Source organism: Ananas comosus, linkage group 6, assembly GCF_001540865.1.
Source record: "Ananas comosus cultivar F153 linkage group 6, ASM154086v1, whole genome shotgun sequence".
In the NCBI taxonomy this organism is placed as follows: domain Eukaryota; kingdom Viridiplantae; phylum Streptophyta; class Magnoliopsida; order Poales; family Bromeliaceae; genus Ananas; species Ananas comosus.
This window is the reverse complement of record NC_033626.1, coordinates 3,619,064-3,677,940: the sequence shown is the minus strand read 5'-3', so window position 1 is coordinate 3,677,940 and position 58,877 is coordinate 3,619,064. Positions and strand designations below refer to the sequence as shown.

The 58,877-nt window shown below is 39.5% G+C and overlaps 3 protein-coding genes and 4 long non-coding RNA genes across 14 annotated transcripts in view; 4 read left to right on the top strand and 3 right to left on the bottom strand.

Annotated features, from left to right (window-relative positions):
* On the bottom strand, window positions 10,237-12,311 carry LOC109711401. The gene is made up of 3 exons (XR_002216591.1): window positions 12,132-12,311; window positions 11,457-11,598; window positions 10,237-10,484 (listed from the first exon to the last, which is right to left on the bottom strand). It is a non-coding gene; the product is annotated as an uncharacterized LOC109711401 (long non-coding RNA).
* Window positions 20,457-25,870, top strand: LOC109711915. Its single transcript, XM_020235282.1, has 8 exons — window positions 20,457-20,567; window positions 20,676-20,761; window positions 21,280-21,364; window positions 21,985-22,063; window positions 22,227-22,354; window positions 22,501-22,587; window positions 22,740-22,852; window positions 25,618-25,870. Exons 2-8 carry the CDS (start codon window positions 20,706-20,708, stop codon window positions 25,856-25,858), a joined length of 789 nt encoding a protein of 262 aa, XP_020090871.1. The 5' UTR covers window positions 20,457-20,567; window positions 20,676-20,705; the 3' UTR covers window positions 25,859-25,870.
* On the top strand, window positions 28,130-31,299 carry LOC109711355. 7 transcript variants are annotated; one of them, XR_002216576.1, is made up of 5 exons: window positions 28,134-28,439; window positions 28,673-28,790; window positions 28,881-29,149; window positions 29,239-29,363; window positions 31,077-31,299. It is a non-coding gene; the product is annotated as an uncharacterized LOC109711355 (long non-coding RNA). The 7 variants fall into 7 exon arrangements; XR_002216573.1 differs by having other exon boundaries at window positions 28,130-28,487; window positions 28,673-29,149; XR_002216572.1 differs by having other exon boundaries at window positions 28,133-28,439; window positions 28,673-29,149.
* LOC109712033 lies at window positions 38,882-39,619 on the top strand. Its single transcript, XR_002216751.1, has 3 exons — window positions 38,882-39,017; window positions 39,165-39,223; window positions 39,317-39,619. It is a non-coding gene; the product is annotated as an uncharacterized LOC109712033 (long non-coding RNA).
* LOC109711643 (lipase 1-like) lies at window positions 40,689-42,767 on the top strand. Its single transcript, XM_020234788.1, has 3 exons — window positions 40,689-41,104; window positions 42,072-42,166; window positions 42,527-42,767. The coding sequence occupies exons 1-3, from the start codon at window positions 40,856-40,858 to the stop codon at window positions 42,765-42,767; spliced, it is 585 nt and encodes a 194-aa protein (XP_020090377.1). The 5' UTR covers window positions 40,689-40,855.
* Window positions 51,093-54,179, bottom strand: LOC109711192. 2 transcript variants are annotated; one of them, XR_002216530.1, is made up of 6 exons: window positions 53,980-54,179; window positions 53,790-53,902; window positions 53,606-53,707; window positions 53,438-53,523; window positions 53,254-53,358; window positions 51,093-51,221 (listed from the first exon to the last, which is right to left on the bottom strand). It is a non-coding gene; the product is annotated as an uncharacterized LOC109711192 (long non-coding RNA). The 2 variants fall into 2 exon arrangements; XR_002216529.1 differs by lacking the exon at window positions 53,254-53,358 and having other exon boundaries at window positions 53,980-54,177.
* Window positions 56,916-58,877, bottom strand: part of LOC109711642 (serine/threonine-protein phosphatase 7 long form homolog) — a 2,804-nt gene continuing 842 nt past the window's right edge. Inside the window, exons 2-5 of the mRNA XM_020234787.1 lie at window positions 58,869-58,877; window positions 58,708-58,798; window positions 57,747-58,178; window positions 56,916-57,654 (exon numbers count right to left, since the gene is read on the bottom strand). The exon at window positions 58,869-58,877 is cut by the window's right edge and continues 77 nt beyond it. Coding sequence (XP_020090376.1) covers window positions 57,070-57,654; window positions 57,747-58,178; window positions 58,708-58,798; window positions 58,869-58,877 — 1,117 coding nt within the window. The 3' untranslated portion in view covers window positions 56,916-57,069. The remainder of the gene's footprint in view (window positions 57,655-57,746; window positions 58,179-58,707; window positions 58,799-58,868) is intronic.

Here is a 58,877-nt window from a genome sequence, read left to right as displayed (position 1 = left end):
CAATATCGAACAATATATGAAATTTGATTTCTAAACATTCAATGTATTATTATCATGTTCAACGTATGTAATATAACATCGTCTGATTGCGAGGCGGCAGTGTTTCTCCATCATCTCTCCCTGATGATACATCAGAGTGATGCGGTTGGCAATGTAGTCCCGTTTTGTATCATAGTATTCTCACTTCAACTCTTCTTATATATAATATAGGTTCTGGCTACGTTATACTATTATGAGTACGATCGACCCTCTGTATCATTATTGTTTTCGGATGATAGAGCTTTCTGATTATCAGCCACGGATCCACACCGTTTCTAACGTTATACATGCGATTTAAAGCTCTCCTAAAATCGAATATTTTATAATTTTCTGACATTATTTTTACTTACAATCAAGAGGTTCACTATAATTTTGGACAATTTATACTTGTTCGGTGCTCTGGCGGTTCTTCTCTGCTATGTGATTAACTTGCTAGCTTTATCAGAATGTAAAAGGAATCTTAATTTCTTAAATTTTTATAGGAAAATTCAATCAATTCACTACATGTAATTAAAGATCCAATACGTACAGATCTTGAATGCAAGATCCTATCATCTTTTATAGGAATTGTCGTTTGACTTTACCGTTAATTTATTGAACCACTATGGACTTATTTGATTTTGAAAATTTATTTACGAAATTTTATATTTCTAGAAGTTTTCAAATATCTATGTCATCCTATATTTAACGTGAGTTTGGATATTAACATCCCAATCGAAAATATCCGTTATATAAGTCTTTTATCTTATTCATTTGAAAACAACTTATGAGTACGATGGGTCACTCACTCTACTCATAATAGTATAGTAGGCATGGCCTATATATATATATATATATATATATATATATATATATATATATATATATATATTCGATTAAATAGGGATATATCCTATTTGAGCAGAAAACATACGACTTACAACTTCACAGGGAAAAGAGCAAGCTCGTTTGCAAAGCAAACCCAACCACAACAACTCTGAGCTAACACTCCATACTTTTAACCTCTTGTTTTGACTACCATCCTATTAAGTTTAGACCTTTTCGTTATTTCAAATCTTTGAGGGACTCGGCAGCATATTGTTGTCTAATTAATCCCTAATTTAATTAGGTCTTTTTCTTTTCATTCCGGACGAACACCCCCAACCCGATCACCTCTCTCCCGCTCGATCCCTCTCCCCTCCACGTCCGTACGACCTCCACTGTTTTGTCCGTGCGCGCGCGACGCCCTCTGATCACCGCCGTCGTCGCCGTCATCCGTAGCCGCCTCCGCCGCAATCCTCATTGGCCGTTATTTCTTTTTTTTGGTTCGCTATCGACGACATCTTGCCGTCATCTTCACCGTTTTCGAGAAAGTTTTTTTTTTTCTTTTTCTCTCATTTTACCTCTATATCGAATTTTTTGATCATCCAACCTCCTTGTTCATCGTTATATTATTATTTTGAATACTCGCCTCATGATAATCGAAATTTAAAACTATCAAAATCTGATTTGCTTTGATCTAAATATTTGTTGCTTGAACTATCATTTTATTTTGCGTCCCTATCTGATTTAGTTATATAAATTCTGCATATTGTACACACTTTTGGAATGCTCGCTACATGTTCGATAAAATGCCTAAGAGAAGGCATATATTGTTTTGTTTCCAATATTGATTCGATCTAATTACTGATTTCACATCATATATTTCAACATCTGAAAACCCTCTTTTCGATCATTAATTAGATCCTTCGTTTATTATTTAAAACTTCATTTATATCATCTTGCTTCTTTGAATAGTTTAATTGTTGAAATTCCCTCATCCTTTGATTGTTAATTGAGTTTCGTCGAGTTTAATATTTTAAAGCCTTCCTGTGCTCCATCTCAACCTATCAGCATGTATTTGTCATCGATCATGTCAATTTATGCGAGCCTATTCGAAATCTAAAATTTTGTGTGAGCTTCCTTCCATATATGTATATATATATATCCTCTTTGAAAGTTCATTTTTTTTAGTAGCTTATAGAGAATGGCATGTCTCTATTTTAGGTTCCAACGATTGATTTTCTGCGCATTTTTGACTGGATAATTTTTTTATCCTTGAAGTTGCGTTAAGGTAAGCGACTGGACACCCGTTAGTTTTTCGTAAGATAATTTAGAAAAATATTCTGATTGTATGAAAATCTTATTTTATAGATTTTAAAATTAAGGGTTAAGCATATTATTAATATTTCTGTAAATTGAGCTTCAACTGTGATTGACAGGTCCTTTTAGCAAAATGAATTTTTGAAATTTGATAATCTGTTTTGTAAATTAGTGACTGGATAATTTTTGAATTATGATGTCTCCTGATATTCTGCTATACTATGTTGGCCATGTCGACATGTATTTTGTTATAGAAGCGAGCTTCGTCTTTGTATTGCGCCTTCGGGTGCCTGCGCCTATCCGCGCCTCTGTTTTGTTTGCGTCTTCGGGTGCCTCTGTTTTGTTTGTGCCTTCGGGTGCCTCTGGATCTCGCCAACGGATCATACAATATAGTTAGTTGTCGGAAACTTAATATCTATTTCGTTTATTTATCTTGCCAACGGATCATACAATATAGTTAGTTTTCGAAAACTTAATATCTATTTCGGTTATTTGCTGAAAGAGAAATGCATTTGTAAATTTATAGTTTCAAACCGATCTGAATTTTAAATTTTGATAATTCTTATTTTCGAAACTTTACAAGTTAAAAAACCAGTCGCTTAAATTAATTTGTGTATTTATTTATTTGTATGCTTAATCAGACTAATGTGGTGTATGGTTGCTTACCTAGGTACTGAGACATTTGCCGGGCGGGGCCGGGACCAAGTGAACGTTAGATGTAGTTAGTGTTCGATTTTAGTTTCTTTTGTTTTATATCTAGTATTTTTAGATGTGAATTTTGGACTTCATAAACGATTATTTGTTTATCTGTTTTTGTTTCGTTATTTCTACGTACCCCTATTTTGTTATTTATGGAATCTGTTGGACCGAAATTTTGTTTGTGTTTCGTAACAAAATCGAGTTCTACTTACGTGAGAATTTATTTGATTCTAGTTGAAATTAAATTGCTGATCTCATCTTTTGATTCTTTGGATTTAGCGAAAAAATTTGTAGAAGTCTTTTTGCTTGTTTTTGTCTGATTTTGTAGCCTTGCATATTTGTTAATTTAGCAGGTATGCGGCGTCTGTTACGCCTCGGGTTTGGGGCGTGACAGAAAAATGGTATCAGAGAATAGGTTTAAGATCTCTAGGAACTTTTAAGGTATAAGGTTGTGAGAGCTTGTTAGGACGTGTGAGGATGGGTAGAAGTAAGCGTATATTTGAATTTGTTTCGCTATTGCTTTGTAGTTTGATTAACATCTTGCATTTATGTGTTTGTGATGCTCTCTCTTGCTAAGATGGTGCGTCCGCCCCGCCGTAGCAAGACCATCAACGAGCAACCCAGGAACCAACCTCAAACCGGATCCGGAGATGCAGATATGAATGCCACTTTAGCCTCACTTTTGAATACTACATCCTCGGCAGCTATTACGCCTCGGACCACTGCTCCACCTACTATCCAGAATCCACTACAATCGACCGTAGCGCCTCAGATGAACCCTTCGGCTTTTGCTCCACCTCTGCAGCAGGCTATTGGTACGGGGATGCCTTCAACGACTATTCCCACTACCATTCCAATTCCACTGTCGACTACTCTTCCCGGTTTTGTTCCGCCTCCACCACAAACTACTATTCCCACCCGCTCCGCCACCTTACCGCAGAGCACCACGATGGATCCCCTGGTCGCCACCCTGATACAAGCTGTTGTCGGGCTAGTTCAAACTCAGCAACAAAATTTACAGCAGAATCCCCCTCCTAGTGCCACTGAGTCGAGTTCCAGAGTTCGAGAGAGGAGCATCAATGTGTTTAAAAAATTCACTCCCCCACCTTTTTCAGGCACTACAAATCTAGACGAAGCAGAAAATTGGATCAAAAAGATGGAGAAGGCATTTTCAGCCATGCAGTGCACCGACGAGGAAAAAGTCAGATTCGGGATGTTCATGCTTTATGGCAGAGCAAATAATTGGTAGCTCGCAGCAATATTTTAGCAGCCTTTTCATGGAAGGATTTTCGATCATTATTTTATGCAAAGTACTTCCTAAGGAGCAAGCTTCGCTAGTTTGAAAGACAATTTCTGGATTTGGAGCAGGGTTCGATGTCTGTGGAGGAGTACGAGGCCAAGTTTGACCGACTGTCCTACTTCACCCCAAAATTGGTAAATGATGATGAGTCACGAGCTAAGAGATTTGGGGAAGGATTGAATGGACATATTCGCACTGGTCTCGCACCGCTACACCTTGAGGCATATGATGATGTCGTTTTCAGAGCGAAATCTTTGGATTCAGTATGGAGGCAGACTCGAGAAGAGCGAAATGCAAATCAGAAGAAGAGGAATAGAGATTCTTTCAGATAAGGTGATCAGAATGCAAGAGAAGCGGACAGATCTAATGACTCGGGGAGGTCGCGTAATACGCCAGCTCCTCGAGGTGGACCACCAAATTGAGATCAGAAGCCGAAATGTTCAGTTTGTGGTAGATCGCATAAGGATTCGGACTGCAGGTGCGTCACAGGTGGTTGTTTCAGATGTGGGGATTTGAACCATCGAATAGCTCAGTGCCCCCTGCTTAGCATTGATGCTAGTACTGGATCCAAGCCTTAGGAGAAATCTATTGCTCCAGCCGGTCGTGATCATGCCCGTCCTACCGATCAGTCCAGAGGTGGAAGATCTCGGACGCAGGGTCATGTTCAGGCTCTCTCCTAGCAGGATGTCCAGGCATCTAATGCTGTAGTCCCTGGTATTCTTCCCATGGCTTCTGTTTTTGCTCGTGTTCTCTTTGATTCTGGAACTACATATTCCTTTATCTCTTCTGCTTTTGTTCGAAATTATTTTTACCCTCCGAACCCTTTGTTTATACTTATGTGTTGGGCGCCGGTGTCACGCCGCGAGACCCGTTACCAATTTGGTCCGGTTCGGGCGCGTCGAATAGACGTCGAACGGACAGAACCTCCCCTGTCCGCCCAAGGCTAAACAATGAGATCATGTACAACAAGTTTCCAGGAAATCACTTGAATACATACACGATCATATAACTACAGCGAGAGCACAACCAGTGCTAAACATCCAAGAGCAAGTATCACGAGTAATAAACAAACAAGTGAATAAAGAGAAGTACTTATCTATTACAACATTCAGTTTTATACATTTGATTGCAGTTAAACTTCCAAAACATACATAGAGTTTACATTCTTCCAAAACCTCTCACACCTATACATCATCTACTCTCATGTATATACAAGATAACTCCAATGCAAAAGGAAGGTAACTACTACAACCTTTAGGGCGCTAAGCCCTTACCGCGATCCTCGCCGGGTGTACTCGAGCTCGGTCCTGCAACAAAGTGGGGTGAGAACTACGAATAGTTCCCAGTGGGTTTGGCCGTCGACTCCGCCGATCTCCCCACTAGGTCTAAGCAGGCATAGATAGATAACAGATAGATAGATAAACTGGAAAGCGATAACAATAAGTAGATATGAAAGTAATCTACCATGCCTCAATCTATAATCATGCATGCAACAAAAATAAAGGCTAACTACCAAGCTATCATGCTCAATAACGATGAAATTCATTAGATTACCCAATCACTCGGCTAGCCCGAAGGTTTGCCGCCATCTCACGTCTCAAAGTCTCATAGGGGGAGGAGATTTTGATCACTCTCTACCCCCGAGACCGCCTGTGGACAGCTAGCTACTGTCCGGGCAGCTCACGATTGCCCCTCAAGTGACCAAAACTCCGGAGTGCACAACTTGTGTGGAGTTTCCACTACAAGCGCAGACAGGCTATGTGAGTCGATTCAATCCTCGTCAGCTGAGGATACCCTACCAACTAGGGTTATCATCATCAGGGAATCAATGTGTTCCCGTACTCAATCCCATAGTGTTTCAACTACACTAAGGTTCTCATGCCATTCGTTCATGTGTTTAACATTAACTAGATGCCACTCGTTCTCATTACATGTTTTCGATACACTAGTTTACACTTTACTAGATTTTCATCCACATAAGGTACAATCGCTAGGTTATCGTTCACCTAGGTTCCAATCCATCATATATCATTTCATATAGGGTTCTAAGCCGCATCACACTAACCTCATGCATACTAGATTCAAGTACGAAACCAATGAAGCTACAATTAGCATGCAAGAATAAACGCAAGCATCTAAACCCTATATGCATTATGCTCGATATGCAAAATAATTGACAATAACTTAGACATAGGGAGCAGTTCAACTGCTTCGGGATAGTCACCACCCACCTGTTGGCGATGGTAGGAAACCCAATTTCACGATCACTCGTTGCCGCCTAGACCTCTTGAGCCGAAACGAAGCCGAAACACCCTTCGCTTGGCGATATCTCCGCACCAACTCGACGAATAGTCGAACCGTCTTCGCCGACACGTCTAGATACCTAGCAATTAGGTTTACGACCAACTAATTTAGATCAAACTCATGGATTTTTCAAAAATCCATTTCGGAGCCCTAGGTTGCAATTCATGCAATCTACTCCATTTAAACCCTAAATACTTGCCATTAGCACATCACTAGCATCATAGGGTTTAACTAAAATCAATCCTAGAGCATACTATCAAAACCCTAGGAAGATACCATTAAAAGGGTTTGGAGCTTACCTCCAAAGCTTCTCCAAACTTGAGGAAGAAGATGAAGATGATGATCCTCTTCTTCTTTGTCTTCTTTTCCTTCTCCTCCTTCTCCTCCTTCCACCTTAGAGAGAGGGAGAGAGAGCAAGAGCTTAGAGAGAGAGAGAGAGAGAAGCTATTAGGTTTTAGGTTGAGAGAAAATGAGAGGAGAAGAGCTCTCAACCTCACATATAGCCCCACTTATGCAACAATTGCATAAAAACCCTTCAACTTTACAAGTATGTAACAGCCTATTTTTGGGCATTTCGGGCTACGGGGACCGGTCCCTCTAAGGGAGGACCGGTCCTCGAGAGCAATTCTTTCCAGGTGAGCTTTAGCTCAACCTTTGTATGCGTACGGGGACCGGTCCTTCTTAAGGGGGACCGGTCCCCGAGAGCAACTTGGGCAGGTTGAGCATCAGCTCAACCTCCATATACTTACGGGAACCGGTCCCTTCCCAGAGGGACCGGTCCCCGAGAGCACAAAATCTGCCATTTGTGCAGATTTTACACAGCTTGCTCTCGCGGGTTCTCCTCAATGCACTTTATGCATTTTTGATGACTTCCGAAGCACACCAAATCGACAACAAGTCGATTCCAAACGAAGTTCAACTCTCGGATTTCGAGAATTCACTTCTTTACAGCCAGCCTTTGGGGGAAGATCTTTGTAATTAATCGTGTTTGTAGGAGTATTGTCTGAGTAGACAATATTCTAAATTATTCTAGTAGTCCAGTAGAGCAACCTTTCTGAACGGGAAGCTACTTAGGAGCTCGAGGAGCAGATGAGGATGAAGCATCCTTAGCTATCGAAGAGCTAAGGCATGTTAAGTTTAGAGGACTAAACTTCTTTTTAGGAGAAGGAGTTGCTCTCGGGTTTGGTTGCTGCGAAGCTAAGTACCAGTACTGGAGTCCGCGTACCGGTACTAGGGCACCCGCGTACCGGTACTTGGGCCCGTGTACCCGTACCCGGTGGCCTGCGCATATTAGATGCTCTCGGGTTGAGACTGGTACTCAAGCCCGAGTACCGATACCCAGTGTTAAAACGTGCAGAATGTACACTGTTGCAATTTTGTTAAATTGGAAGGCTTGTTTGCAATTGTAGGGACGTATAAAAAGACCCCACCCCTTCCTCTTATGTACACAAACTGAGAACACCATCCACCCTCCTCTTTTCTCATTTTCCTCTCATTCTCTCTCTAGAATCTCCCAACAAAGGTGGATTTGGTGGAGATTGATGGTGGATTTGGAGCATTTGGAGGAAAAAGAGCTCTAATGCAAAGAGGAGCTTGGTGTCTTGGAGGGCTAAGGTAAGGATTTGCAAGTTTTAACCTAGGGTTTGCTTGGTTGACCTAGATCTATGTTTTTAGGGTTCTTGTGGGTTAGAAACCTAGACTGATCTAGGATTTCTCATGGTAATAGATGCTTGACCATGGCATGTGGAACCCTAGGGTTAGAATTAGGGTTTTTTTAGATATGAGGTTTATTGTGAAATTGATCCTTTAATTCCTTAATTGAAGGATAAACCGACACATTGGGAGGCTCAAAGCGGAGTTCCTACGAGCCTATGATGAAACGTTGAAGAAAAATACCGTTTTCCATTCGTTTCCCTTGGGTCGAGCTAAGACGGTGTCGTAAAATCGCGAGACTTGATTTCTTGCCTCTTAGCATCAAGCCAAGGTAGGTGGTGCTATCCGAAACAATCGGATTTCTCCCTATGTCTATGTTACTATTGTTGGCCATGTATGTATATAAGTAAAGTCATGCATTATAGAGTAGTGTGGATTATAAACTCATTCATTGTATGCTCTCATGTTGGATATAGAAAATGTGTAATGGAACATAGTTGGAAATGCATGAGGATTGGGTCTTGAACAATAGAACCTCTATAGTGCCATGAACCGAATGTGAACTTAGACAACATAGTGACATGGAACGGTGGCATTTGGGCTTAGTGATGATGATAGTACACATGACATTAGTCGTTAGGGATGGATAGATCCCCGAGTGTTGTTATCCGTAGTTGATAGGGTATCCTCGAGCTTAGAGGATTGGGTTATACTCACATTGTATGTTTAGCTTGGTGGTGGTCGCTCCACCCAAGCAGTGGACTTCGGAGTTGTCACATATTGGGTTAGCTTATCTACCCAGCAGACGGTCCCGAGTGTGTCTCCTCACCTGTGGGATTGGTTGTGAGTTGGGCTCAACCTCCGGGATGGCCAGTGTGATTGGGTTATAAGCATATGAATGGCATGCATCATGAGCATAATGGTTACTTTATTCATATCATATCGTTGAGGCATACTAGTATATTAGCATTTCTTATATATATATATATATATATGCCTGCTTAGACCTAGTGGAAAAATCGGCGAGGTCGACAGCCGAACCGACTGGGAACTTCTTTTAGTTCTCACCCCATTGTTGGACAGATCCCAATCCTACCGAAGCGGCCGAGGATCGTGGCAAGGGTATAGCGCCTTGGGTAGCGGACTTTCCATGCATTAGTATACCATGTATATGTTTCATGTGAGAGTTATGTTCTATTTTGGAGAGATTATATAGTGAGGAGATGATGTATAAACTAAAGACTTGTATTTTGGTGAATTGTAAAAGAATGGTTAAATAAATGAATGAACGTAATAGTTTAGTTAAGTTTCTCTCTTACTCTTTTTATTTCTCTCGTGCAAATCATGTATGTTATTTGTTTTTACCTGGGCAAAATTAGATGTACATGATGTTGTTGAGCCTTGGGCAGTACAGGGGAGACTCTGTCCGTTCGGCAGTCTGTGCACGAGCCCGAACCGACCAAATTGGTGGTTGCGGGGCGTGACATCGGGCGTCCAGAACTTCCAGCATGCACAACTCAGCCCATCGGGTTCTTCGTCCGGCGGTCTAGTGCGCCCTAAAGTGGTTCGGTGGACCTCACCTACCACAGCACACATGTCAAAAGGATCGATAATTACGAAGTGACTTTCGGGCTCAAATTTCAAGCGCCCTAAATAGGGTCAGAAATGAATTCAGCATTCAATACAAAACAGCACTCATAATCTAGACGCCCTAAACCACTTTTGGGCGCCTAAAACTGGCAGAACTTCAGTTTTGGCTTATTTGAGTGCGTCGAGTCCGTTTTTGCATTCATTTCGCGCTAAAACGACTCCAACTCATCCCGACACTCCACAGATGTGTCGAGATGTCACGCCCCGCCCCGAGACCGCTATGAATTTGGCGCGGTTCGGGCGCGGCGGGCGTGAGGCCGAACGGACAGAGCCTCCCCTGTCCGCCCTAGGCTCAACAACGAGATCATGTACACAAGTACCCAGGAATCACTTGTAATCATACACGATCCATACAACAACAACGAAGAAGCACAAACAGTGCTAAACAACCAAAGAGCAAGCGATACGAGTGAATACCATACAAGTATACAAAAGAGAGAACTTAACTATTTAAACCATAAAACTTGAAATTGTTTAAGCTCTTTCAATTTCATTAAACTTTAAGCATCGATACAACTTGCATTCTTTTTCTCCAAAATATAAATACATCATATGCTCTCAAACCTCACCCTATACAAGATCTACTCTCAAGATATAAACAAAAGTACAGGGTATAGAGCTAATGCAAGTAGGAAAGGTAAAACTATCAACTGATACCGCTAGGGCGCTATGCCCTTGCCGCGATCCTCCCGCTCGGTCGGGACACTCGAACTAGTACCTGTAATGTGGGGTGTGAGAACTAACTTCCTTAGTTCCCAGTGGGTTCGGCCGCCGACTCCACCGATCTACCCACTAGGTCTAAGCAGGCATAGAGAGATATATATACAATATATATAAAGCTATGCGGGAACGAAAGCAGGTAAGTAGAGTAGGTACGTCTAGCTATGCCTCAATCCGATAACATGCATGCATGAACAATAAGTAAAGCTGAGCAAGTAAGCTATGTAAACTAGCTATCATGAACAATAATAAAGGCTATGTAAGCAACTATCATGAACAACAATAATGAGTATGACTCAATAGGTAACCAAATCTCTTGTGAACTCGGGGTTCACTACAACATCTCACGTGTAAGTCTCATAGGGAAAAGTCTCACTGAACTATCCCCCGAGACCGCCTGCGGACAGCTAGCGGCTATCCGGGCAGCAAGCGGCTGCCCCTCTAGTGACAAAACTCCGGAGTGCACAGCTTGAGGGGAGCGACCCCAACAAGCGCAGACAGGCAATGTGAGCATAATCAAATCTCACGAACAATAGTATCCTACCCTCTAAGGGTAATCACATCATGGAATCAAGATGGTTTTGTACCCAATCTCATAGTATTTCTGATTACACTAAGGTTCTCATATCATAGGTTATCAATAATCAAATGCCACTCGTCATAGTTGTCTACAACTAGATGCCACTCGTCAATTTGACTCGTTATCAACACTAGTTTTTATCATACTAGGTTCTTTATTTACTTAAACATCAATCATCGCATATAGGGTTAACTATCATATCATTCTCATGCATACTAGAATCATGAACCAAACCATCTTATCATATCATATTACAACTAGCATGCAAGTATAAGCAATAACATCAATCATTTAGCCCTATATGCAATATGTGCAAGATGCAATTTGATCATTATATAAGAACCTAGACATAGAAAGTATCCCGGCTGCTTCGGGATGGTCACCACCCACCTTTTGGTAACGCCGCAAGGTTAGAAAACTTGTCTCCGCGGTCTTTGCACGCCGCCTCGGCTCCTCGGCCAAAACGGACCTTTTAGCACTTGTTTCAGCCGGAACGTCGCACCCGCTCAACGAATTGACGAACCGTCGCTTCCTACGCGTTCGGAGATATAACAATTAGGTTTCTGACCACTCAAATGAGATCAAAACCCTATATTTGCAAAAACCCTATTTTGGAACCCTATGTCGCAATTAGAGAAAAACCCACCATCCAACCTTTGGATCCAAGCATAATCCATCTAATTAGCATCTTGGAAGGCTACTAATTCCATTTCTAGAGCATAAGACCAAAGCCCTAGAGATCTACTATTAAAGCTCTCATTTGGAGCTCTAATTCCTCATTGTTGCAAAAAAGCAACATCAAGCTATGAATCTTGCAATAAATGAGGTTAATAATCTCTAAATCACCATTAAATTCCATTTCTAGAGCTTAAAAACTCATAAACTAGAAGCTACCATTAAAGGGTTTTGAAGTGACTTAGGTTTCAACAATGAGAAATTCCATGGTTCAAGCTTCAAATTCGAGCTAGAACCATCTAATTAGCTTCAATAGGTTCCATTCAAACCAATTCCAAACCATAAAACCCTATCTTAAGGAATCCACCACTATAGGGTTTTGGAGCTTACCTCCAAAAGCTTCTCCAAGGTTGAGGGAGAGGAGGAAGAAGATGATCTTCCTCTTCTTGGTCTTCTTCTCCTTCCTTCTTCCTTCTCTTTTTCCTTTCTTTTCCTTCTCCTTTCCTTCTTCTTTCTTTCTTTCTTTCTAGAGAGAGAGAGGGAAAAGAGTGTAAGAGTGGGAGAGGATGAGAGAACACATGAGGGAGAAGGTATGTGCATGTGTGTGTATACGTATGCAACCAGCCCACTTGTGGTGTTGTAACAATTGCACAAAACCCCCTCTCACACCTATTACAACTCGCAGTTTCGCAGTTCGGAACAGTCGGAGCCCTTCTGAATGTCCGTTTGCGCTCAAATTCGACAGGCAGGCTCGGTTTAACGTACTGAGTAAGAATATATCTTAAGTTTTCAGTTTCGACCCCGTTTGGTCACCGAAAGCCGTGCCGAACTGTAATCTTTAGCAGATAGCAGTTTGATTTTATTCTCCACCTTCCGGATGTCAGAATGGGCTGAAACTTTAATTCCAGCCTCATAAAAATAATTCTGACCCATCCTCCAGTTTTCATAATTTTCTGACACTGTGCATTTTCTGCTAATCTATCTGCCCCGTTTCTCACAGAAAATTCTAAATCTCCTGTTTTCGCTCCGATTTCAGCACAGGTCACTTTCAACTTTTACTTTACTTCCATAAGGCCAATAAAAATAGTTTTCCACACTATTTTTATTTATATTTACTTTTATAATAAATTCCGATATACTATATCCTACCGTAACTTCTTATTTTCAGAAGTTCGGTATCCTACATTCTCCTCTCCTTAAAAGGAGTTTCGTCCTCGAAACGAACTCAATTTAATAAAAAATTAAACTTCGAATCTTAAATCATACCTCGCTCAATCCTCAAATAGGTGAGGGTGATTTGCCTTCATTTGATTCTCAAGCTCCCAGGTGGCTTCGCGATCGTCATGATTGCTCCACCGGACCTTGACATAGGGGATCTCGCGATTCCGCAGCTTTCGCACTTCTCGAGCCAAAATCATCACCGGAAACTCTTCATAGCTCATATCTTCTTGAAGCTCCGGCGGCTCATATACTAGAACATGCTCGGGATCATGCATGTATTTGCGAAGATTGGAGACGTGGAAAACGTTGTGCACACCCGCAAATTCCCCCTGACCCTCACCAGCCGGAGATCCATCGTTAACAAGCAAGTAGACACTGAATTCTTTTTTGAATATCCAGTTTTATAGGGCGAAACCGGAAATGACTTTGTAACCATACACGATCTAAGGTACAACAACCAGACGAAGTAAAGCGACAGAACAGTTTTTGAGCGCTGCCGCTCAACAAAAATTATCAGAGCCAACACAAAGAGCTAAGCGATACGACTGAATACCATACAGTATACAAAAAAGAGAACTAAAACTATTTAAACCATAACTTGAAATTGTTTAAGCTTTCAATTTCATTAAACTTTAAGATCGTAAACAACTTGCATTCTGTTTTCTCTCCAAAATATAATACCTCAAAAGATGGCTCCTACACCTCACCTTCTAATCTAACCACCAATCCCTCTCAAAATGTAACAAGTAGGGAAATACTTGCAATATAGGAAGCCAGACTATCCAACCGATCAGATAGAGTACCGGCTAGAACGCGCTATGCCGCGTGCCGGCGATCCTCGTACCGCTCGCGTGGGGAATGACTCGAACCTACCTTGTAATTAGGCGATTGTCTGAGAACTAAACTTCGCTTTAGTTCGCGAGTGGTTCGCTTCCTTTTGTACTAGCAACGACTCCCGCCGACTCACGATCTACACTAGGTCAAGCCCCAAAATAGCGGCAAATTAGAAGAAAAAAAAGGATTTTTTATTACAAGATTATTAATTATAAGGGCCTACATCGGGGAACCCTGACTGAAAACAGCCACACAAGCGGTTAAGTTTTTTTTTTTAAGTAGGTACAATCATAGCTTATGCGCCTCACATAATCCGATAAAACATGGCATTGCATGAAAACAATAAGTTTAAATGCTGAGCCAATATAAGCTACTATGAAAAAGCAATAATGAAGTAACTGGACTCAACTTTCCCCGCGGATAACCCACCTCAAATCGTCCCTTGCACGCCCCGCCCCGAGACCGCTACTAATTTGGCGCGGTTCGGGCGCGGCGGGCGTGAGGCCGAACGGACAGAGTCTCCCCTGTCCGCCCTAGGCTCAACAATGAGATCATGTACACAAGTACCCAGGAATCACTTGTAATCATACACGATCTATACAACAACAACGAAGAAGCACAAACAGTGCTAAACAACCAAAGAGCAAGCGATACGAGTGAATTCCATACAAGTATACAAAAGAGAGATAAACTTAACTATTTAAACATAGAACTTTGATACATTAACCTCTTTTAACATCATTAAACTTTACCCATTTAATACAACTTGCATTCTTTTTCTCCAAAATATAAATACATCATATGCTCTCAAACCTCACCCTATACAAGATCTACTCTCAAGATATAAACAAAAGTACAGGGTATAGGGCTAATGCAAGTAGGAAAGGTAAAACTATCAACTGATACCGCTAGGGCGCTATGCCCTTGCCGCGATCCTCCCGCTCGGTCGGGACACTCGAACTAGTACCTGTAATGTGGGGTGTGAGAACTAACTTCCTTAGTTCCCAGTGGGTTCGGCCGCCGACTCCACCGATCTACCCACTAGGTCTAAGCAGGCATAGAGAGATATGTATACAATATATATAAAGCTATGCGGGAACGAAAGCAGGTAAGTAGAGTAGGTACATCTAGCTATGCCTCAATCTGATAACATGCATGCATGAACAATAAGTAAAGCTACTATGAACAACAATAAGCGATGTAAACTAGCTATCATGAACAACAATAATGAGTATGACTCAATAGGTAACCAAATCTCTTGTGAACTCGGGGTTCACTACAACATCTCACGTGTAAGTCTCATAGGAAAAAGTCTCACTGAACTATCCCCCGAGACCGCCTGCGGACAGCTAGCGGCTATCCGGGCAGCAAGCGGCTGCCCCTCTAGTGACAAAACTCCGGAGTGCACAGCTTGAGGGGAGCGACCCCAACAAGCGCAGACAGGCAATGTGAGCATAATCAAATCTCACGAACAACAGTATCCTACTCTCTAAGGGTAATCTCATCATGGAATCAAGGTGGTTTTGTACTCAATCTCATAGTATTTCTGATTACACTAAGGTTCTCATATCATAGGTTATCAATAAGCAAATGCCACTCGTCATAGTTGTCTACAACTAGATGCCACTCGTCAATTTGACTCGTTATCAACACTAGTTTTTATCATACTAGGTTCTTTATTTACTTAAACATCAATCATCGCATATAGGGTTAACTATCATATCATTCTCATGCATACTAGATTCATGACCTATCATATTACAACTAGCATGCAAGTATAAGCAATAACATCAATCATTTAGCCCTATATGCAATATGTGCAAGATGCAATTTGATCATTATATAAGAACCTAAACATAGAAAGTATCCCGGCTGCTTCGGGATGGTCACCACCCACCTTTGGTAGTGCCACAAGCTCGGAAACGTGTTCTTCCGCGATCTTTTTCGTCGCTTCAACTCGGGGCAACCAAACCCTCAAGCACTTGTTTTGGCGATAACTCCACACTCGTTCGTCGGATTGACGAACCGTCTTCGCCAACGCGTTTATAGATCTAGCAATTAGGTTTACAGAGGGTTAATTGAGATCAAACCCCCATATTTCCAAAAATTGCATTTTGAACCCTAGGTTTCAACTTTTGCAAAAATTCACAAAATTGATCCATGATTTAGGCAACAATCATCTATTTAGCATCATTGGATTCCAATAAATCCATTTTTATAGCATATAAATGAAGCCCTAAAATTCTACCATTATAGGGTTTTGAAGTGCCCTAGGTTTCAACAATGAGGAAATCCATGGCTCAAGCTTCAAATTCGAGCTAGAACCATCTAACTAGCTCCAATAGGTTCCATTCAAACCAATTCTAAACCATAAAACCCTATCTTAAGGAATCTACCATTATAGGGTTTGGAGCTTACCTCTAAAAGCTTCTCCAAGGTTGAGGGAGAGGAGGAAGAAGATGATCTTCCTCTTCTTGGTCTTCTTCTCCTTTCTTCTTTCTTTCTTTTTCCTTTCTTTTCCTTCTCCTTTCCTTCTTCTTTCTTTCTTTCTTTCTAGAGAGAGAGAGGGAAAAGAGTATGAGAGTGGGAGGGAATGAGAGAACATGAAGGAGGAAGGTGTGTGTGTGTGTGTGTGTACGTATGCAACCAGCCCACCTTTGGTGCTGTAACAATTGCACAAAACCCCCTCTCACACCTATTACAACTTGCAGTTTCGCAGTTCGGAACAGTCGGAGCCCTTCTGAATGTCCGTTTGCGCTCAAATTCGACAGGCAGGCTCGGTTTAACGTACTGAGCAAGAATATATCTTAAGTTTTCAGTTTCGACCCCGTTTGGTCATCGAAAGCTGTGCCGAACTGTAATCTTTAGCAGATAGCAGTTCGATTTTATTCTCCACCTTCCGGGTGTCAGAATGGGCTGAAACTTCAAATCTAGCCTCATAAAAATAATTCTGACCTATCCTCCAGTTTTCATAATTTTCTGACACTGTGCATTTTCTGCTAATTTATCTGCCCCGTTTCTCACAGAAAATTCTAAATCTTCTGTTTTCGCTCCGATTTCAGCACAGGTCATTTCCAACTTATACTTTACTTCTATGAGTCCAATAAAATAGTTTCCCACACTATTTTTATTTATTTATATTTATTTTCATAATAAATTCCGACATACTATATCCTACCGTAACTTCTTATTTTTAGAAGTTCGGTATCCTACATGGGGGCTCAACTAGGGCTCGGATCCCAAGAAAAACCCTAGAAAACATTATATATAGGCTAGCTAAAATGCAAATAAGTCCTCCGAAGATGGTTAATTTCGACCAAGCCCTCTACAGCACGAGTAAAACGTGCGAATACCCCTCCACATGCGATTTCACGCGAAACGGTACATAAAATGTCGCGTTTTGCAAAAATACCGTTTTGCGATCACCGACCTCTCCTCGATCAACGAGCGATCTCCGCAGATCTGTCCGTTAGATTTGCGAACGGATCACACCAGTGCGATCAGCACTGTCACGCCCCGCCCCGAATCCACTACCAATTTGGCACGGTTCGGGCGCGCCGGACGGACCGCCGAACGGACAGCACCTCTCCTGCCCGCCCAAGGCTAAACAACCCGATCATGTACAAATAAGCGCCCAGGGAAAGCTTGAATAACATACATGATCGATACGATGCACACAAGTGCAATACCCTAAGAGCAAGAACCACAAGTAGATACAAGTGTATAAAGAGAGATAGTCTAACTATTACAACCATTCAACATTTGAATATATTACATTTTGATCTTGCAAGATGTGAATACATATTTTCCTCAAAATACAAGTAGCTCTCCATAACTATCCAAAATATCATCTAGTACACGAGGGTACTCTAATGCATAAAGGAAGAGCTACTAGCTAAGCTCACTTAGGGCGCTATGCCCTTGCCGCGGTCCTCGCTTGACTCGCCTCTGTGTGTACCTGTACCCCAAAACCACACGGGGTGAGAACTATATAAATATAGTTCCCAGTGGGTTCGGCCGCCGACGCTGCCGGTTTTCCCACTAGGTCTAAGCTGGCACAGATAGAGAGATAGATAGATAGATAAAAGTAAACTGCGACTACTCTATCATGCCATCAACGGTAATAATGCATGCAACAACTACTATCATGCTAATATCATGTCATGAATATAGAAAGGTACATAGCAATGCAATCTACAACATACACTATGTCTACTCAAGGTAATAATGCAAGTCTACTCTGCGTCTCATGTTTATTACCCAATCTACTTGGTTAACCCGTAGGTTAAACCCTCGACTCACTCTCAATCTCATAGGTGAGGAGAAACTGCACTCGCACACCGAGACCGTCTGCGGGACAACTACGTCTGCCCCTAATGAAGTACTCCGGAGACTCGTGCCTCGGTGGAGCGACCACCGACAAGCAAAAACAGACTAGTGAGTATGATCCAATCCTCACAAGAGGATACCCTGTCTACTAGGGTCAATGTGTGCCTCTGCTGCACAATATACAATGCATCCTAGATGCCGGGATCTCTACTATCCCTAGAACCATGTCATGTTTACTACACTAGACTCGATGCCACTCGTTCGATCATTGTAGTAAGTTTTCTAGCTAATTGACATGCCACTCGTTCTTGTTTAGTGTTTCTACTACACTAGTTCAATGCCACTCTACTAGGCTATCATATGTCCAAGTTCGGCTCTTTATGCCGCTATAGGATTCTATGTCACAAGACCCAATCCTCATGCTATCCTAGTCCACGTGTCAAGCTCCCCCGCTACACTACCAAGAAGGCATGCAAGGCAATGGAAATGTACAACTACTATTCCTATAGCACAATATGATCAACATAATTAACTTAGACATAAAAGGAAACCCGGATGTTTCGGGACGACACCCCCCACCTTTTGCGTGTAAGGAGGCTCTAGAAATGCGCTTCGGCGTCCTTTACGACGAAGCCTCGGTCTTCTTGGTCCAAATGATGCTCAATCGGCCTTATCTTGCCGATAGCTCTTGACCCGCTCGACGAATCGAATTTCCGACTTCGCCCCCGCGTTTAGGCACCTACCAATTAGGTTTACAAGGCCTCAAATGAGATCAATCCCATACTTTACCGAAAAACCCTATTTTGGTGCCCTAGGGTTAGCATCAAGCTAAACCCATCTCAAAACCCTAGATTCTAGCTCAAATCCCTCCATTCATGGTACTAGAGATCCATTTGATCCCATCCAAAGAGCTAAAACCCAAAAACCCTAAATTTCATAGCTAGGGTTAGAAGCCTACCTCTTGTTGTAGCTTCAAAGAGAGAAGAGAGGATGAAGGAGAGGTCCAAAAGCTTCCTCTTGTTGATCTCCTTCTTCTTCTCCTTCCTTTTCTTCCTTCCTTTCCTTCTCTTTTCCTCTTCTTCTTCTTCTTCTCTTTTCTTTCTAGAGAGAGAGAGCAAGAGAGTGTGAGTGAGGGAGAGAGAGAGTGGGCTGAGGGAGAGTGAGAGGGAGAGAGGGACTAATAAGCCCTCTAATGTAACAATATCCAGGTGGCCCCCTCAACTTTTCATCCCTTGCATAGCCCTTACTGGGCATTCTGCGCGCGGAGGGACCGGTCTCCCCGACTTGGGACCGGTCCCCGAGAGCTTCAGCTCGGGTCACGCGTTCGGGTACCGGTCCCTCCCAGAGAGACCGGTCCTCGGGAGACCGGTCCTTGCCTGAGAGACCGGTCCCCGAGAGCAATATTTTCAGGACTTAGCCAAATTTCTGGCTTTCTCGCTGGGATCACGTTCGGGGACCGGTCCCTCCCTGCCAGGGACCGGTTGCCTCAAGCAACCCCGCAACACCCGCTGATGGGACCGGTCCCTCCCTGCCAGGGACCGGTCCCCGAGAGCAGTTTTGCTCCAGTGCAGATTTCGCACCATTTGCTCTCGTGGACTCGTTTCCAATGCACTTTTGGTGATTTTAACATCTTTGGCTTTTCCAAAGCTCACCAACACGACCCTCGGTCGATCCTGAATGAAGTCTAATCCTCGTATTTCGAGGAATCCCTTCCTTGAAGGGATTAGGAAAAAGGGGACGATTTTTATCGGAACTGGAGGCGGATGTATCTACGGACGGTGCTTGTGGTCGCAGATCCATTTTTGTGTTCATAGCGATAATTAAATTTTTAAGATTGTTAATGGAATCGCTAATGGACTTTACCTCGATCTCCAGTTTGTTCAATCGAGTATCAACGTTGTTCATTTCCTCCCTTCGTACGAAATCTCCGTCCATCTTTCGTAAGAGTTTCTTTTTTGCTCGAGTCAGGACCATATAAGCTCTGATACCAAATGATACGGTCCTACCGTATCAATAGGGATAAACGATAACTTCGAGGGGATCGAACCTCCGAAAGAATTGAGAGGTAGGGAAGTAGAGAGAAGAGGTAGAAAGAGAAGACAAGATATGAGGAAAAAGAGATAATATTACTTTCTTATTTCTTGTAACTCCGGGTTACATTATATAGAGTCCAAATCCTTAAACTACTCCTAATCATACCTAATAAATCTATTCCCAAACAAGATAACTGCGTATTCCTAAATATATTCCTAAATAACAAGATATTTAAATTTGAACTTGTTTATTAAAAGGAAACTATTAAAAAGGAAAGTTGGGGTCGCATCACTATCTGATAAAGGAGATTCAGTGGTAGCTTTTATTTTTAGTTGCCTGGTTCCATCTTCTATCGTCTTCCTTGTACTGCAGAAGCCTTGGAAAGGCAGGCCCTTGCCGAACTCACAGGTTTCTCTCTGGCTCTTTCTCTAGTTTGCGCTATACTCATATATAGTGATATATTCCTTCTTGTATTTAAACCCACTCACATGTACTAAAACGGGCAAAAGTTTTTAGGTCATACCTACAGTGATCAATGGAGGAATAATGGCATTATACTACACTTTATGGGGAAAAGGCCTTCTTTCTTGTGGGCCACTTGTGTAAGTATACTTGCAAAAGTTATTTCTTATCAAGAATATATATATTGTTGGTGGATTCACTGCAAATGTGACATATGAGACAGACCTAGCAAAATGCTGAGTTCAAGTGCAGGATACAGCAGAGTAGTCAAACTCAGTATAATAATATAATTTACATTATTTTATAGTTAACTCCAGCAAATTGGTTAACAAAAGCTTTTCAATATTAGATTTTTTTTTTCCCTAGGATGTAAGTTTAATTGTGTTTAGGCATGTTTATGAGAGTTGAATGTTTTGTTGCTTGGCTTATTTGGTGCTTCCGTGTGAGTATTGTGAGGATTGCTTCCTTGCAAGAATTGCTAACTCAGCAAGGAGGCTGTCTCTTCCTTGCAGAAAGTCACTATATTGCATGCTGCTTCTGTGTGCTGCACTATAAACCAATACGTGTCGACAAAGCTAATAATTCTCTTATTTCTTTCTCTTCTTTTATGGCAAGCAGCTGCTAAACTGTTATTTACTCTTGTATATTGAGATTTTAGTGCTCTAATTGCGGAGTATGCTGGTGCTATTCTTGGAGTTCTCTCAGCAGCATTGTATGGAAGGAGAGTCTGGATTTGGAAGAAGGTAAGTTGCTTAGAAATTTTGGAGGAAGCATATGCATTGTTTGTTCAAATTAGTTTTCCACAGCAATATTAATTAACATGGCCACATGCTGGCAGGCTTCAACTAGGATGGTGCACTTTACACTCTGATAGTATCACGGAGATGTTTCTATTATTGCATATCTTTTTATGTTAGTCATTTCTATGTTACTGTTAGTCATCTCTAAAGAAATCAAGAAAGCACTCGGCTATTTTAACATGTACTAGGGTTTAATCGACAACATTATTCCTTTTCACTATTTGATTCACTATATTCATTCGCATGGGCATGTGCGGTGCTCGTGGGTCCCTTGCACAAAAACACGTGTGCATATGCATGTGCATACAAAAGTGCATGTTATGACTTGCTATTTGCATTTTATTTCCTATTAAGATTTTAATTTCATTTTTGAATGTTCTTGATAATTGATGCTTCAGAAACCACAAAATTTTTCCTTGTGCTCAGAAAGTGACTTGTAGAATCTCTACTCTGGTATCACTAACCAGTAAACTGGGATGGTGATCATAATAGATAATTGTAAATGAAGTTAAGCTTAGCAACATTTGAATAGTTTTTCTGATTTCTTTCTGACTTTTGTACAGTTTGGTGGACTCGCTGCAATGATGGCATCATATTATTTCTTATCAAATGGGTGGGCTACCAGATCATATTCGCCATTCTGTATCCAAATTCGTTTTTAATCTTGAATATTTTAATTTGCGGAACTAATGCATCACAAGTTATTGCGGCAGCAAAGCTGAATGCTGTTCTAATATGTAGTTTATGATATCATACGATGTGCAAATGTTGCTGTCGTGTCATTGGGAGACTTGACTTGATATAGCTAGCTTTGGGAGAGAACAGGTGGTGCAGGAAAAGCAACCTTTAGGAATGAAAGAAATGGTGGCGCCAATCTCTGCTGGTATTTTATCAGCTTTGAGAAGGGTGATAGCAAGACGTATTTCTTTGAAGGTTTTTTTTTTTTTTTGAATTTTTTCCCTTTCCAATATACTTTTTGTTCTTGAAGAATTGAGCATCGTTCCATCTTTCCTAGTAATTTCTGCTGTGGTTTAACAAGTCAACTTGCATAGCTAACTATTTCCATTGTTTGCCTGCAGAATCAGCTCAAAAGGCGGCTTCATGCAATAACTGTTGCTTCAGCTACGTGCTTTCTTTTTCCTGTTGCCATGTGGGATACAATCTTAGTGAGTATAGGTTAACAACACATCTCTTTTACACAAAAAAATGTTTTCTTAATATTTAGCTATGGCCTGCAAGCTCTTATGCCACAGATTTTTCCCTTTTTATTTACTAGGGGTAGAAAAGTTCATGTTTGTTGTTTGCTGATTGAGTGCAGGGGTCGACATCCGATAGCATAATTAAGTTTCAGTTTCCGAGCAGGGCTTATTTGAGCACAATTGTTTTTGGAATTTTCTTTATATACTATATTGACAATGTTGCAGAGGAAAGGTATGTTGTCACAAATTCTTAATTCAAATGATTAACTACCTCATGGGACAAAGTATTTGCATTCAGATTTTTTATTTTTCTTTTTTGTGCACTCTTTATGCTTTCATTTTTGTGAAAATATAGCATTATTCCTGAAAAAATAGAGACGAAAGAGATCCACTACTGCTGATCATTTTATTTTATTATAAAAAACAAAACCAACAGTTGCTTCTTTCTGCATTATAAATCAACTTATCACCATTTTGCTTTTCAACAATGGCAAAAATTTATTTTCTGTAAATGATATTGATAATTGTTATTTACATGCATGGTACTTGTACTTTCTCCAATATAGATTTTTTTTTTTTTTTTTTTTTTTTTTTTTTTTTTTTTTTTTCACTAGGTAAATAGTAGGACGCCTTGAAATGTATGAGAAACTCCAATATGCAACTAAGAAAAGTCAAAAAGTATAGTTAACAGAATATAGTCCATTATTATGATGAATGGCTAATTATTACAGTACATTAAGACTTTTTTCGAATAAAATAAGTTTTCTAATTAGTTGAGAAATAAATACAGAAGAAATGAGGAAATATGTGGGATTTGGCACAAACCTAATGGCCACACTGAGAAAGTAACCTTTCTAATAGGAACCAAAATCATTTAAGGACACATTTGGTTCGCGTTATGTAGCATTACAGGTTATTTCGTCATAACCATATATCTGAGATTTCTAAATCAGATTACTGCTGATGCTGTATTACTGTGCTTGGTTTAATGTAGTAATATAATGTTGGATTACAGTATATATAGAATTACTATATTTGGTTCATTTTATAAAATTCAGTAACCCTAACAATAAAATGTAGTGTATTCCAAAATTGCCCTTAGGATTTGTTTGGTTTGGGTTATTCTGGTAGGATTACAGGCAATCTTGCCAGTATTACTACATTTGGTTAATTCGGTATCTAATCTGTTCGGTATTGTAACATTACAGAAGGTGTAAGATTACACCGAAAATATTACAGGGGGGGTGTGTATCTTGGATTACTGAAAGCGGCTAATTTTGCATGTTATATAAAATTACAAGTTCACCCCTCCAACTCCCAAAAAATTTTCAATATGTCATTTTAAAAATGTTAATTTAAAATTTTGAATTGTCAAATTTAAAATTTAAAATTTGAATTTGAATTTTTAATTTTCAAATTTTAAATTTTAAATTTTAATTTTAAATTTTTAAACTTCAAATTTCAAATTTTAAAATTTAAAATTTAAAATTTAAAATTCAAAATTTTATTTAAAATTCTAAATTTTAAATTTAGATTTTAAATTTTAAATTTTAAATTTAAATTTATCTTAAAATTTTAAAATTTAAATTTATAAATTTCATATTTATAATTTTAAATTAAAATATTAAATTTTATATTTTTGATCAAATTTAAAATTTGAAAAAATTTAAATTATTTAAAATAAAATTTAATAAAAAAAATTATTTGTAAAGAGTAAAAAAAAGTTTGCCAAAAATAGCTATAAGGTCAATTTTGGAATAGATTATACTTTATTGTCAAGATTACTAAATTTTATAGACTGGACCAAATATAGTAATGCTATAAACACTGCAATCCAGTATTATATTACTGCATTAAACCAAACGCGCTAATGCAGCATTAGTAGTATTCTTATTTAGAAATCCAGGATACCTGGATATATCGAAATACTTTGTAATATTACATAACTTGAACAAAATGCGCCCTAGTCATATTTGGCAAAAAATTTTTACTCTTTACAAGTAATAATTTTTTACAAATTTTTTTTCAAATAATTTAAAATTTGAATTTGAATTTGAATTTTAAATTTAAAATTCAAAATTTTAAATCTAAACAAAAATATAAAATTTAATATTTTAATTTAAAATATAAATATGAACTTATAAATTTAAAAATTTAAATTTAAATTTAAATTTAAATTTAAATTTAAAATTTAAAATCTAAATTTAAAATTTAGAATTAAAAATATAAATTTGATGTTTAAAATTTAAAATCTAAATTTAAAATTTATATTTAAAAATATAAATTTGATGTTTAAAATTTAAAATTCTAAAATTTTAAATTTCAAATTTAAATTATAAATTATAGATTTTAAAATTTTAAATTTAAGTTTTAAGTTGAAATTTAAAATTTAGAATTTGAAATATAAATTTGAAATTTGTAATTTTACAATTTAAAATATAAAATTGAAATTTAGAATTTGAAATTAAAAATTTAAAAATTTAAATCTAAAATTTGACAATTTAAAATTTAAATTTAAAATTTAAAATTTGATAATTGAAAATTTTAAACAAAAATTTTAGAAATGACACATTGAAGGGGTGTGGAAGGGTTGGAGGGGTAAACTTGTAATTTTATATAACATGTAAGATAACTTTCCATCAGTAAGATAGATACCACCCCTCGCTCGATAATATTTTCGGAGTAATCTGCACCATTTGTAATGTTACATTATCGATCAGATTACATACTAAATGAACAAAAATGCAGTGATCCTGGCAAAATTGACTGTAATCATGACAGGATAACCTAAACCAAATATGCCCTAAAGGGCATCATTGTCCAGTAATCTCTCCAACTGGAACCAAAATCGTAAAGGGCATCTCTAGGAAACCTGTAAAATCAAGAAATTTAGGTCGATCTTTGCCTTGTTTTTTGATTTTCTACTAATTATTTTCTTCTGCATCTTTTAAAATTTAGATGTTTTGGGGCTTTAACTTCCATGGGATTTGCTTGCAGATTGCACCTTGTTTTCTCTTCTCCAAGGCACTTACTGGTTTCAGGAGGATGCATCATTTTAATGGAGATATTCTATAAGATGGATTTCTCTTTACTAGGTTTTCTAATTTGCTCCATAATTTTGGGATATGGTATGTCTTGTTATCTCCACTTTTGTGTCATTTCAGATAGTTTAAAGTCTAAACATATATTGTGGACATTAGTGATGCATATTTTGCTTCTTTTATTAATCTACATTTAAAAAAATTTCTAACCTAACATTTTCTAAATTCAAAATGATGTTGTCATTACTTTTTTCGTCTTATTGAATAGACTAATGAATATGGTCCTTCTATAGTATTATAAAGGAGGAGTCCAGCTACTATCCTTTTAGGATGACGGAGGGTTTCGTCCTCCTAAGTCGCGATGATCGGAACAGAGTATTTATAACATTTAGAAACTAAATTCCATAAATTTTAAAATTCGTTATCAAATTCATTGAAGAGTCGAAAAATAAACAGTAGAAAACAAATAACCTTGTGAACATAAATGTTAGACTTTTTCAATTCATGATCAGAGTTACCAAACGTTTTCTAAATAATATAAAAAATTTTCTACCAAAAATTCAAGCTGTTTGGATTGTTTTACGCTGTTAAACAAGCAAACGGCTCATATAGGCCATAAAAAACTGTCGATTTTGTGATCCTTTGATCAATACGTAAATAATTTTAAAATTCATGAAATTTGGTTTTAGACACTTTAAATACTCTAGATCAACTTTAACGGTTCTGATCATCGATTCGGGATCCCTATCATCTAAAACTACTTAGGAGGACGAAGGCCTCCGTCCCCCTAAAAGGATAGTAGCTGGGTTCTATAAAAGAGTATCCTGGCTGTTTGTCTACAATTAGCTATTTGATGAATTATGATGTTTTATAATGAGCCAATCTACTATCATTGGGAAAATAGAGCCCAATAAAAAGCTACTAAATGTTATGTAGTGCCTCTAGTACTGATTTCTTATGGTAGTCCATTCAAATTTACAAAACCACCTTGGATTTGAGCTCTCTAAAGATGCAAGAGATAGGGTTTGCTTGACTTGGCTGTAGGGTGTACTTTGGTTGCAGAAGCGTGGTGCTGGGAAAGAAAAGGTCTATATTGTTTGGCTAATTCTGCCATACAAGCGTTGTCTACTGTAGAAAGTTTTTTGGCAAAACTTCCCAGTGAAAAGCTACCATCTTCTATACAATGTAGAAAAAAAAATTAATATAAAATAAAAATTAAGGGTAAAAGTGTATGAAGACCACCTCAATTATAAACAATCTTGAAATTGGCCCTTGAACTTTATTTTCTTTTGATTGACGCCCTGTTAATTTAATTTAATTTTGGGCTAAATTACAAAAATCTCTTTGCACTTTAGCCTGCAATCCTATTGCATTTTGGCTTAAAAAGTTGCATCGATTTTTAATTGCAATTTGCCACTGTCTCAATAGGCCCAGAGTGTCACGCCCCCGCTCTACCCCGAAGCCGAAACCCATTTGGCCCAGTTCGGGCGCGCCGGGCGGACCGCCGAACGGACAGCACCTCCCCTGTCCGCCCAAGGCTAAAGCGACGAGATTGTGTACAACAAGTGCCCAGGAAAACAACTTGATAACATACACAATCCAACAATAGCGAGAGCACAACCAGTGCTAAACATATAAGGAGCAAGCATCACAAGTAGTGAACAAGTGAATAAAAGAGAGAAATAACTAGCTATTACATCCATTCAACTTTAATACATTTAACTACAATTAAAGCTTCCATAATACATCATGAACTTAAAGCTTACAATTTCCAAAATAGCCTCACACCTATACATCATCTACTCTCAAAAGGTATAGGTAGCTCTAATGCAAGTAGGAAAGTAACTACTACAAATACTAGGGCGCTAAGCCCTTACCGCGGTCCTCGGCCGGAGATCTCTCGTGTGTACCTGTAATACACTGAACTTTGGGGCGAATTGCGTAGCTCAAGTGGTAGAATAGTAGTTGGAACTATTCTACGATCTCTGAAGGATTATGAGAGGTTTCCAGTAAGTTACTAAAGCAAGCAAGAGGCCAGAAGTGGAAAAGCGCATCACAAATGCACTATCAAATTTGTATACCCCGAATTTGGTTAATTGTGAAATTCGAATGTGGGGTTGGTATCTGGAGCTAACTCACATTTTTTAAAGATTGGCAAGGGGGTCCTTGACTAGTTATAAGAGTGATTAAACAGCCGGAAGGGTAAAAGTGCGTTGCTCTTGTGACATGGAAGTGCGAAGTTCAAAGGGGATATTTAAATTTGACTGATTATGAAGTCTGACGAGTGGGGATAACAAATGGAACTATCCTACATGTTCTAATGGGTTTAGAGAGGGTAGTGGACAAGTATGAGAGTGAGTTAATGGCAGGGAATGACGAAGTGCATTGCTACTGCCTATTGAGCAGATTTTGCAATGTGTACCGGTACAGGGTTGATGCTGTACCGGTACAGCAAGCACCAACACAGCAGTTACGTGGCAGCAGGGTTTTTTCGGTCTTTTCACTTCCCTAACTGATCCTTATCAGCTCAGCTCGACCCCTAGCTTGTTCTTATCAGCTGGAAGCTTTGAGAAGCAGGGGGAGCTGCCTCTCTTTCTCTCTCTCTAGAGTTTTTCTCTCTCTACAAGGAAGCAAGGTTTTGGAGCTGATTTCTTTCCCTCTCTTTGGTGTTTACTGATTTGGAGAACTTGGAGCAGCTTTGGAGAGGAAGGGAAATGATCTTGGGAGAGGGTATTCACAGCCTTAACTCAATAGAAATAGGGATCATAGCTGAGTAAGGTAAAGTACTCAACTTTCCCTTAATTGATGCTATGGAATAAAGATGAGGTGAGTTCTTAATCTCTTGTTTACAGCTGGTTGAGAGAATGATTTGGTAGATATTTAGGGTATTTTATAGTACCCTAACTCAGTTGGAGCTGAGTTATGAGTTTGAGAAGATCAACTAGTTACTTTCTTCCCTGTTGGAATATGGTAGGGTGTATGTTGATGCAGTTTTGGGAACTGTTTTGCAGCGAGGTCACCGCAGGAAGCTTGATGAACCTTGCGCCTGGTTTTGACGGTATTGGCAATAAACTCTGAGGGTGAATCATGGATCCTGAGCTAAAGAAAAGCTGAGGTGATGATGGGAAGGTGATTAAATGGCTACTTCCTCTATTCTAATGCTGAAATAGTAATAGTAGTATTAGTAATTGGTGCTGAATTGGTGGTTAGTTCCAGCAGAAAATGTGAACATCTTATCTGAACTTGGGATGATTTCTGAAGCTGGCTTGACCTATGTTTACCTATTTTAGAACTGAACTAAAGCCATTGGAAGGTATATTACCCACTAGTTCTTTAATTGATTGGATTAGCTGTAACTTTGGAACAGTTTTTATACCAATTCAGCAGGAGATTAAGCCTCTTTGAGATGAATTAGTGACCATTGAGAGCTGGAATCGGGATGCTTCAACTGATGTTAAAGTAAAGGATTAGCATTAAGCTAAACCTAGGTGAAATTCTGGTTTCTACTATACAATTTGAGATGTATATTGGTGCCGTTTTGATACTAACTTGCAGCAGGCTATCTAATCTTGTTCAGCTGAAATTAGAGAGCTTTCTACGATGGAATTTGGTGTCCCAACCTGAATCAAAATTGAGATTCAAGCTCTAGCACTATAATAGATTACTTCTATTATGGGAGCAACAAAAGTTGACAGCAAACAGGTGGGTTTGACCTCCTTGAAATGAGTAAGTTTCTCTATGTTTCCTTTGACTTATGAGTCAAGGTTATTGCATATGTATATGAATGCATGTATACTTATTGGAATCAAGACATATATTAATGCGCCTATCATGCTGAGTATCGTTGAGTAATAGTGGAAGAACTTTGAAGTTGTTTACTTCATATAGAATAATTGCTCCATTTGTGCATGTTCATAAAATGAATAGCTTGTATTAGCTCGTATAAGCTCGTAGAGCTGACACCCTTCAAGAGGAAGGAATGGTGGAAAGCTTGAGGTGACTTTTAACTTTACCAGACATCAAAGGGATGAGGATCTTGAGATGAAATTATGCAGCAGAATGTACATTAGATTGCATACCATGAAACCTGTATATGGTAAAGGACGAATTATGAAATTGCCGGATTCATATAAACTGTGCTTACTTAGCATGTATTCAGGTTATGAATGTAATAGTGCAAATAAGTAAAGTACACATCCTTCCAGATATGTTAACTGTAAAATTATGAGCATGACATTTAATTCTGCAGGATTACTAAGTGAAGGATATATTTTTGAGTTACTTGTATCGATTAATGGAACTCTTAACATACCACGTCTAATAATGTCACATGCTTATATGGACAAGTTGGTCATTGCTTTTATCAAATATTGGTAACATGAATGTTATAATCTGAATAAGACCTTGGAATACCTAGAGTCGAACATGACAATAGACTGGTATGATCAAGTAGAAACTATTGTACATTAGTGGTTTACTCCAAATAGCGGGAAGTTATGCTGAACTCTAGAATGTGCCATGAGTCATTAGAGATGACTTCAATGAACCACTTTCCTTATGAATAAGGAGTAGTGAGAGGACTAGAAGTTAATGTACAGGTATAGCCTGATAGAATTACTATTATGATGTAAAGTTTGAACTTATTAAGTTATACTAGCTATTATGAGAATTATGTCAACAAGTAGTTGAGAGTGACAGGTAACTTGAGTACTACAGTGTCGACCCTGAGTCGAGTTGAGATTCCATGTCAAGGACATGATGATGTTGTGATACTGGTACTATGGATTACAGCTTGTATGCCATTACGCTCTTTCGCACACGCTTGTGGGGGTCGCGCCCCCCAAGCCCAGCACTCCGGAGTAGCTTAGTGACAGATTGCTCACTTGTGTTTGGATTTGAGCGCCGAAGTGGATTGCTGTGGGGAGTGTATACTACCACGGGGCCATTAGGCACGGCGCGGCTATGACTTTACCTTGTGTAAGTCTACTGTGAATTGGGTTATCATGAGTTATTTTAATCTGAGATAAACATAGTAGTAAGGCTACTTTATGTCATTGGCTAGGTAACTTAATGAAAACAGGCTTACAGATTGACATCTTGATTAACTGATAACGTAGTGACAGTATGTTACACTCTTAATAATATAAGATGTAGTTACAAAACATATTCAGTTAATCCTGATGTAATGAAATATTTGCATGCAAACTAGTATATGACTTTAAATTGTCCTTAGCATATATGATGAATTGATATTCATACTTACTCTTCATACTTGTATTTCATACTTGCTTGTTCAGTTATTTTTTACAGCATTCTTAGGTTAGCCTAGTGGTGCATTTCACTGAAGTCAGTAATTGCCCACTGGGAACTATTGTCTAATAGTTCTCACGCCCTCTTTTTATTGTTGTTTTATAGAGCCTTCCACAGCGGGAAAGGTTAGGGATTCCTGGCGAGGGGTCAACGGCCAAATAGAGCTTTCTCGACGTTAAATAGATGAACCACTACCAGTTTCTGTTAATTTAGCTCAGTGTTGTACCTTGGGACTGTTACAGAATGTTCTTTACTGTTTAAGTTGTAATAAGATTTCGAGCTGTATAAGTTTACTTTAATGTTAAGTCGTGCTCTGATTACCTGGTTAGATTCACTTGATTTCACTATATTGTTTGTAGACGCCTGGTGTACTCTTGAGGTAGAAATGTACACGGCGGATCTGTGCACGTTGCTGATAAGCTTCCGCTGAAGCCCAGGGCGTGACAGTACCTGTACCCCAAACCACACGGGGTGAGAACTATATGAATATAGTTCCCAGTGGGTTCGGCCGCCGACTCCGCCGATCTACCCACTAGGTCTAAGCAGGCATAGGAAGACGAAGACGGAAAGATAGGTAGATATATATGAAAGCAGTAACGGTAAGCATAATGTAAAGCGATGCTAATATCCAACTATGCCTCAATCCAATGCTATGAATGCATGAACTACATAATAATGTGCAACCTATCTCATGATACTATGCTTTCAACAGAAGTACATGTATAAACTGCAACATAATAGGTAGCCTATCTCATACTACTATGCTCGTCTACTCAGTCACATAGGTGAGGATCCGCTCACTCACCGACTCGCACTCTAAACACAACGGGGAGGATCTGCTCACTCACCCGACTCACAATCCAAACACAACGGGGAGGATCCGCTCACTCGCCCGACTCTCAACATAGGTACGACAACCCAATCTCAACTCATAGGTGAGGATCAACTCACTCACCCAACTCACCTGGGGAGGATCAGCTCACTCGCCCAAGACTGTCTGCGGGACCCAAACGGCTATCCCTCGGGACCCAAACGGCTATCCCTATCATGTGACGACTCCGGAGTGCACTGCTTGTGTGGAGCGACCACACCAAGCTTTGAACAGACATATGAGTATGGTCAAATCCCCGTCACTGAGGATACCCTACCACTCTAGACAACATCACTTGGGAACTAGTTCTCTCCTAAGTTCAACGTTAACTAGATGCCACTCGTCAAGTTAAATGTTAACTAGATGCCACTCGTCAAGTTTGTTGTTCTCAAACATTAGTTATACCATACTAGATTCTCATTCACATAAGCAGGTTCACTTCCTATCAACTATCACTTCATTATAGGGTCTCAAGTCATTTGACGTTAATCTCATGCATACTAGATTTAGGTGTTAAGCAACTCAACTCTACACTATTCTATTAGTATGCAAGAATAGGTAACAATTACATTTAGCACCCTATAATGCAATATCACAATATGCAATTAGGTCAACTTAGCACTTAGACATAAAGAGTAGCCCGACTGCTTCGGGATGGCACTCCCCCACCTTTTGGTAATGCCGAAAGGTTAGAAAGCTTGTCTTCGCGGTCTTCGCACGTCGCCTCGGCTCCTCGGGCCAAAACGGACCTTCTAGCACTTGTTTCAGCCGGAACGTCGCACCCGCTCGACGAATCGACGAACCGTCGCTTCCTACGCGTTCGGAGACATGGCAATTAGGTTTCTGACCACTCAAAATAGATCATAACCTAAGATTTGCTAAAACCTCATTTTGGAGCCCTAGGTCGCAATTAGACAAAAACCCACCATTAGAACTCTGGATCTAAACACAATCCATCTAATTAGCATCTAGGAAGGCTAATAAATCCATTTCTAGAGCATAAGACCAAAGCCCTAGAGATCTACCATTAAAGCTCTCATTTGGAGCTCTAACTCCTCATTGTTGCAAAGAGCAACATCAAGCTATAGATCTTGCAACAAATGAGATTAACAATCTCTAAATCACCATTAAATCCCATTTCTAAAGCTTAAAAACCCATAAACTAGAAGCTACCATTAGAGGGTGTAAAGCTTACCTCAAACAAGCCTCTCCAATGGCCAAAAGAGGAAGAAGAAGAAGTAGAACTCCTTCTCCAAGCCTTCTCCTCCACCTTCTCCTTCCCTTTCCTCTTCTACTTCTTCTCTTTCTTTTCTTTGTAGAGAGAGAGAGGGAGAGTTTAGGTTACAAAGTGTGAGGGAGAAGGAGAGGAAATAAGCCCCCAACCCTCTCTATACCCTTGGCACAATTGCACAAAGGTCCCTCAACAATATAAGTCACACACAGCCCAAACTGGGCCATTTTCGGGTGCTGGGACCGGTCTCTGGACTTGAGGAACCGGTCCCCCAATGTCCAGAAAAATAGCATTCCAGACTTAGCCAAATTTTCAGCTTTTTCAGCTTTCGGGGTCCGTTTTGCTCCGTTTTCGTCCGTTTGACCTCCGATTCGTTTCAAATCGAACCGAGACTCTCCAAACATGTTTTCGAGCATGTTTTCTTCATCTTTTCATCCACACTAATGCCGGATTTAACTCATGGCCTAACATAGCCTTTCGGGTTCCGTTTCCGCGCCTACGCGCACCGAATCGCCCGAATGCTCCCGAACTTCACCGAACTTCACCGGAACCTTTCTAATGGCTCACTAACCAAATGTACACCGTAACTTCATGATTTTAGAAGTCCGGTACCTTACACAGAGTTTTGGATGATCATTAAATTTGGATGTAAACTTTGTGAAAACGTGTGGACAGATGATAATTGTAAAATTTAATGGAGTGCAATCACATGAACTGAATAACTATCCTATAATTTGTGAGTTATTTTGGTCGATTGAATTGGAGATTTCGTTAAATAATCAATAATATATCTTGACTAAATGGACAAAATCATGAGTGTATTATTAGAAGAAATAAAGTTTAGAGGCCTATTTCTTTCCCTTTGTGTCACGCCCCGCCCCGAGTCCAATACCAATTTGGCACGGTTCGGGCGCGCCGGACGGACCGCCGAACGGACAGCACCTTTCCTGTCCGCCCAAAGCTAAGCAACCAGATCATGTACAGTTAAGCGCCCAGGGAATGCTTAAATAACATACATGATCGATACGATGCGCACAAGTGCACTATAACTAAGAGCAAGAACCACAAGTGAATGTACAAGTGTATAAAGAGAGATAGTCTAACTATTACAACCGTTGAACATTTACATCATTTGAATATATTACATTTTCATCTTCCAAAATGTAAGTACATGTTTTTTTCAAGATATAAGTAGCCCTCCCATAACTATCCAAAACATCATCTAGTACACGAGGGTACTCTAATGCATAAAGGAAAAGCTACTAACTAGGCTCACTTAGGGCGCTATGCCCTTGCCGCGGTCCTCGCTCGGCTCGCCTCTGTGTGTACCTGTACCCCAAAACCACACGGGGTGAGAACTATATAAATATAGTTCCCAGTGGGTTCGGCCGCCGACGCCGCCGGTTTTCCCACTAGGTCTAAGCTGGCACAGATAGAGAGATAGATAGATATATAGAAAACGAACTGCAACTACTCTATCATGCCATCAATGATAATAATGCATGCAACAACTACTATCATGCTAGTATCATGTCATGAGTATATAAAGGTGCATAGTAATGTAAACTACAACATACACTATGTCTACTCAAGGTAATAATGCAAGTCTACTATGCATTTCATGTTTATTACCCAATCTACTTGGTTAACCCGTAGGTTAACCCTCGACTCACTCTCAATCTCATAGGTGAGGAGAAACTGTACTCGCACACCGAGACCGTCTGCGGGACAACTACGTCTGCCCCTAGTGAAGTACTCCGGAGACTCGTGCCTCGGTGGAGCGACCACCGACAAGCGAAAACAGACTAGTGAGTATGATCCAATCCTCTCAAGAGGATACCCTGTCTACTAGGGTCAATGTGCCTCTACTGCACAATCATGATATATAATCAATGTTGGGACCTCTACTATCCCTGGGTTCATGTCAAGTTTACTATACTAGACTCAATGCCACTCGTTTGATCATTGTAGTAAGTTTTCTACTAGTTGACATGCCACTCGTTCAAGTTTAGTGTTTCTACCACACTAATTAAATGCCCCTCTACTAGGCTATGTCCAAGTTCATCACTTTTGCCACTATAGGATTCTATGTCACAAGACCCAATCCTCATACTATCCTAGTCCACGTGTCAAGCTCACCCCGCTACACTACCAAGAAAGCATGCAAGGAAATGGAAATGTACAACTACTATTCCTATAGCACAATATGATCAATATAATTAACTTAGACATAAAAAGAAACCCGGATGTTTCGGGATGACACGCCCCACCTTTTATCGCTATCACGAGGTTAGGGTTCCGATTTCGTGATTTTTGGAAGCTTTCGCCGCGAGCTGCGGCAATCTGTACCTTAACGGCTTCGTTCTTTAATATCTTCACGTAGCCTCGTCGTATCGCCGAACCTCTCAAACCCAAGCTCTCTTCAAGCCAATGGTGAAGAAAAAGAAAGCTTCACCTCTAAGCAGGCTTTTTCTTCTCCAAATCCACCTCCAATTCCTCTCTTTGGTGGAGAAATTGCTAGAGAGAGAGAGAGATCTTTCTCTTTGGTTGCAAGTGTGAGGGAATGAGAGAAAAGGTTCAATCCTTCATATATATATGTATATAGGAAACTTGACCTCCAAGTTTCATAGGAAACTTGACCTCCAAGTTATCCCAAGTTTCATAGGAAACTTGACCTCCAAGTTATCCAAGAACACTATTCACATTCAGTTTAGCAGCACGATACAGATATTTTTCGTCTGCCCTTCTGAACGTCCGCTTGAGCTCAAATTTGGCAGTCATGCTCGGTTTTACTTAACTTACTGAAAGAAATTTTAATCTTTTAGTTTCGACCCCGTTTGGTCACCGGAAGCTCTACCGAACTCTAATCTTTATCAGATAACTGTCGGATTTTATTTTCCACCTCTCGGGTGTCAGAATGATATGAAACTTTAAATCTAGCCTTATAAAAAGAATTCTGACTTATCCTCCAGTTTTCATAATTTAAGAAGTTCTGTACCTTACACTTTGCTTCTTACAGAGGTGGAAGTCCTCTTGCAAGCGCGGAATGGAGAATTTCCTTTTTCATGCAGGAGAGCAAGCTTCTCCATGCTAAGGAGGATGGGCGCTCCTCCTTAGCCTTTACGGCAAGGGTCCCTCTGCTTGGCATTAAGAAGGGGAAGGTAAAGCTTCTCCTCTTTTGTTTATAAAGGTGGAGGAGAGGCGCCGTTCCTCTGTGAACCTTAGGAGAGGAAACCCCTCTGTCTTCTGTAGGAGGTTTTCCTTCTGGCATAGGAGGAGGATCTCCTGCTGCTTACGTAGGAGCCTTCTCATCTTCTTGTGCTCGCAGATAAGAAGGGCCTACGTTCTCCTGCTTGCAGAGGTGATGGTCCCCTACGACCAAGCAGGTGGAGGGTCTCCTCTTGTATGCGCATGCGAGAGAGAGAGAGAGAGAGAGAGAGAGAGAGAGTTTGCATTTTTCACGACAGAAGAGAAAGAATGTATAGTTTGGACAAATTTAAATTAGGCAGACATGAAGTATACTCTTTGTATATGGGCATTCTCATCATTTTAATGTGTTCAATAACTATGATTTGTGCGTTCGGCCTTTGCCTATATTACAGGCGATCGAACAATGGAGCTTTTGTGGTTGGGATGAAGAACGCATTTTTTTGCGCTTCCTTAAGTATTGCATAAATGCCAAACACCTTTTTTTGGGTTATCTGAGCAGAACTAAACAAGCATAGATTCAGATAAGCAGAACTAAACAAGCACAGATTCTAATGCAGCCACAAATTTGAAAAGAACCTACTGGTGCGCTGTTGTAAAATTCCAGACTACAAAAATATGGTTTCTGAAATCTTGGTATTCAAAGGTTTGTGAAGGACTTCACAATTTTGCTCCTAGGATTGAAGAAGACATTATACAAAGACTGTCAAGACTTCTAATTATGCAACTAAGAAGGTAAATTGTACGTTAGTCCATAAACATTGCACTAGGAAGCCTATTTTCCAATCCTTGTTCTTCTATCAGCTTTCATTTACCAGATAGACAAAAATCTGGTGTGCAGAGTCATTGTTTCTACAACCATCAATTATGACTAAAGTAGGGAAATTCCTGCTAGAGAAACCCTACTTTGCCTATTAATTTGCTTGCTGGCTTGCAGTTAATTAATAGACACGTAACCTGCAATTTTTAAGTGTTCTATGGTAGGAGTTTTCATGCTTGCTCAGAATGAATGGGCTTAGAAATAGTGAGTTGCCACTGTGGCATGGTGCATTAGATTTCCCTCTCTCTGAACAATGGAAACTGAAAGCAGGACTAGGATTGGAATAATTTGATAGCTTGAACCCCTGATGCAATAAATTGAGGATTAGGGACCACCTTGAAATACAAACAAGAGTTTGAGGACAAATAGTGTAATCTAGCGTCATCAGATGTGTGTATGACAGTAATACAGGTTAGACAATTCTTTTATGTTTTTGGATGGTCGCAAAAGATGAGCTTTGCATACATGGTACTGTTTGGACCTTTAGTCAAGAGTATTTAGTTAGGTAACTAATCCTTTTTTATCATATATGTTTGCGCACATACAGAGAGAGGATAGGCATTCCATGGTCTAGATGTTACTGTTAGAGATACTTTGCACTTAGTATGAAAGGTTTAGCACAATGACCTGGCCAGAATTTTTCCACGTTTCAGCTCTAGTTACAGGTTGTGTCCATCATTTGCCGACAGCACCAAGACATCAGAGTTCAATTACTAGGTTGCACTTACACTTCGTATATCTTGAGATCAATGCCAATTTGTGATAAGTTATACAATTTTTCTTTACAAGTCATTGTTTAATATTTGTTGAATCACTGGATCATGCTTCGACGAAACAAGCCTGTTTCCATGTTCTCTTACAAGACAAAAGTATAACTGAAAGTTATACTTTCCATTTTCAGTTACCTTCTTAATTGCAAGCTTATCTGGCTTCTTAGGATGGTTGAATCATTTTATACAGATTAACAGTATCATGCTTAATTCATTGACGCTACACCTGATTTATGAATCTTTCTGTTTCTTACACAAACTGATTTTCCTGACTTTTCATTTTATGTTCACATCTGGAGTAAATTTATGAATTTGCATTCTCATTTGTTAAAGATATATGGAGGGTTGTCAACGAGCAGAACATGAGCAAGCTCGGGCCAGCTCGAGACCAGCTCGAAAATAATTCGAGCCGGCCTGTGTTTGGCTCAATTGTCAATGTGCCGAACACAAGCGAAACGGAGCTAGCTTGAGATCGGCTTGAAAATTGTGACGCACTGGACCTTTGCAAATTGCGAGGTTTGAGTGTTTGATCTGCGTGACGAGCCATCTCAGACTGTCTGAAGGGTCGTAGACAGTGTTCCGACCTATGGTTCGAGTCCCGAGAATTGTGGTTTGAAACAGTGTACCAAAATCCAAAAAGTTGAATTTTTGGTTAGCTCTCGGATTAGCCTCAGCCAGGCTGTGTACCGGTACAGCCTTGATGGTTGTACCGGTATAGAATTTGTACCGGTACGCCTTGATGGTTGTACCGGTACACAATAGTTTTTCTGCCAACCCGAGGCTCGGGTTGGGCAGTTTCGCAGAAGGTGTACCGGTACACTTTCCCGTGTACCGGTACACAATGCAGAATCTGGGCAGTTTCGTGGGGGGTGTTTTTGCAATTGTTGCAACCCCTTTATAAACAACCCCAGCCCCTTTGAGAGCTCCTTTGAGCCCTAAACCTGAGGAGACAAGGTAAGAACTCCCTCTCTTGAGTTCTCTCCCATTTTTGATGGATTTTGTTGGGTTTTGATCTTCTCCTCCTTGCTTTTCTTGCTTCTTATTGGGTTTCCTCCATGAGAGAAGCCTTGAGCTCGGGATTGGAGCTTTGTGGAGGGAGAATCTTCAACCCCATTTGGATTGGGGCCTAGTTTGGAGCTTCTAAGAGGTTAGTAACTAGATCCTTTCCTCTAGATCTAGTTTTTGTTGGATTTTACTAGATCAAACCCTAGATTTTGGATTTTAGGGTTAAATTTGGGGATTTTCGTTTTGAGGGCTTTTGTACCAAATTGATGGGTTTAGAACCTTTGTTTAGGTTAGATTGGAAGGACTCTAGCTCCCATTTGGAGATTGTGAGAGCTTCCTTCGCAATCGGTGAGTTTTTCGTCAACCCTAGCCCTATATGCTTAATGATTGAACTTAGCGTCGTTCGTTTCGACTAGATGACACTTGTTCTCGTACCTTTAGGGTACTAGGAGTGTGGTGGACGCCTTCGTCGTGACAAACGAGAGCCTTCGTTGACGACGGTGGGTTTGGCTTCCTTGAAATCGGAGGAAATTCCTCCTAAGTGGTTAAATGCTTTCATTCTCTTCAAATTCATGCATATTCATGTTTAGTAGCATTTATGGGAATTTTGAATGCTTGGAACTCATATGTTATGCATCAAGAAAGTTACTCTATATAGTAGAGAGACAAATGTGCTTTGTTAATATGCATGCGACGAATATTCTATGAGATGATAGGAAATAAAGTTTCATGCTTCGATTTTGACTAGAAATTATAAGTTCTTGAACTTAGTATCCATGTTGGGACAAAATGAGCCATAGTGTCATAAAGAGGCACTTGGACTAGAGAATTATTAAACTGCAACATAGAGACTTGATAATAGGCCACATTGACATCAACTATATTCCATATTTGAGATATGATGAAATAGTGACTTGGCCACGAGGACATTTGCTATATACCATGTTACTGAACATGAGAATTTGGTACTTGCGACTGATCGTTTGATTACTTGCCATTGTGCTCATTCGCACATGCTTGTGAGGGTCGCTCCCTACAAGCCGGCACTCCGGAGATGGCCATCGCGATACATATTCGCCGTGCGGGATTGGGCGCCGAAGTGGATTGCCGTGGGCCAGGCTCATTCCTAGGGTGGGGATGATGACTACCACGGGGCCATTAGGCTCGGCACCGGCCAGACAGCCTACGGGTGGGTCTCAGGGCCATAGACAGCCTTCGGGTGGGTCTCTTCAGATTTGACTTGAGTATTCATTATGACATGATGACTTAGTGTACTACTTGGACATTGACTAGAATAGTAAACAACAAAACTTTACTATTTCGCATTGTGGATATTATGATAGTTGGAGACTTGTATTGTATGCATAGTTGACTTCATACTTATGCTATTTATACTAAGCAGAGATATCATGTTGTAGTAAGTTACATTTTTTTACTTGCCCTTCATTTTCCTACATTTATAGTCACTGACATCTATTGTAGCTTTGGGCCTTGCGGTGCACTCACTGAAGTCAGTAATTGCCCACTGGGAACTATTCTTAATAGTTCTCACGCCCCTGTTTTCTGGTTTTCTCACTACAAAAAAGTAGTGCATTTGTTACGGATTTAAATTTCGTATGTCACCAAAAAAGTTTTTAGTTACAAAATAGAAAAAAAACTGTCACAAAAAATAAGAGACTGGGGCTTGAACCCGCAACCTTTACATTAATTTAATCCCTCTCAACCACTATACCACAACTAATGCTTCTTAAAATATCAATACCATTCTTATTTATTCGTATTTCCACATTATATTTTAAGTTCCAAACCCTCACCTAATTCCGTTAGCATACGGCGACATTTTTTTTTTCCCAAACCCTTCCCATTCGTATCCAGTTCTTCTTCCTGCCGAGATCTCCGGCGATCGCCGCCGGAGAGATCTCCGGCGATCACCACGCGGGATCAGAGGGGACGGGAGCCGCTGCGGAGCCTCGCCACTCCATGCCGCAGCACACCACGAGCACGGCGGCGGTCAAAAGCGCGGCGATGCACCTGCTGTTCGGGCTCTACATCCTGAGCATCGCCGTCGCCTCCGACCTCTCGCAGGCGGCCGCCGACTGCTTCCGGCCGTCCACCTTCAACTTCGCCACCGCCGAGCAGGAGGGGAAGGGGGGGAAGACTGTCGTCCTCGCCCACTCGCCGCAGCCGCCGATCGTCCTCGTCCACGGCATCTTCGGCTTCGGCAAAGGGGTATCTTTTTTTTATTATGATTTTTTTTTTTATTTTCGCCCGCTAAGTGTTCGGTGAAATGCCCGTGTGAAATATTTCCTTCGGAGCTTAACCTCAACTATGCTACTATTCTGAATCGGCTTTTGCCTGACCTTTCAAAATGTAGATTTTACTATCCGACCTTTCAATTTGGTAGAATTTTCAAATTTAAATGATCAATTTATACATGGCGAATTATAGGGACTAAACTTGTAAAGATAAATGATCGAGGGGTGGATGGATTGAGTTGGGTGTATGTTTTCGCCTGTTAGGTGTTTGATGAAATGTCTATGCGAAAAAAAAAAATTGTGGGGGATTTTTCTTTTTCTTTTTCTTTTTTTTTATGTACAGAACTTAGGTTTTGAACTATGAACTATTTTGAATTTGCTATCCAAACGTTCAAAATTTTAATTTTACTGCTGAACCTTTTAATTTGTCCGAACTTTAGAATTTAAGCTAGTTTCTTACTTTTAATAAAATTTACAGTTGCGAGAATTACGGGAAGGATACCAATTAAACTTGTAAAGATAAACAACGCATTTAAATTTTGAAGATGAAGTGTCGTTCATTGATTCAGATCAAACAAATTGAAAGGTTGGATAGTAAAATTAAAATTTTGAAAGATTGAATAGCCGACTCAAAATAGTGTATAGTTCAGGTAATTTTCATATAGTTTTTTTTTTCTTTCTTTGTTAAAATGTGTAGGCACCACCTAAACATTTTCACTGCTTACTAGCCATTTGATGTAGCTACTTTTGTTAACAATTGAAACTGCCACGTGCATCTTTCGTGTTCTAACAAAATTACAAAAATTGCTAACGGAAGGAGCTAAATCAAGCGGTTAGTAAGTAGAGAAGTGCAAATCGAATAAAAAAAGAAGTTTAGGGGGCCAAATTTATTTATTTATTTATTTATTGTAATTTTATTTTGTTTGATTGATTGGTTACAGAGGCTCAGAGGGCTCTCGTACTTCGCTGGAGCGGAGAAGAAGGACCATCGCGTTCTCGTGCCGGATTTGGGGTCTTTGACCAGCGTTCATGATAGGTTGATACGAATAATTCTTACTTGGAATAAAAACTCTTCATCATTTTGATTTTGTTATTGGTTGTGTCGTCAACTTTTTATCGTTTTGATTTGAGTTACTTTTCTAAATTGATGTGGAAAAATTCATTAAAAACTAACGATTTTGTCAGCTATTAGCCGTTAACTATGATGAATTCTGCAGTTTCGTCGGCTAAAAATGTGTTCAGATCAATGTCAGGTTTAGCAAAATTTCCAATTTTATTTGATAGAAATAGAAGAAACAGTTTGAGTGGTCTATTTCAAAATCATTTGTAGTTGAGAGAATTCGCGTTTGTGTTTGGTTATTGATAAAAGATGGGATTTGAGGAATTTATTTTTCAGGGCACGTGACTTGTTCTATTATTTGAAAGGAGGGCAAGTAGACTATGGAGAGAAGCACAGCAGCATTTATGGCAATTCCAGATTTGGGAAAATTTACGAAGAAGGTATCAAAAAAAATTTTAAAAAAAAATCAAAAGCGAAAGAAAGAACGAGGCTACCCCATTTGTTCCCTGTCTCTCTCTCCCTCTCTATTCTCTCTTCCTTTATATCTCCATTCGAGGGTTTCGTTTTTGTATCCTAACCTCTCTCTCTTTGGCTTCGAGATCTGAGGTGGTGGTGACTCGATAGAGGTGAGCTTCCCACGATCCTGGATCTTTTTTTTTTCTTTTTAGGGTTTTAGATCTATGTTTTAGCTCACATTTTGTGTATTTTTTGTTGGAATCAGAGGATTATATTTGAAGACGCTTTTTTTCTACTTAATATTTGATTCGTTCGGTTTTGATCCAGCGTTTTCTTTAGTGTTGTGAGATCGTGTTAAGTAATCTACGGGGCAGGAGCTGTTTTAGCCAATTTTCGCTTTTCTCACCCATTTTCTAATGATTTCATATGTTCTTTTCAGATCTGATCTCATGTCTAGGTCGTAATCTATGTCAGTATCTAGAAACTAAGAAGCTATTACGAAACTCTGCTTTGCATTATTTAATACTGGTCGTAACGGGGAATCGGGGATATAGAATTGTAGAACCTTTTCAGGAAACTAAAATGTTATTCCCAGATTTCTGGTGATCGGTCATGTTTTTAGGTAGATATATGAGACGGCTAGCTACAGGATCTTGCGATTAGTTTTTGGATCCACATCTTTTTCCTCAAAAGATCATGTATATATATATGCTCGTTGTTGTTCTTATGTAGTTTGGTTTCTCAGAAAATAAGTTGATATTCATGCCCGGGCAACGTAAGAAACAAAAATTTTAAAATAAATTTCCTGCGTGTTATTCTGGTTGGTTGACTCCAGCAGGTTCAATCTAACGGTTAGTGGAAACACTTTGATCGTAAGTATATTTTATATCATTAGAAACACTTTCATTGTTAGTTCAATCTGATGCTGGGAGTTACAGTCGAGTACTTNCAAATAGAGGAACATATAAATAACAGATTAATAGCTGGAAATAAGTAAGATAATGTCTAATCTACATAATTTATTTTATTTTTATCAAAGATCATTAGAATATTTAGGACCCTGAACTTAAATTAAGAACTACTTCTAATTTGAGAGACATGAGTTGATGGCTTGATGTTTAGTTCGAAGGACTGAAGTGCAGAGGTAAGGGCGCATGCTGAGTCCTTATTGTCACGACCACGGGCTCAACGCGGTGCTGAGTGTTGGCACTGATGTGTGCTGATAGGCATGCAAACCACCAATTGACACACACGGGCACACTTTGGCACAGGTTTATTTGGCCTTTTTTGATCAAAAGAAGTCTTTTATGGTCGTTTCTTTGGTATGGGTTTCTATTCATTGTTTCTTTTGACCCATTGGCTGCAGTTGGCTGTATACTTTTAATACCCACAAATCTACATTTGTAATGCAATACATATGAAGTTAATAAGTAAATACAACAATAATGAGGTCTGTATAATTTGTACTGTGATGGGGGTATAATTTGATGAGTGTATCAAGCGGATCTACTTACTCTTTCATTCTTTGTGATATATTTTTTTCCAAAGGAAACTAATGGAAAATTCATATTTTATAATTTTCAAAGAAGAAGAGGGAGCAGGAGAGAGAGATAACTTACTCCTATTTCTTCTGCTCTTGTAGAGAGAGAGAGAGAGAGAGAGAGAGAGCGAGAGAGATTTGGAGAAGGAAATAGGGAAAAAATTGTATGTCATGTTATTGGCACGGTGTACAATATGCTTGGCATATCAAAATGTCTCACTCGACATGCCTACCAGCATCGAGGTACGGTACATGCTTATAAGTCGTGAGTACAGTATGACTTGCTAGATAGGCTTTGATGCACCAGATAGTTAATTTCTTGGTTGCTTGCTTTTCTACTAGAGGATTAGGTATTAAATCTAACTAAATTGAAGTTTTTCCTTTTCTTTTGATCTTTTGAACTTCAATAAGCTATGAAGCATGGATACTTCGAATTTCATGCCGTACCCGTATCGGATACGTATCGGATACCGATACGCGCCCGATACGCGCCCGATACGTGTCCGATACGGGAATGAAGTATCCGGCAATTTTAAAAAATTAAAAAATATCGGATACGGCTCGGATACCGCTCGGATACGTGAGGGATACGGGGGGATACGGGGGGGACACGGCTAGCTTCTTTTTTGGTCTAAAATGATCGAAACTTAAAATTTTTTTAAAAGCTTACGTCCAAACTTATTGGAAAGAAGGAAAAGAGTGAGAAAAACGTCAATCTCTGTTCAATTTGTCATTTCATCTATCTTTTTCCTCTTGAATGGTAGAAGGCGCTTTTTGCTATTGAATGGTAGAAGGCTCTCCCTCTCGTTCTATCTTCACACAGTATTTACTCTCTTTCATCTAATTTGTCAACCTAGCATTAAGCAACAAAGGCTATAGAAAATATTATTTTTTTCCTTTTCTATTAAATTGTTAGCATATTTTTTTATTACTAATTTAATAATAGAACTAACAAAACATACATATATATTGAATGGCTAATTATCTAGTTTATGCGACTACATATCTATTATTATCATTTGATCAAGTTGGATGATAGTTGGTTTGATACTTTTTGAGTTATTATTTTATATGATTGATTATCTTTTTTTATGAACATATGTAGAACAATTATACAAGTTAATGCATATTAGAATATATTCCTTAATATAGTCCAGATATCCTGATTGTTCTCAATATATTATTACATATAATCAACATATATTTAAATATATTTAAAATAATATTTTATTCAAGTATATTCCGCGTATCGTATCCTAGAAGTTTTAGAAATTGCCGTATCGCCGTATCCGTATCGTGTCGTATCCGTATCCCCGTATCCGTATCTGTGCAACATAGTCAATAAGTGAGGTTTTGGACTATGACAAAACAGGAGCCCATGTGCATAGCCTGCTTCACCTAGGCAGCTAGGCTATTCAGGCCAACTAGTTAACCGGTCAAGTCTTAGTTTAATAGAATTTTAGTTGTTCAAATCTGTTTCTAGTCTGAAAATAAAATCAAATTGGTTAGGTGCCTGTTTCACTGGGGTCCAAACACCCAATCTATTTTAGGTCACATAACAATGGTGGCAAACCTCAATTTTATTGCAGAAATAAGGAATATGGATGAACAACTATCTAGATAATAGTAACTTCTATATTGAAAGTTTTAATGGGCGTCAGTTTTTGAAGTTTCACCCTTGTGGTCATCTAAACTCCCATTATAGTCGGTTGGTAGGAGAAATTTCAATCTAGCCTGTTCAAGATGATGTTTTAGGGGTTTTTATAGTACTGGATCTTATGAAAAGAATGATAATATTGAAGATTTCTTCAAATCATGTTGACGAAGCACTTATTTTAGGAAAGGATGACCCTGTTGAAAATTTCAGTCTGGCCTCTCTGCCAGGTTTTTGTATGCCTTATGCTCATGATGTAGTTACTAAATAGCGACTCTCAATTTCAGTTCTGATAAAAAACTATTCATCTCAGAAACTGCATTACATATGTACGCTTTTTGTGCTGTTGAGATATCATCGTGACTAAAACTCTGTCATGTAGAAGAGAAATATTTAAGTAGCTTAATTTCACGGACTTAGGAATTTTGCTCACTAAGCCCGTGTGGCCCCCGACTTCTTCAGCGAAGATGGGCAAGTCTTGCTCTCTGTTTGCTATCCCGGACCTCTGGTCTGCGACTAAGTGCAAAAGAGTGAAAAGAGAGACAGGGTCTGCAAAAAAACANAAAAAAAAAAAAAAAAAAAAAACTAAGTACTCTATTACTTAGAAAAATAGAATTACAAGTGCATCTCTCTATGCCTTGGCCTCAGCCAATCCTCTTACGTATAGGCATATGGTACATTGATTCTGCCCACTGACCATCGTACGTTAACACACTACAGGCTAGAAAAACTATGAAAGGGAACCCAAGAGTTGCTCGTGACCTTTGGGCATCTGCTGGCAATTTTCGAGGCTTTAATGCTGCAATTGCGTTACCCTTTGTCTCCCACACAAGGTGCTAGAATGGTACCTTCTTGTAACGACCAAGCCCATTAGCAATAATAATTTGTTGGGCCCAAACATCGGCCCAAAATGTTTAAGCCCAGTTATTATTACTAGTGTCTAAGTCTCTTATATACCCAATCACATCCCCATTCATATTCGATGTGGAATTATTGGGGTGTGACAGACTCCCTCCGTTAAGGCCCTGACGTTCTCGTCAGTCCAATCACACACACAGCACAAGATCACCAGGCGATATGAGACTCGTTTCGCTAGCCTTGTCATCTAGACCCTGGCATAGCCGGTTATTTTGTCATTCAGACTCTGGCATAGCCTATTACTCGCCACACATTTCTGGCTGGTGAACTGACTCTGATACCAAATATAACGACCTAGCCCACTGGCAATAATAACTCGTTGGGCCCAAACACCGGCCCAAAATGCTTAAGCCTAGTTATTATTAGGAAAAACTTCAAAAACCCCCCCGTGGTTTCACACTTTTTCATTTTAGTACCTTGTAGTTTAAAGTGTATCAAGTTAGTACCTTGTGGTTTCTCACTTTATCACTTTAGTACCCTGTGGTTTAAAATGAAGTTAGTATCCTGTGGTTTTTCACTTTATTACTTTAGTACCCTATAGTTTTATTTTTGTATCAAGTTAGTACCCTGTGGTTTATAAACTACAGGGTACTAAAGTGATAAAGTACGAAACCACAGGATACTAAAGTGATAAAGTGCAAAACCACAGGGTACTAACTTGATACATTTTAAACCACAGGATACTAAAGTGATAACGTGAGAAACCATAGGGTACTAACTTGATACATTTTAAACCACAGGGTATTAAAGTGAAAAAAGTGAAACCACAGGGGGGTATTTGAAGTTTTCCCTTATTATTACTAGTGTTTAAGTCTTTTATATACCCAATCACATCCCCATTCATATCCGATGTGGGATTATTGGGGTGTGACACTCTTTGGCTGCCAATTTCAGTTAGCGAGGTCGGGATAGGGACTTGTAATGGGCTGAAATTTTTCTAAGTCCTTGACATAAAGCTCTCTTGTCATTATGGGATCCATGTAAAGAAATGAGAAAGGGAGAATTTTTAGTACAGATTGAAACGTGAAAGGGAGAATTTTTAGTACAGATTGAAACTTTCTAAATGGTTCCTAGAACTTATCATTCACTAGTCGTTTGTTTTATTAGATGTGCTAGTTGTGTTTTTATTAGAGCTCTGTTTATTTCTGCTGGATATGTAGGTGGATAGTGGAGTGGTCAACTGTGCTTTACGGACCAGTTAATTTAGTCTGTTTCATAGGACTGCAACTGAAGAATAAAAATTGCAGCCATATAGTCCGACAAGTTATTTTCGAAATGTCTTGCTTCAATTGAAGGTTAATTACTGAACAGGATTAATAAGTCAAAGTATACGCTTTCACTTGGAGTATGCTTAGTTTGTATGAAGTTTCTTACTCTTCCACTGCACAGGTTCTTGTGCTATTATTGTCACTAAACCGTGAATGATATTTTACTTACTACTAGCCCAAATTACGAAACTTGCACTTCAGCGTTTTTCTTATTAGCTACCTGCAAAACCAAAATTGCATCTGCTCCAACCCTCCGGTTTACTATTGTCAAAAACAAGCCCCAAATTTTGGAATTATGAATGAGTTGAATGCAAAACACAATGCAAATGAGTTAATGGAAAGTCTTGATCATACTGAGTGTACAAAAACCACATAAATTGAATAAATTGTCTAATAAATGACCAAATAATAAATCTATTTTTTAAAAAAATCTCTATTATTTGGTTGTAGATTTGTCACTAAGTTGTAAGTTGGATAAATATTCAAACATAAAATTGACACAGTATACGAACTAGTTCTAGTGAAGTTTTACATCCAAATCCGCTAGTCATCCTAAACTTTTGGGCCTATATGAGATGGTGGTAACATGTTATTGCGATTGATGCCAATTTTTTTCATGCGGATAGAGAGGCAAGGTCTTAAAAGTAGGTGGTCTTTTTTTTGTAATTTATCTTTAACACTGTAGTGGAACAGAAAAATGCGGAATCTGATTTCAAACACTTAGCTAATTCTTGGTTCTTCCTTATGTTGTGATTTGTGATTTGTTTGGTTTCTCTGAAGTTCTTATATTTATTTACTGCTATATTATACAAACAATAGTTCTCAGACTAATTTGGTTCTCTGGACATTGTTACAGTGGTTAGACATCTTCAGCTCTGCATTTACTATTGCAATGAAGTAAAGCAAGAAGATATTCTTTGTACAATAGGGGCAATTTTTTGTTTTTTTGTCCATTTCCATTTGTTTCTTGAGTAGCTTATTGGTGAGAAACCATTTACAGCATTAGTTTCACCTGTATGTGCTATTAACTAACCCATACTATGAAAGATTGTTTAGAAAAAAAACACACTCCCTTTCTCTTGATGCTTGTTTCTTTTCTACTCTCAATTCTTCAAGGATTTGTGCAAAGTGTTGCTGAAAGTGCTTATCCATATAGGATTACTGGGTCCAAATCGTAAGCAGATAATTTTTAGAGCTTGTTTCATTGTTTGGGTATAGGAGCACGTCATAAGATGATAAACTCTACGGGATGGGATTTTGTGTGATTTAAAAAGTTCTTTGCCGAAGTGATATAGATGAATATACTATGTGCATATGGATATATTTTGAACTCGTAAATCTTCAATGACTCTGCTATTTGAGTGAACAAAAGAGATGCCGGACTAAACATCTTGGTGGAGTTGGATTCTTTTTTAAGCTCTATTTATTTTAGGATGTTCATCACTATATTACCCGGGAAATATTTTAGTTAAAGTTTAGCTATTATTACGTGGACATGCTGACAAACATCTCTTTGCATGTAGTTTATGTTCTCAATGCAACAATCTATAAACCTATATGAAGCCACAATAATTTTAGCCACGTGGCAAATCATTCTTCATCCTCATAGCCTTATTTTGAACCAAATTATTTTATTTGGACCGAACCACTCTTTTAGCATTTAAACCAAACCGCCCATTGAATCTATTAAACTATACGAATTCTTAGTTACCGAATTGTGGCTTTGAACCGAACGACCCATCTCCTCCTCACCCGATGCTTCTCTTCTCTGAACTAAACTCTCTTAATTTCTGAACCAAACCGCTTCTCTATCCTTTCCGTTTTCTTTATATGGCAAGTAACGTCTCCTCTCCATGTCGTGCATCCGTTCTTTCTTCCTCTTCCGTTGCAGTATTTCCACTCGGCTTTAACTTCCCTATGCTTTCGCCACAACGGCTATTCCATTTCCTTCTCTTTCCCCACCTTCCTTTTTTACCTCTCTACTGCCATTAGGAATCTCGAAAGGAGATCGCCGAAAATATCTGGGCCCTCTCTGCTGTTGCTGCCGCCACCTCCACCTCCGCCGTTGCTCCTGTTTCTACCACCCCTACCGTCGTAACTTCCAGAGGGTCTAAAGCCCTCATCTTCGATACAATACTTGTCCGGTCGAGACGAGGTGCAACCACAGGAGGCGGGATCTTCGGAATAAGAACTGAGAGGGGTTTCCACGATAGTAACTGACGGAGGCCGGCGAGGGGAAGCGCGGAAGAAGGAGCGAGTCCCGTGGTAGGGCTCTCTCCACCAAGGCGTAGAGGAGGCGCCACCGCCGCCTAGGGCATCGGAGCCCACCCCTCTATCATGCTTCCATTCCTTCGAGACTAAGTCCTTGCGATCTCACGGCAAGGGTTCAGGATCCATCAAATTTCCCAGCTACAAAGGGGGCATCTAGGCCCCTCCGCCGCGTGAATCTAAGCAACGTAGATCAAGAACCCCAACCACCCCCTCTCTCCCGATCCAAACACCAAGAAGCCGGAATCTCTGGGGTTTCCACTCCAGGATAGGTCCAAATCCCTCGCTCCAACCTTTGATCTCAGAGCTAAAACAACGATAGGAGATCGAAAACCTAAGAAAAACAACAAAAACAACTGAAAAAAGGATCGATCTTTCTCGCCTCTGCATTCGAGGAGCCACCGTAGAGATCTACGGGAGAAGAAGACGCCGGAGGAAGAAGAAGAAAAAGAAAAGGCTGAGAAAGCCATTGCTGCTGCTGCCCCCTAGGTTTTGCAATGGATGTGTCATATCCCGCTATCACCAATTTGGTCGATCCGGGCCCGTACACAGGCGCCGAACGGACAGAACCTCCTCTGTCCGCCCAAGGCTCAACAACAACGAGTATATGTATAAAGAAATAAACAATTCCCAAGATAACATTTCAATATACATGGCTTGCACGAGGGCAAGCAACAATCACAAGTGATAGTAAGCTAGCTATACTAAAAATTCACTGTAATTTAAAACTTTTAAACTGAACTTTACATAACTAAATAACTGAAACATTTAGTTATTTACATGCTTTATAATACATTCATTTACATGTCTCTGTACATCAAAATGTCTCACATGAACTCAAAATGGGATACCACTAAACACTGGTGTCTGCTAGCTAGGCTGCAGGGCTCTTGCCGCGATCCTCGGCCACAACGCTCGCACTGGAACCTGTATAGTTAGTGGTGTGAGAACTACAGAAAAGTTCCCAGTGGGTTCGGCCGCCGACCTCGCGACTCACCCACTAGGTCTATTCAGGCATATGTAGCAAAAAAAGTAAACAGATAGTAACCAACTATAACATATAACTACTACAATGCCTGTACCAAGCTGAAAGAAATGATATATGAAAACTGTAAGTATGCATGCATGCTGTAATGTACCAATACTCAATCAATCTAGCTAACCATTTGGTTAACTGTAACTCACCAACTCAATCCCTTGCGGGCCCTAAGCTGCCTCCCGACGGGACCGTCTGCTGGACAGATACTTTAGTCCAAGGGCAAATACTTTAGCCCATCAAGTGACCACTCCGGAGCGCACTGCCTGGGGGGAGCGACCACCACCAAGCTAAAAACAGACTATGTGAGTAAGATCTGATCCTCTTTTAGAGGATTCAATAATAGCCAATGTCACACTTTAACTCTAACTAGCTCTTTTTGCTAGTTTCACTGTTTTATTTCTCAATGCTATCCAATTCTCTAGTTAGAATGTCACCAAGTTCACTATTGTTATAGTCCGTGCATTCATAGGGTTCTATGTCCACATTCTAAGGTTCACGAGTTCTCTTTGTTGATAGGAATTTACATTTTCACTTGCACAACGCCGAACACCCTATAATGCATGACTACAAATATAAATATGCTCAATGAATAATCATAGACATAAAAGGTGATTCAAAGACTTCGGATAGCACCACCCACCTGTAGTGGTGTCAACAATTAGAATCCACGTCTCGGAACGCGTCGACAACTAGTTCTCGCGACTCGATGCAAATAGAGCCAAAATGGCTTCTATCTTAATTAACGCGTCGCCGACCTGTCGTAAAGTCAATTTAGACTTTCGGACATGTTTAATTATCATTATAAAGGATCAGAAGACATTAAACTAGAGCCTTATTCTCATATTTTACAAGTTAGCATTTCAATGCTATATAAAGTGTCAATTCCGCATTGATTTCAGCATTAAGCTGAAATCTTGCTTCATTTCCCTATTAGTTCTCTTGGCAGCTCTTCTAAACAGAAATTAGAGTGAATTTACCCCCAATTTCATTTAAAGATTAGAGTTAAACAATTTCAACTTTGTTCTAATCATCTCTAATTTGAGTTTTCTAGATCAATTACTCAATTGGCCTATTTCAGCTCTAATGAATTCTGCACCATACAGAATCCTACATAACGCTGAATTTTCAGCACTCCACCTTCTCCTCCACAGCTTATTACGAGTATAAAAGAAATACTTGTTTTGATCACACTCTTTTAAAGCAATACCAGCCCACTCCACTCAGGAATAAGCATCCCTCTCAGCTTCAGCATAAAATCTTCAATGCTGAAATTCAGCATTTAAACTTCCCAGTTTTCAGCATTAGTTCAACTGCTAACTTCAACTTTAGCTACTTAAAATCAGTCTTAACGTAGCTAACACACTACTTAATTCAGGAATAAACATCAATTTACCTCACTAGCTGTATCAATGCTCCAGAGTTCTTTCTCTTAGCTGATTCTCTGCTCACTAGTTCCAACAGCAGGAAGCTCTCTCTCCAATTCTGGTTTACTAGTGTTGGCATTCGGTTAAATCGAATCGGGTACGCCCATAAGCGGGTTCGATCCGACGGATATTATGTTATCTAATTGGATTGGAATTAATCTCGCTTTCAAATTGGAAAGTTAGTTAGAGATAAATCCTAGTCATATTAGGATAACAATTAATAACCGATTTGGCCTTATCTCTAACGCCATTAGGATTTTGGAATTCCTTATAAATATGCGGGCGATCCCACATAACAAAAAATACACGGAAAGAACGTAAACAGAGAGAGAATAAAAAAAAAATAATAGCGAGAAACCACATCCTCCATTGACCTATTATTCTAGAGGGACTTGCACGGTGGATTTTCGATCGCGCTCGTTTGTAGTTCGATCCATCGCGAGTTTGGAACGTGAGAAGATTTAATCAAGGACGATCAAAGGACATGTGAATCAACCTCGACGATCCGGGCTCATCGAGTTGTAATCTGAATCGCTTCCGCAAAAAGGTACGAACCGAAAACTTCCGCTGCGTTCTACAACTAGTTTACCAAGCTCTAATCCTGGCAGTCAATAAAGCCTTTATTAACTCTTCGTTAAGGTAAGTAACTTAATTATAGTCCAATACTAGTTCAAACTTACCTTAATTAGATACTTCTTCTAATTAATTTCAGCTTGAAGCATCAAGAACCCACTCAAGGTATCAACTCCACTTGGTAGCCCCAAATCTGAAATTTTCGACCATAAGACTCAATTCGATCCATTCTAAAGCAACTAATTTAACTGTAATTCAATATAGAAGGAACTTACTATAGTTTGATGCTAAATTAACTTGCTCACTGCATCAAATAGGCCATCCCTGCATTTCGGCAGTACCAAGAACATCTATCAACTTGATTTCAGCTCACAAATCTGAAATTTCAGCATTCTAATACTATAAACTTAATCCCTTTGTAGTTGTAATTAATTCTCAGCTGAGGGGCAAGTTGCTTACCTTAATTAAGTGTTACGCCAGGTTACTTCAACTCCAATAGCATCCTCTCTCAGCTCGGCCACTCCACCAAGCCGAAGACACCAAGTCTGCCAGTCCTAATCAGCTCTCAAGTCCTGACAGCAAGAGTTCTTCCTTTAACTCTTCTCTAAGTAGCTAGCTCCAATATAAATCAGGTGAGGATTTAACTTACTTTAATTTTTGAAGCTTCTCCAATTAACTCCCTGCTTGAATCAGGTCTCACAACCTCAGCCTACAAATCCCCAAGCTGCCAACATCAAGAATTCAGCTCCAACAGCCCACTAGGTTGTTTCTTGGCTGAGAGAGAAAGAGAGGAGAAAAGGAATAAGATTAGGCTGGTGGAGGGGTGTCCCAATACGTGTACACCTTCAGATTAACTGGGGTAAAGGGATAAGACTGAAAAAATGCAGCTTAGCCCCTTAGAATTGCAAAAGTACATTGCAACCTTCATATTTACATTTCAGTCCCTGAAGCTTACGATTCAGTCCCTGCACTAAACAACTAGCTGCAGCAGCACTTTGAAGCTTATTATGCCCATCCAACTCACTTCAAGTCCACTCAAGCACTTCCAAATTACACTAATATACCTCTACAAGTTGTCAAATTAATTTGGAAGCAATTAATTTCCAATTTGGCATCATGTTGATCATTTTGATCAACATTAACTCGGAATTTCAGCATTACTTGATAGCAGCAGTGATTGGAGGTTTCTGCCACTTCCAATTCACTTCGAGCACTTCCAAAACATGCCAAATGAACTTCCCAAGCTACCAAATTAATTTGATAACATTTAATTCTCAAATTTGCATTAACTTGATCATTTTTGACCAAGTTAACTAAAATTTCAGCATAAGAGTAGCAATGGCAATTGGATGTCTTTAGCCACTCCAATTCCATTCTTATCTATTCTCACATTTCCAAAACCTGTCACTTGATGTCCTCAAGCCACTAATTAAGTTTAGAAATACTTAATTTCCATTTTAGCATTATTTTGACCACTTTGATCACAATTAGCTTCTAATCAAATTTCAGCCTATTACAGGATGGGTCTCTATCCCTCGGGGTTCCTCTGTGGGAAGGGAAGGCAACGAGTTATGGAGAGAGGGAAAAGAATCATAAGCAGATAAAGGAGACAACCCAACTATGATTTCAATGCCTCCACAGGTGCCATTAGTGCTTCAAATTGCTAAAATGTGGTAATAAAAAACATTCTAATTAATGGGTCTCTAGATAATTATTTTTGACTAGATTATTTGAAACATTAAGGACGTCCCTTTAGGTTTCATTGGTTGCATATTTGTCGATCAATATTGAATGTTTCTATCGAGGTTTCATGAAATAGAAAAGAATTTAAAATTCATTATAATACTCGCAACGATTGTTGGTTGTTGAGTGGAGAATGCTAACATATTAAAAAAACAGCAACATGAGAAATCAATAAAAGGCTCAAACTGCAAGCCATAGAAGAGGATACAAATTGTAAGCATCATCTTGATTTTTTGCACCTTATTTTTTTTTCTTGAGTAGGATGGCAATATCTATCATCAAAGACTTGGAGAATACTTTTAAAATCACATCTGCTCCTGTTTGCTTTGGTGAACTAAGTTATATCTCTTTTTAAGAATTGTGTCTCTCTTTTCATTCTTTGTCTAGAAAAGTTTTCAATTGAGTTTTTCCCTTTATAGTTGGTCTCATTGGAGCTTCTGTATTCTGTTGCAAGTGAAAATTTTACACGATTCCAAACCAATTTGTCAAAAAATAGTTAAATCTTTCGTGAATAAGTTCTTCCAATCTGGGTATCTACACAGGTTTGCTAGCGTAATGCTTTTTAGTGAATGTAGGAGTATTATTTCCTAACGAAAATCGTAATCTATTATGCGATGTGAATAAGAGATACCTGACTTATACCCAAATCCGAGCACTCCAACATTTTTCCAATACTGCATTGGTTGTGTTGTCAACACAGTTAATTTGGATTCTTCCACGTCCAGTCCGATAGCATGAGAACTGAGTCCAATGGCGAGCCCACAATCTCCGGCAACCTCAAGATCGATATCAAGGGGAAGCACATGATCTTGGTAAATGCCTTGCGTTTTACAAATTTTGACTTTTATTTGGTGTTTAATTGTGACTTGATGTGAATTTGTCAATAATAAATAGGATAGTGGACTAAAACTGATAATTTAAAATTTTATTTTTTCATTGAAAAATCTAATGTTTAGTGTTAAAAGAACTATTTTAGTGACTTTCAACTAAAACATAAATTGATTATGCGGATTCCATTTGAATTAAATGAATATCCAGATTAATTTTCTCCTGAGTTGAGGTTGGGTGTCCGGACTTGGCAAGTCTATTGCATAGCGAAGAAGCAACAGTTTAGATGAAAACGTTGTATGGAGGTATGTTGTTATTTAGTGCATATTTTTCTTTTGGTAAGAAAAAAAAAAGAATCATAGTTGACATGCGTCAACTAAAGCATACTTTGATTTGAGATGTCTCCTCTTAGTTGAATTAGTACTAAGAATTAGGGGCTTTTTTTGCAAATAGCCCCCTGACAAATTTTATTTGCAAAAATAGCCCTGTCCAAAATTTATTTGCAAAAATGGCCCTGCCTCTGCCACGCCAGCGCCACGTCAGCGCCACGCGGGCAGGGGCTGGGCCAGGTGGTCAAGATGAACACGGTGATTGGTTCACCGTGTCTAAACACGGTGAACTAATCACCGTGTTTAGTGTATTACTCCCACCACCGGCGGGGAGTTATATTGCATTAGACACGGTGATTCGTTCACCGTGTCTAAACACGGTGAACCAATCACCATGTTTAGACACGGTGAACCATTTACCGTGTCCTTTACTTCCATAGCCAATTACGGCCTGGCTAGTTGTATTGGACACGGACTTAGCCATTTTCGGGGTTGTGAAGATACTTGTATAGGACACGGTTAACCATTCACCGTGTCCATGTTTAATATTGGACACGGTGAATGGTTCACCGTGTCCAATGCTACCACACACACAGCAATTAATTTGCCGCAGAAAAATCAATTACAAGATTCAATACAAGAATACAATACAGATACCTATCAATACATATCACAACACATCACAACATCACAAAAGTAATACACATCACAACATCACAAAATTAATACACATTACAACATCACAACCAATAGAATCTCAATAATATAATCAATACCAAATAATCAAAACAGAATATACAAAATAAATGCAAGTTATACAATAATATATAAATATAATATCATGTTCTCCTCCCTCGACCTCCTCGACCACGTCGCCTACCACGTCCGCGACCACGACCAACATCATGCTCATCAAAAGGCTCCAAGATCTCCAACTGGTCTAGATGCTCTATAGCAGCACCCTCAATAACCGGCTCAATCACAGCAGTAGCATGTGCCGGTAGTATGTCTGGCCGTGGAGGAGCTGAAGAGGAGGGCTGATCTGGCCGTGGAGGAGCTGAAGAGGAGGGCTGATCTGTACGGATAGACCTCGATCGCCGTCGACGCCTAAAATAAACAATATCACCTGCTCGAGCTGGATCCTGCGGTACTGGTGCTGGTGCCGGGTCCGTAACATCAACATAAGGTGGCTCCCCTATCGGTGATGATGGCATCGGTGGACTATATACGGGTGCATGCCCGGACGTCGATGCTCCACCATAGTCTGCTGATCCTGGAGGTACATAGTGTGGAAGCGTAGGTAAAGTCTCCAGAACTGCCTCCATCTGATCGGCGACCTGTGATAGGGTAGCTAAGACTCCACCTCCTGAAATATCGGGTAGGACACGTCTGATCGTATAATGTGATCTCTGCACGATATCAACCTGAAATAAAAGCACAATCAAAAAAGATTATACGAAACTTTCTTGTATATATAAAAATTAATATAAAAAGATATTTGCAATTACAATCATACCAATACTCTCTCGACGTGTCCACATGGCTGATAGGCAAGTGGTGGCCGTTGTACAGGTCTAGATATCCACCTCCTGGTGATCGTCCAATACCACTGCATGTAAACAGTGGTAGCTCGTATCGGATCTGGATCTGTCTCAGGGGCCACCTCTGCTATATCTACCAATCTATCATTCCAACGCTCAATGTATGAGGCGTGGTATGCCGCCCAATCCTCATCTGCTCTGCCTCGTGAATTGATGCGAGGTATGGCAAGCACAGGTTCAGGTATATGTTGTAGTAGTCCAAACTGGCGAAGCACACGATCGGGATGATGGAGCTCAATAATGTGGAAGCAGACTAAGGTAGTCCTCGATCGCCAAACCTGGGACCCCGCCAGACAAAAAGGTGGGAGCGTCTCTAACACTGCGTCGTCATAAGGCCTCCATATAATCTATTGTGAAAAATACATATGATTAGCTATCAAAATACATATAATGATCTTTTGTGAAAATAGACGGTGAAAATTGAATATTCTTTAAAATTTGAGCATAGGACTTTTAAATTCAAGATCAAGAATGTTAATCTTAATCTATATAGTTTAAAGTATTTTCTATCAGAATTTGAAGAAATTTAGATTCTTCTATATAGTAGCCTAGCTCTATATATAGTATAGATAGTATAGTAGCCTAGCTTCTATACACGCGTTATTCATTCATCCTTACATTACATTGGGATGGTTTGTTTGTGTACTTGAACACACTTATTAGTGTTATAGCTTTTTATTTGTTGGATACACACCATTTATATCTTCATGTTGCAAAGGAGATGTTTTTTATTGGGTTTTGGTATGTTCTATACATTGGCCTGAGGCATGCAGCTAGAGTAAAACTTGACATGCAACTAAGTGTTCCTAATGGGAAGATACTGATAAATCACATTATTGAATACAAAATTCGACAGATTGAGTAACTTGTATATACCTGAGACTCTAACTGCTGATCCAGCTGATCACGATAAAACTCAATGTCAGTAGTCCTGACATTGTCCCGAAATGCTAATCTAGTATTCCACCTGTTTCATTTATATCATATTAGTTATGAAAAATTAGTATATAGAAAACTTAAAATGAAAAAATACTTACCGACACCCT

Excerpts from the sequence above, each read along its gene's own strand:
- LOC109711915 (XM_020235282.1), top strand. The coding sequence starts at position 20,706 with ATGGCATTATACTACACTTTATGGGGAAAAGGCCTTCTTTCTTGTGGG. Across the intron at positions 20,762-21,279 it reads CTTTCTTGTGGGCCACTTGT|TGCTCTAATTGCGGAGTATG; the intron begins GTAAGTATACTT and ends TTGAGATTTTAG. Across the intron at positions 22,853-25,617 it reads GACAATGTTGCAGAGGAAAG|ATTGCACCTTGTTTTCTCTT; the intron begins GTATGTTGTCAC and ends ATTTGCTTGCAG.
- LOC109711643 (XM_020234788.1), top strand. The coding sequence starts at position 40,856 with ATGCCGCAGCACACCACGAGCACGGCGGCGGTCAAAAGCGCGGCGATG. Across the intron at positions 41,105-42,071 it reads TCTTCGGCTTCGGCAAAGGG|AGGCTCAGAGGGCTCTCGTA; the intron begins GTATCTTTTTTT and ends GATTGGTTACAG. Across the intron at positions 42,167-42,526 it reads TTGACCAGCGTTCATGATAG|GGCACGTGACTTGTTCTATT; the intron begins GTTGATACGAAT and ends TTTATTTTTCAG.